The 66,782-nt window shown below is 46.4% G+C and overlaps 1 protein-coding gene and 1 pseudogene across 1 annotated transcript; both read left to right on the top strand.

Annotated features, from left to right (window-relative positions):
• Window positions 1–2,078: 2,078 nt before the first annotated feature.
• Window positions 2,079–2,549, top strand: LOC144167268 (uncharacterized; annotated as a pseudogene).
• A 6,924-nt stretch (window positions 2,550–9,473) lies between these two features.
• Window positions 9,474–58,096, top strand: Pcid2 (PCI domain-containing protein 2). The gene is made up of 15 exons (XM_077698046.1): window positions 9,474–9,612; window positions 9,724–9,765; window positions 12,459–12,580; window positions 14,026–14,091; window positions 16,510–16,606; window positions 19,631–19,734; window positions 23,871–23,946; window positions 26,503–26,597; window positions 32,609–32,655; window positions 38,570–38,670; window positions 40,378–40,451; window positions 43,214–43,339; window positions 47,881–47,947; window positions 57,548–57,604; window positions 57,889–58,096. The coding sequence occupies exons 1-15, from the start codon at window positions 9,577–9,579 to the stop codon at window positions 57,976–57,978; spliced, it is 1,200 nt and encodes a 399-aa protein (XP_077554172.1). The 5' UTR covers window positions 9,474–9,576; the 3' UTR covers window positions 57,979–58,096.
• Window positions 58,097–66,782: the final 8,686 nt, after the last annotated feature.

Genomic DNA, 66,782 nt, shown 5'->3' with positions numbered 1-66,782 from the left:
GGGCAGCAGACGACATTCCCCACAGCTCCCACACAAGCGGGAAGGGGTCGTGGTTGTATTTACATCGTTTGATTTTTTGTGTGTGCTCGTTGTGCGCGGAACAATGCCCACAACTTGTGCTGTGTTCCGCTGTAACTCGGAGTGCCGAAAAGGGAACGGTGTCGGCTTGTATCGCTTCCCGTCGGCCGCACGCGATCGGCTACGGCGGCTTGCGTCGCTCGCGTCGGCTCGGGTGTTGGGAACATATTTGATCGCTGCTATCTGTGCAACTGCGAATAACAATCCGCAACACAACTTTTCACTACACTATCATCCCCTTTCTCGCATGTGGAACTCTATTTAAGTTATAACTGCCGTTTGAGAGATCGGTGACCGAGACATCTGCGTAGCCTGTTTCGATGCTTCCGCGCAGGTATCGCCATCTCTGGGCCGCTCGGCGCAACGCGCGCCGCGGCGACCGGTCAGCGTATACGCTTGCATCGCGGCAGATATATCTGATCGCCGCTTTTAAAATAAGCCCTGACAACAATCCCTAGCACAATTTTTCACCACACTAACACCTACTTTCTCGCATGTAGAACTTTTTAGCGATCAGATTGACAGAGCAGCGACAAGCGCGGTTGCTACCGTGGTCTGCGCCGGTTCGAGCCGCTGAGTGCGTCGAGCTGGCAGGCGCGGCCGGCGTCTGCGCGGACTGTTTCAGAAGGCAGAAAACGCTTCACGATTGCTTGCTTTATCCATTTCTTGCGAACAAAAGCGCAGAATCTACAAATTCAGCTCAGCGATCATCGTAGTTGACCGTGGAGCAAAAACAGTGGGCGGAGCGACGCCGACGACGCATCTCATGCGCGCATCGGGCCGTCTCAAATTCACGCGTACGACTAGTCGTGGCGACACTCGTAACGATCAGTCGCATGCGAATCGCGTGTACCAGTCGTACATGTGTCCAGCGCTTAAAGGCATTTTGCGAACTGCCGGCCTTTGTTGAGCTGGCGATCGCACTTCATGCCAGGCGACTCCAAGTACTGCTCGCTCTGCTACTCGGCCAGCACACCGGGCACACGGATCTGTCCGAGATTTCTTTGCCAGCCCTCATTCAGTGATAAGAAGCCGCCTGGTATTATGTGATGACCAGGGGCTGTCATCTTAAGGCGTTATAACACCAACACAGAAGAAAAACTTCGGCTGCTCCTCGCCGTAATGTGGGATTGCCGTGCATTCAAAGAGAACGCAGCCGGAGGAAACGCCGGCAAACCCTACGGCTTCAACTTCCGCTAGGCACGCTAGGTGGCAGCACACCGCAATGAAAGAGGCGGATTCAGCGAGAACGCAGGGGGTAAACCAGGAGATGTGCTCGGTGAGTGAACCGTCTGTCTCCCCCGTCTCCGCGTGCCAAACCTTTCAAATTTGTGGGTGTTAGTTGGGATTATGCGCCGCTTGAGTACCTTGGCGTGCCTTCGCACCAAATAAGGAACTCAGGGCCACACTGGTGTTCAGCACTCACGCATGTCAAGCGTGCCTCGCAGGCATGGATGGGGCGAGAACTTTCTGTATTTGCCCGTGCGCAAGTCTGCAATGTCTTCTTGGTAGCAAAGCTTGTTTATGTGCTTCAGGTGCTTTACTGTGCGCGGGCGAAAGTCCAGGCTCTACACAGAGTATTTCCTACCTTCGTGTGGGTATCTGAATGGGAGCCAATGCGCAGGGATAATTTGTTTCTTCCTTTGGGGTCTGGCGGTGTTGGGTTAATGCATTTGTTTGTGGACCAACTTGTGTCTCGGTTTTTCTTGTACAAGTTGGCGAATCATCCACTTTTACTTACTATACTTCAGGAGCGCATAAGTTAGCATTTACTTTTTCTTGTTTCTACGGGTGAGGTTAACAGGAAGCCGCTATGTGGTTTTCTAAAGGAAGTAGTGGATACTTTTCATTTTCTTACTGTGCGGTTTTCTCTGCAGTACTTATTTCTTTCAAGGATGGCTATGACGAATACTTTAATCCATAAGCTGTTCCTCGTGCCTCTTTATCGCCAGCGATACTTGCGGGACCATAAGAATAATGTTTTAGACCATGTTAAGCGTATGTGAGTGCCGCCAAATGCCAAAACGTTTTCCTTTAAGCTTCATTCGCAAATGCTTCCAGATAAAACGTGACTGCGCAAAAAAGGTATCTCGATCCCTTGGTCAAACAATTGCCGCTTGTGCAATCAACCAGAGACTATTGACCATTGTTTTGTGCTATGTCGTGACGCGGTGTTTTTCTGGGACGTTTTGCAACGGACACTAAAGAAGGACATTTACATCACCCCGTACACCATTCGCTTCTTGCCATTTGAAGGTGTTAATCAGTTGCCATATGACGTTTTTGTTCTACTAGGATTATTTAGCTTGTGGAAGTGCCGCATGACTTATCAGCATGCGGAACCCCCTAGGCCGACCAAGTGCATTTTTCGGGTACAGGCGGCGTTGGTGCGGAGCGTGTATGCTGCGCAGAGTGATCCACCGGAGTGGCTGCCTCTTTTGGGTGCGTGTGTTTACTTGCCTGAGTTTTGAAATGGTGCCGATCTTCGTTAGTCTGGCGTCTAGATTGATTGATTGTGGGGTTTAACGCGCCGACGCAACGCAGGCGATGAGGCGCGCCGTAGTGGAGTGCTCCGGATTAATTTTGACCACCTGGGGATCTGTAACGTGCGCCGAAATCTCGAACACACGAGCGTTTTTGCTTTTCGCCTCCATCAGAAAAGCGGCCGCCGCGGCCGGGAATCGAACCCGCGACCTCGTGCTCAGCAGCGCAACGCCTTAGCCACTGAGCCACCGCGGCGGGTTTAGTCTGGCGTCTATAACAGCCTTGCTGTCTGTTAGTGTTCATATGTTGTGTTCATTGTCTTGTCTGAGTTTTTCTCTAAAAATTTCTGTGCATTAAAGAAAAAAAGTGGGCTCGTAGCTCAACCGGTAAGACAGAGGGCTCTAGCTCGCTCCGCTTCTCTATTCGTTCCATGTTCGATTCCTGGCAGTGCCAGTAACTTCCTTTATTTGTTCGCGGGAGTTTTCTGTTGATACCAACGGTCGCGAAACCCTTCGTGTGTGTGTGTGTGTGTGTGTGTGTGTGTGTGTGTGTGTGTGTGTGTGTGTGTGTGTGTGTGTGTGTGTGTGTGTGTGTGTGTGTGTGTGTGTGTGTGTGTGTGTGTGTGTGTGTGTGTGTGTGTGTGTGTGTGTGTGTGTGTGTGTGTGTGTGTGTGTGTGTGTGTGTGTGTGTGTGTGTGTGTGTGTGTGTGTGTGTGTGTGTGTGTGTGTGTGTGTGTGTGTGTGTGTGTGTGTGTGTGTGTGTGTGTGTGTGTGTGTGTGTGTGTGTGTGTGTGTGTGTGTGTGTGTGTGTGTGTGTGTGTGTGTGTGTGTGTGTGTGTGTGTGTGTGTGTGTGTGTGTGTGTGTGTGTGTGTGTGTGTGTGTGTGTGTGTGTGTGTGTGTGTGTGTGTGTGTGTGTGTGTGTGTGTGTGTGTGTGTGTGTGTGTGTGTGTGTGTGTGTGTGTGTGTGTGTGTGTGTGTGTGTGTGTGTGTGTGTGTGTGTGTGTGTGTGTGTGTGTGTGTGTGTGTGTGTGTGTGTGTGTGTGTGTGTGTGTGTGTGTGTGTGTGTGTGTGTGTGTGTGTGTGTGTGTGTGTGTGTGTGTGTGTGTGTGTGTGTGTGTGTGTGTGTGTGTGTGTGTGTGTGTGTGTGTGTGTGTGTGTGTGTGTGTGTGTGTGTGTGTGTGTGTGTGTGTGTGTGTGTGTGTGTGTGTGTGTGTGTGTGTGTGTGTGTGTGTGTGTGTGTGTGTGTGTGTGTGTGTGTGTGTGTGTGTGTGTGTGTGTGTGTGTGTGTGTGTGTGTGTGTGTGTGTGTGTGTGTGTGTGTGTGTGTGTGTGTGTGTGTGTGTGTGTGTGTGTGTGTGTGTGTGTGTGTGTGTGTGTGTGTGTGTGTGTGTGTGTGTGTGTGTGTGTGTGTGTGTGTGTGTGTGTGTGTGTGTGTGTGTGTGTGTGTGTGTGTGTGTGTGTGTGTGTGTGTGTGTGTGTGTGTGTGTGTGTGTGTGTGTGTGTGTGTGTGTGTGTGTGTGTGTGTGTGTGTGTGTGTGTGTGTGTGTGTGTGTGTGTGTGTGTGTGTGTGTGTGTGTGTGTGTGTGTGTGTGTGTGTGTGTGTGTGTGTGTGTGTGTGTGTGTGTGTGTGTGTGTGTGTGTGTGTGTGTGTGTGTGTGTGTGTGTGTGTGTGTGTGTGTGTGTGTGTGTGTGTGTGTGTGTGTGTGTGTGTGTGTGTGTGTGTGTGTGTGTGTGTGTGTGTGTGTGTGTGTGTGTGTGTGTGTGTGTGTGTGTGTGTGTGTGTGTGTGTGTGTGTGTGTGTGTGTGTGTGTGTGTGTGTGTGTGTGTGTGTGTGTGTGTGTGTGTGTGTGTGTGTGTGTGTGTGTGTGTGTGTGTGTGTGTGTGTGTGTGTGTGTGTGTGTGTGTGTGTGTGTGTGTGTGTGTGTGTGTGTGTGTGTGTGTGTGTGTGTGTGTGTGTGTGTGTGTGTGTGTGTGTGTGTGTGTGTGTGTGTGTGTGTGTGTGTGTGTGTGTGTGTGTGTGTGTGTGTGTGTGTGTGTGTGTGTGTGTGTGTGTGTGTGTGTGTGTGTGTGTGTGTGTGTGTGTGTGTGTGTGTGTGTGTGTGTGTGTGTGTGTGTGTGTGTGTGTGTGTGTGTGTGTGTGTGTGTGTGTGTGTGTGTGTGTGTGTGTGTGTGTGTGTGTGTGTGTGTGTGTGTGTGTGTGTGTGTGTGTGTGTGTGTGTGTGTGTGTGTGTGTGTGTGGTGTGTGTGTGTGTGTGTGTGTGTGTGTGTGTGTGTGTGGTGTGTGTGTGTGTGTGTGTGTGTGTGTGTGTGTGTGTGTGTGTGTGTGTGTGTGTGTGTGTGTGTGTGTGTGTGTGTGTGTGTGTGTGTGTGTGTGTGTGTGTGTGTGTGTGTGTGTGTGTGTGTGTGTGTGGTGTGTGTGTGTGTGTGTGTGTGTGTGTGTGTGTGTGTGTGTGTGTGTGTGTGTGTGTGTGTGTGTGTGTGTGTGTGTGTGTGTGTGTGTGGTGTGTGTGTGTGTGTGTGTGTGTGTGTGTGTGTGTGTGTGTGTGTGTGTGTGTGTGGTGTGTGTGTGTGTGTGTGTGTGTGTGTGTGTGTGTGTGTGTGTGTGTGTGTGTGTGTGTGTGTGTGTGTGTGTGTGTGTGTGTGTGTGTGTGTGTGTGTGTGTGTGTGTGTGTGTGTGTGTGTGTGTGTGTGTGTGTGTGTGTGTGTGTGTGTGTGTGTGTGTGTGTGTGTGTGTGTGTGTGTGTGTGTGTGTGTGTGTGTGTGTGTGTGTGTGTGTGTGTGTGTGTGTGTGTGTGTGTGTGTGTGTGTGTGTGTGTGTGTGTGTGTGTGTGTGTGTGTGTGTGTGTGTGTGTGTGTGTGTGTGTGTGTGTGTGTGTGTGTGTGTGTGTGTGTGTGTGTGTGTGTGTGTGTGTGTGTGTGTGTGTGTGTGTGTGTGTGTGTGTGTGTGTGTGTGTGTGTGTGTGTGTGTGTGTGTGTGTGTGTGTGTTTTTTTTTTAAACTTGGTGATACGCTCACGCAAAGCGATCAACAACTTTCCACATCAGATAGCGGCGTCACACAGCCGTCCATTCAGACTGAGTCTTACCTAATCTAACGTAGGTTTGCCTTTTTTGGTGTGATTGTATTGTTTGTTTTTTTTAGTTTTCATTACATGTGCCGTGTGATTATTTGCTGCTTTTCGATATACACGGTATTATGCGTTGAATTCTTTTGTGCCGGGAAAGCCAGCGTTCATACCTTTCTTAGAGGTTAGAAAGCCCGAAAGGTTTGGATAACTATGCTCCACATTGGAAAAGGTGTCAGCAACACAATGGGGTTTGCAGTAGTCACTTCACGAAAGCTGACTTCTTCTGGAGCAATATTCGTAAGTCTAGGTCGCTCTCTCGTTATTGATGGTGTGTTTTTCGTGCAAGTTGAGTGTGTCATTTATTAATAGATGGTTTGCAGCCACTGAAACCGCGGTTGAAGAACGGAACGGCACCGTGCCTCCACATAACATTCCTATGCGCACGCACGAGAAGAAAGTGAAGCCAAGAACCAACAGGAAAACGTCATCGTTCTTTTATTAACGTGCTGGTTTCTTTTAATAAATGCTGCATTCCAGTTGCATTTTCTGCTTTGTTGGGTTATTTGTGCTTCGTTCTCTTTCTATAGCATTATGTGTGATTACTGTTTTGAACTTGCTGCTTTTTTTTTTCTTTCTCAACCCCCCCCCCCAAGGAATGGGTGATGTAGGTATTTGTAATAAATAAATAAACTTGTTATTACGGCATCGTCGTTTCCGACAGCGCGATGAAAGCACAGCACAGCTGATGTAACAGGCCCTGCCGCAGAGGCGTCAGCGTTTGATATTTAGCTTCGGTATTTTTATTATTACCTGTAACCTGCATAAACGCGGTTGGATCTTTCCTTGTAAAAACAGCTCACAAAATTATAATTTACTCGCATTATTAGCACTTAACCCGACACAATTGCGCAAGTGGCATTAACAAAACGCTGTGCTCGGTTGCGTCTACCGAGCTCTGCTTGGCGCCAAATAAATATTCGTAAAGTGTGCTTGAACAATTTTACGAGCATGGATGGAAGTGTAGCATCCTTTATAGAACCAAACGTTCACGCAGTGCGGTTGGCTGGTGACGCAATTCGGTTGCAGGCACAATCCCCCGACGCTCATCATGTCACCTCCCTGATGCCGCAAAATACTATGCGACTGGCGTTATAAACTGCTTCGCCTTCGACAAAGCACCTTCGTGTCACATCGGCAAGGAAAAAGATGGTATGAAGAGACACGTTAATTGGCCCGGATCGGCTTTTCATTCCAGAAGCGCGAGCTTACGCGACGTCCGATCATCGTCCCGTCCTACCTGTTCTGTGATACCCCGTCGCGCCACCTATATTCGCTGGAAAGTGCGAATAGACGCCGTTCCATGCATAAGCACCCTTTCCTAAACAAAATTTTTAGTTGACGAGTAGCGTTTTGTTCTCAGATCCTGCGAAGTCTTAGTTTAAGTAGTGGGGGATTTATGAAGTTAAAATGGAAATTATTCCAGGGTATAATGTACTGGGCTTCCTCGATTGCCATTCCCGGAATGTGCGCGGACTACTACTGGTCTTCCCGCTCAATTTAATCCAAGCGTCAGTCAATTTAATCCAGGTGCTAGCGAATATAATCCAGGTTCCAACGAATTTAATCTAAGTGCCGACCAATTTAATCCATCTGTCGGAAGGTTGTTTTGCGCGGAATTAGGCGCAGCTTTGGGGGCTTTCGTGCCCGTAGTGGGATGAAAACATAGTGTTCCTTGATGCCTTAATTACTTGCAAAATATCACATGCGCGCAGCTTAATGGACACCCGCAGACCAGGACGGCGATCTCTTTTGATCCGTTGGTGGCGTGTGGGGATCGTTTGCAAAATCATCAAAAGTATCGTCTGCTCGCGTATTGTTACCCCGGCAGATTTGCCAGCGTATTTTTACGCGAGCAGACGACCCTTCTGTCGCCGGCAGGCGATATTTCTGGCGATTTCGCAGACGATATTATAATTCGGAAATATTTCTCAACGCTGCAGAAAAGCAATGAGTTTTTACGTTTGTTACGTGAGGAGCAGACGATACTTCTGAGGCGAGGGTAGCATTTCGGCTGGCGTACCCGCAACTTTTCCCGCCATTTTTTCGCGGAGCTACCATGGTTGCCAGACCAGGACTGCCCTCTGTTGATTAGCTCGCATCATCCGTAAAGGCCGGGTTTTTTTTTCGCTTCGTCCCCACGGGAGGTACTACAAATGTATGGGGCCCGTAAAGGCCATGGATCTGTCAGCCCGCTCTGGTTACAAACCCCTGCTCGCTCACGCCGTGGGCTCGGGCTCGAGCGTGGTTTTTTTTTTTTTTTTTCGCTTCGTCCCCACGAGAGGTACTACAAACGTATGGGGCCCGTAAAGGCAGTCCGTAAAGGGGAGGGCTCGAGCCCGAGCCCGCGGCGCGAGCGTGCAGGGGTATAACCAGAGCGGGCTGACAGATCCGCGGCCTTTACGGGTGATACGAGCTAATCAACAAAGGGCAGTCCTGGTCTGGCATGGAGGAAAGAATACTCAGGAGAGGCCCCTAGCACCCCAATGCATTGCGAAAAGTGTGGAGGAAGTCACATGGTTTTTCTTGAGCCCATAGACAATGTTGCTTACTTGTTTACAACTGCGGCGGTCAAATTCGGGCAAGTAGAACGGACAAATTTTTAAGGCGAATGGTATGTGGCTGCCTCGCTACGCTTGCAAACCAGCGCAGTCGCTACGACAAATGTTTTTAGGTTAGGCCAGTTTGAAAACTCTGCCGTCGGAGGCGTCTGCATTCGCCATCCCGCGAGCCTGTTGCTATGACGACGACAAACGCTACTTTGCCAGGCTTAAGAGCTGAAAAATCGTCCTGCTATCTCAAAAACGAAGGCCGTTTCTCGTTTGAAACTTTGGGTGAGGGTTAGAATGGGCAAATTGAAGGCGAAATCAACAGCTTAGAAGGTGACATCGCACCGAGGAATTAGCGACGAAGCTGTTTTCGCTTCGAAGCGGGAGGGCAGGGCGACGCCATGTTAGTCAAATCAAACCGGAGACAGCAAAGGATGATGGGATAGAGTGCTGGGCTCCGTGGGCTCAAGTCATGGCGGGACTCGGCTTCACAAATGTGACGTCAGGGCCTCTCCTAACCTTTTCTTTCCTCCATTTGGTCTGGCGACCCCGGTACATAGAGATCCCCGGTAGCCCCGCGAAAAAATGGCGGGAAAATTTTCGGGTACGCCAGCCGAAATGCTACCCGTAAATGTCCATTAAGCTGCGCACACATGATATTTTGCACTGTAACTGTATTAACTGTATGTACTTCGGCAGTGAAAATAAAAATGTCCCCGGTTCTTCTATCCGCAGCCTCCTGCGTCTATCCAAAGCAAGCCACGACGATCCAATAATGGCGGCGTCCGTGCTGTAAACCATAGAGTTTCATACTAATATACACTAGAGGGAAATGTGGCGCCACCGTCTAGGGGAGCCGCGCTTCGGCGAGCGTGCCGTCATGTTCCGGGCAGGCACGTTCCACTTGTCCTTGCCATGGCTCACGAACAGGCTGAAAAGTTGGCTTTGGCTGCAAAAATGCAACAATATTACTGCAGAAAATTAATCGAATTTGTTCTGTTATCAAAAAATAAAAGCTCCATAAAGATTGATTTGCCAGGGATTATTTAGAAGCTTCGTGAAAGATGAACAGAAAAACAATGTTACCCCTTTTGGCTTCAAGACGAAAAAGAAGCCATGTGGCTAACCAAGCCAAGGAGGCGAGGAACGTCGCTAGCTGCAATGGCGCCACCCACGGCGGCACGCGAATGCAGCGCCAGATTTCCCTCTAGTATATATTAGTATGAAACTCTATGCTGTAAACATAACACACTTGTCCGCTTTTTGCGCCGTGCATTGGAGCACAAAGTTTCTGAAAACTTGTTAACTGGGCTCCAAAAAAGCAAGCTTTTCTTCAGAAGACATGGCGCACGTTACGATGAACCAATATTTGCAACAGGTGAGTGTTTTTTTTCTTTTCATTCAGGTGGAGCGTAGCACCGCGAGAGATTGTCGCCAAGCGCAGCACAAATGCCCAAGAGACTCGCTCATTCTATCATTTTGCTTGCAGGTTGACGAAGCTCTTCAGCAGGGAAGAGGCAGAAAAGCTGCTGTGAGTTTTCTGACTTCATTCAGCGGCGTTACTGTATGCATTTTGTTTAGCGGAAAACAGCGGACTCCGTCGAGCCTTCAAGCGCAGTCCCAGAATAGTGTAACTGTCAGGTTCAGTACGTCTGTGTCACAAAACATTGTCTGCTGTATAAGAAGTGCTCGCGCTCTCCTCAGTAACCAAAGTTTGGTGATCGGTGCGGTGGGAGCCAGGAGGAGACGTATCCTAGCCTGATTTGCTTGTAAAAAGTAGTGACATTCGAATCGTGGGCAGTCGGTCAAAGCGAGAAATATTTGAACTGGATGAGCTCACTGCGAGAGCAGTTAATCGAACCCTTATATTCCAAATAAACCCTGCTTACGCATCGCAAGCTGCAAAAGCACGCCGATCCTCTGGCGCAGTCGGAATTTTACCTTGGGTCAAATTCTTCGACATTTCACAAGTTTGTTGCCATCTGGTACACCAAAATTTAACTGCGTACACGTAACTTGTGTGGATAAGAAGGACGGACGGTGTGGCAGGTGAACTTTTATCCCTTCCCCCCGCTGCAGAACGAATGTTGTGCAACAAGTAGCTTGTCATGTCTGGCATGATCGACAACTTTACCGTGCACGCCTCCAGAAACGATGTCCACAGATACAAGTATTTGATATGGGAAGATGTCAGTTTTTATTGCTCTGGCCAGATGAGATAATAGTTCTCTTACTGTCACCGTAGTACCATTGGTGTTACGTGATATTGGCAGTACGCTGGAGTGGGTATCCTGTTTAAACAAATTGATAGGAAACTTAAGTAGGATGGGTCATGGTACTAAAGAGCAGGTGACATGAGATAGAAGCAGAGCTGGGTTTGCTTTCAACAAGAATTCATGGGTACCTAGCAGGCAGTGCTTGTGGTCAGCTCTTATGGAAATTTACAATACAGGCTATGGATGTTAACCATTAAGTGGGGCAGGCATGCTGCACATGTAATAATGATTAATGAGTTCAGTGGCACCAGCAGGACAATGTTTATGGTGACTTAAAACAGGCATATCGGGTAATCTTTGAGGGCACGGGTGGTAGTACACCCGTGCCCTCAAAGAGAGAATATGTACTACCATTAGGTAGTACATATTCTCCCGACAGCTGTGGGACTTGCGTTCCTGAAATTCTCATGGCAGTTGGCTGTGATTGGCTGAGCGCACCGCCTTGAGCATTGGTGGGCCAAATATTCCTCAAAAACCCATTCTGTTGACTGCTTCCGTGGCATTGTGATATAGTACCCGCTTTGAGGTGGGAAGATTTCGGTTCAAATTTGGCTTAGGGAATTTTTTCATTTCCTTTTTTTTTTTTTTTTTTTTCAGTTTTCAGGATTTCACAATTGTTTGGTCATTGGACTCTTGTTAGCGAATTTTTTGCAGTAGGGTTATTCATACAATTAGCGTGCGACCGATGCACAGGAATTCTACTCGGTTTGGTGGGTAAAAGATAGGTTGTTTTCAGTGCAGCTGGACTGGTTTAAGTTAGCTTCCGTTGGGTTGTGTTAGTTTAGGAAACTGTGCCAAAAAATTTTCTATGGTAATTCTCACGCTAATTCTTACAGCTGCCACGAGAATAGGTACTGCCTTTCTTTTATTGTGAAGAGCTGAAAAGCGCCTTTCATAGTGACTTACGTAATACCTGCTTCTTATAAGAGAAAAGTGTACTAAATTCGAAGTGCACGGGAGAAGCAGAAATATGTTCTCTGTGAGAGTTTCAAGCAATAGGGAAACGTAAGCAGTGTTTGCCTAAATGTGCACTGTGCATCGTACTCTTGCATAGATCGTGTGGGTGTGCTCCAGTAAAATTGGGACTAGTGGTTTTGAAATACAATGCCACACGCATATGTAGGCCTTGTTGTTGGGCTACTCACTCGTTTAGTACACTGCATTACATACAGCATTTGGGTAGTTTCGAGGTCGCTGCAGGTATTTTGCTTCACTCTGGAATGAAGTGAATGAAGTAAAGTTTATCGTGTCTTTTGCATCGTGTGAGTACTTATATTCTCAGTTCGGTCACTAGTCCATCTTGCATTAAATTTTTATGGCCTGGTTATTATTAGTTACTATTAGTTGTAGTGCAGGACTCAAGATTAATTTTGTACCACCTGAGGATCTTCAACGGGCACCGAAATCTCGATGCGTGGGTGTTTTTGTTTCCCCCCCTCCTGCCAGAAAAACCTCGGCCACGTTTGGCATCAGACCACCATCCCTGGGCCGAGTAGCACAACACCTTAACCACTGAGCTACCTTGACGGGTCATGGGTGGCGAAAAGCCGCAAATATTGACCACTGCACCTTTCATTTCTCTCGTGGTCTTGTTTCGGGATTGTTCCCAGTAGCACTGCGTACAATTACTTGAATTCACAGCTGGTGACTTTGATGCTCCAAGTGAAGTCGTTCTTGTTCTTCAAATGGAAAGGGCTTAATGTATTCATGACCAGGCCTCCATCTATTCAACTTTCCCTTGGAGATGTGTTTGTATTAGGCCCCTTTCCCGCCAAATGTAGAAAACTAACAACATGTCTACTTTGTGTATAGATTGCAGGTTGAAAGGAAACAGTGGGTTGCTTGGCTTGTGTAGTGGCACTGTATGAACCTGTTAACTGTAGATCTGGGCTTGGAGTTGTGCGAGTGTGGTTGTTGCTGGCCGCTGTTGTCGCCGACCCTGCTGCAGGAGCTGCTGTCGTGCAAGCACGCGCACAGTGCGAGTGCCCGCCTGCAGGTGGAGGACCCCGAGCTTGCAGTGCAGCGGGTCATGGACGCCCCCTGGGACGAGGTGGTCTGCCAGCACCTCCGGTGGGTCCCTGATAATGATGATGATGATGTGTGTTTGTGTGTGTGTGTGTGAGAGAGAGAGAGAGAGAGAGAGAGAGAGAGGGAGAGAGAGAGCACTTCTTGTTGGATGCTAGCTGTTAGCTGCAAGCTACCCACTGCTCTAAGTAGGTTGCTGGGGTAGTTGTCATGAAGATGGGTGCTTGCTATGGCGAGAGCAGTAGCAGCTCCAGAGAGTGTGTAGGGGTTGGGACACAGCAAGGACTATCACACCCCTTTCCCCCCCCATACATTTGTCCTTCCTTTGCAAAAGTGACCCCTGTGTTCTATGCCCACTAAGCTTATCTGGATGGGGTCCTCACAGCTTGGTGTGGAAAGCAGTAACATATTTCAAACCCCACATCTGAACTTGATTTGAGCTCTTATCCGACCAGTATCCTGAAAGAACAACACTTGCAGCACAAATGGATGTATCATGTTTAAATATATAAAACTTGACCCTAAAATTGGTTTACCCCCCCCCCCCCCCCCCCGCACTTTATGGCATAATAGGAAAAGGCAAACACAGTGCCGTGATTTTACCATGACTTGCCACTTATATGAGGGTGGAAAAGTGAAATCATTTTGAGACTAGATGTTTATTTGTTGTTTCCAGAAGGAAATAAAACCTTGTCGGCGTCAGAAGTGCCTGGCTAGTGTGCATGTGGAACGGTACTTTATAAAAAAAAGCAAGCTTTTTTTTTAATGAGTAAGTTGTTTTTGGAGAGTGCCTGTGTTGTTCTCGCTTCTTGCTCATGTCCATCTGTTTCTCACGAAAGTTGCGAGTATGAACCAACTGGCCTAGTTTTCGGTTTGGGCAAATAAATGATAGCGAGAAGGGTTTTGAAAATGTGACTAACACTAAATTAACCCACAAATGAAGGTCAAGGAGAACCGTTTTTCATTCCTGAATTTGAAAGAACGGTCGAATTAAATACACAAGTAAATACTCCAACCAGTCTGTTGCACTGCAACAGAAAAGCTCATTTTGTGCACTGTCTCCTGTAACTACTAATCCATCTGTTCATATTTAATGTCTGTGCGACAGTTTGAACGACGGCTTGTCAGTTCTGAATGAATCAGACTGCACGACAGTAGCAGGTGGTGCGCTCTCTAGTGGGGATGAGCATTTCAGGGCATGCCTTGTTAGTCGGCTTGATCATCTTTCCCCATTACCCCTTTGTTTGGCTGCTGTAAGTACACTTCCTGTGTGATTTGACTGCCTAACAAGCTCAGTATCCTTCCTTGATTGAAATGTACTGGCATTTTACACTTTTTCCGCCCCATTGCACTGTAACAGCAGGCCGTACATGCTTTGTACAAGTGTGTGCATGAAAGCAGCACTGTCCTTTACATCCTTTGCTGCAGTTGTTGCACGTGCAGTTGTGCTCGGACCGCGTCCCTTAACGTTCACCCCTGTTCTCTCCCAGGTGCCTGTACCACATGAACAACTATGAGTTTGTGGAAGCCTACAAGGAGCAAGCCGTCCTGGTGCAATATCCTTTTTTCGCCCCACTGCTGGGCTCACCCAAGTCTACTGCGGCTGTTCGAAGCAGTTCTGTGCTTTTCAGTGTCTTACACATTTGTCATTTTTAACAAGAGGGAAGCTTCCCTTCCTAGCGTGTTTCCTGTAGACGTCCACTTTATTGAGAGCACACGAAGTTAATCCGAACAGAAGTTGATACCAGTATTATCGTTGTCCTGAAGTCCTGGTCTTGCTACACGGGTAGTTCTTGCTACTAGAGGCAGCATTTTCAGTAGCAAATTTATACAATTCGCCAGACAGACTGATTGAGGGCGTGTTAATAGTGAATTTAATGTCTAGGGTTTCATGTCTAGCTATGTATAGCCTCCAAGTTTCTGCCTCTCTAAGTTTTTTCCCCGTAGTTGAGTAACTTGGAGGCTCACTAAGAGGGTTGAACGTAAATTTAGGACGATTCAGCGAGCAATGGAATGGAAGATGATGTAGTTGTAACATTAAAGGACAAGAAGGGAGCGGAGTGGGTGAGGGAACAAACGTGTGTTGAGGACATATTAGTAGGAATTAAGGAGGAGAAATGGACGTGGGGAGGGCATGCAATGCGAAGGCAAGATAACCGTTGGTCATTAAGGGTAACAGAGTGGATCCCCAGAGAAGGCAGGTGTGGTAGGGGGCAGCAGAAAGCTAGGTGGGCAGGTGAGATCAAGGAGTTTGCATGGATAAATTGGTCACAGTTAGCGCAGGACCGGGAGACGCCTGTGCCCTGCAGTGGGCTTAGATAGGCTGATGATGATGATGATGATGATGTCTACCCAGATCAGTTTCGAAACAGAGCATTCGAAGGAGAAGCCCTTTTCTCCAGATTGTAGAGAGTTCAGCATAGCAAAACAAAAATGGTCCATCCACCGTGGCCTTGCTCTCAGCTCCCCTTTTTCTAAAGCTCAGTGCCATTCAGTTCAGTGCCATATTGATGAAAAATCGTTATTGTTGTCATAGTTGTTGTTGGATGGTACAGAAAATGGCTGCCGTAGTAAGAAGTAAACCACGTAAACCACATTTGAGTTCATGTGGCATTTGAACCCGGGGCTCCCAGGGGAGGGCTGAGTATGTTACCACTGCGCTATTTCTGCGTGTTTCCAGGAGCAGAACAGCTCAGTGCGTGCTGCTTGAGAAGTGAAGTGGACAGCACGTGAGCAGAACAGGTGCTGCTACATGCCAGCCACACAGAACTCTGATTCTGGAAAAACCGGTGGCGTGTATCGCCAGTTTGTTGGTTGACGTACTTTCCACCGAGACAAAGAAACAAAAGCAAAGGAAGAGACGGGGATACGACATAGCAGTAAAAAAAGTCTGATAATTATCGCTATGCTTTTGCTTTCAATGCACAGAAGCAGAGTGCCCCGAAGAAGTGTCTTGCTGCCAACCCACCACTACTAACTAAAATTTGAGGAAAGAAAAGCACTCCACTCCGGTTCCTGCAGCTGGTACGACTGATCTGTTGGTCTTGCTGCAGATGAAAAAAAGGGGGGAATGCGTCAGGACGTGGTTATAGGGGGCAGGGCATAGCACACACTGGGCTTTTCAGCAGCATGAGTTCAAAGATTGCCTGGTGTTGTGGAAAGGAGGGCCCTTGTTTGTCGCTGTTGTGGAGCCCTAAGGGGGTACACTGCTCTTAAAGCAACTTCTGTTAATTTTTAAATAAACACAGGGAAACTACTCAGCTGCTTTTTCTCTACTAATTTCAAATATGCCATTATTTTTTGAGCCAGTCAATTAGTTCCTGAGATAATTAGAGTTAATTGGCCATTTTTGGAGAAACGGTAGACAACGGTGTTAGCCAAACGGTGTTAGCCATAAAACTGTAATCTCTATATTTTCCTATACTATGAACCCTGGTGAGTGCAATAAGACAAGCGGTTTTTTTTTATGCGCTTGGAACTTGATGCACTTGACACCACTTTGAAATAATTTTACTGCTCATTAAGCTTTGGTGGCACCGCTCAGTGACAGGAACCATGTCGAATGTGCATTTCAGACACCAAAGTTTAATGAGCTTTAAAATTAGTTCAAAGTGATGCATAAAAAAATGGTCGTCTTACATTCACCAGGGCTCATAGCATTGGAAAATATAAAGATTACAGTTTTATGACTAACGCTGTTTCGTCTATTGTTCTTCCAAAAATGAGTAATTATCTCTACTAATTATTGTGGCAACTAATTGACTGCCTAAAAAATAATGTCACATTTGAAATTAGTGGAGAAAAAGCAGCAAGCCTGACAAGTTTCACTGTGTTTACTTAAAAATTAAAGGAAGCTGTTTTAAGAGCAGTGTCCTCCCTTAAGCACTCATGCATGGAAGAGACAATTGCTCCTGGCCTTTTGTGGACAACCCCCTTGACTGCGGGCGTGTGTGTGTGCCAATTGGGTGGCGCACGGTGTTCACCAAGATCCTGCAGTCCCTGAAGGAGGAGAACTGGGCCCTGCCCATCATGTACACCGCCTGCCTCGACCTCCGCCTCTTCGCCTCCCAGGTGAGCTCGGCCACTTATGCCTTCTCTGGGTGGAAGTGGGTGAAAATGAGGTTTTAAATGTCCCAAGGGAAGGAGCAGTTATTATTACTGATACTGGCACCTTTTTGCCCTTCCTATGATTTTGTCTTGACATTGATATCTGTCATCTCGTAGCTACACTACTAACAGGGCAAAGGAAAGGATTGAGGCTTAGCTTTGTGAATACTGATCTTATACCCCTGTCACATGGCACTTTCAATCGCGATCGAGCCCGATCCCGCTCGAACTCAATCCTGGTCCCCCAAGCGCGATTGAGGTGTTTGAGCATGACCGGACGAAAGTGGCGATAGTCATGTCTGATAAATATGGACCCCGTTAACATGGACACCCTGCAATATGGACGAAATTTTCGCTGACCGGTCTCTCGCCATGCAATTCTGCCCCGTTAATATAGAAACCCGCAGTCCGGAATATGGACAGCTATTTTGAGGACGAAACAGGGTAAATAAATGCATTTTTGTCTCGTTATTATGGACACTGGTTCACAAAGCAAAAATGATAAAAAATGACTCATGAGTCGTAACCATTAGAGGCCCCAGAGCGTACCAGAATTCACTGTTGGCCGAAGCATGCAAAGCCAAAGCATGCATTTATCTCGGAGTGCTCTTCCCTCAAGTACCGTCGAATTAGATCGAGAACATTCGTACTCAGCGAGCACCACTCTAGGGTATCAGATCAAATCCCTATCAAATAAGATATTGCGGCGTGGCATACGCCGGAAAGGCCAGTCCTGTAGCTCAGGACAAGATAACGGGACGACAACAGTTCATGCTAATATTCGCTGTGCAGAATAGGCAATGCTGTACGCTTCTCTGGCTTCTTTCTCTATGTCTCTGGTCAGTTCGGCAGACGCTATGGCTGGTGGTAAGCGTGAACAGACCGAGGTTTCTGCTCAGATGAAAAAAGGAAATGTGCCAATTTAAAAGTGAGCTGCCTTCAGCATCTGTTCAGTATGTGAAAGCTATGCTATGGAAGAGGGTGATCCAAATGGAGGGAGCTGCTGCCCAGGGCAAAAAACCAAGATGTAGAAGTATTAACCTTCTTCAAACATTATTCCCTGCTGTTTGTGTTTCGGACCTTGATTCGCTAATATGGACGGCTCACATTATAGACGATTTTTCTGGGGAACGGAAGCGTCCATATTAACGAGACATGACTGTTCTCTTGTCCCCACTGAATAATGGCGCAGAAGTTGACAACTTCAACTAACACCACAAACTGCATCAAATAACTGAACCCAAGTAAGCTTGCGGTAACATTTATATAGTTACATATACCTACGGCCACGCAAAGTTACCAGACGCCAGACGCAAAATACATTTATTGGCGCCACCTGGCGTACGCGAGTGCAACCGGTGCTACTTCTCAATCGGGATTGAAACATCCCTTGTAGCAGCAGCAGCGATGTGTCGAGTGCACTCGAATAGTTGATCGTGCTTCGCTTCAATCCGTATTGAAAGTGCCCGTGTGACAGGGGTATTACAGGTTTTTTCATTTACCGTGCAATTTTGTACTTGAAAAGCTTTTTGGGATGTTTTTATTAGCATGAATTTTATATTTGTAAAATTATATTTGTTGCTTCAGTGTTTGTACATCACCTTTTAGTTATAATCCACGAATATCATCACATCTGGCACATACAGTCATCCTGGATGTACTGAACCTGGATACATAATAATATTTCATATATTGAACAGCCCAGACATCCCCCTGGAAACACTAAGCAAAAGTATAGCACTTTTATTTGCATGTATTGAGCTCTTGTTCACCATCACATTCCATATATTGAACGCCGTGCCACAAGTGCCCCCGCAAGTGCGCTTCTCCTGGTGGAGTTGTGGGAGATGATGATGACATTTTGCGTGTTGCGTCGCTTGTGTGGCCTTCAACACCTACTAAGTACCTGTGTGCCTTCAAAACAGAGACATTTCAAATTCGAAATTCCCCGCTTCACGTTTGAGCATGACACTGCACAGCAAGCTGATGCAAGGCGAAAGCAGCGCAGTCCGAGTGTCGAGTGCATGTTCCTATGCCTGGTTCAGCACAGCAGCTTCATTGCTGCTCCAGACAAGAGGCGTTTAGACACAGAAGATGACGGAGTTGAGTGCCTTGAGAAGGATTTAGAGAGCTGTCAGCATTCTCATGCATCATCCCGAATGCCGCAGCAGCACGTAAGTTCGTGAATGTTGACAACAAGTTGCGGGCTGTGGCAAATCGCATCAGTGCGGCGATGGGAGTGAGGATCGCTGTTACCGAAGGAGCAGACCTTATTAGCGATGGTGATGGCGTTGACGCGACGACGACGCTGATGCCGTTTGGAGTTTGTTATATCCAGGATCGATTGTGACTGAACAGGGGGAGGAATTTTTTTTTCTTGTTATATTTAGCCCCATTCCTGCAAAAGGATGTGGCACCACCACTAGTGTGTTGGGTTCAATTCCTCACCGCGTCTTTTTCGATCTGGGCTAAATCCTGTGCTGTGGGCAACTCAGGGCGTATTCTTCTCTTCATTGTTACCTCTTTGTTCAGGTCTATTTGTATAAACAGTGAATGATGTTAAGAGTGAAGAAATCGACAGGGCTTCGAAACATCATCAGAGCAAGCCTTTTTTGCAAACTCAAAAACATGAGTGCAACATTCATTCTTCGCTTCCAGCTAGCATATGCCAACATTTATTGCTCTTACAGTGTTAATCACAAGCCACAATTTCAGCACCATTAGCGTCCTGTTAGGTCTTGTTACTATGCTTGTAGCTGTAGTTTGTCTAATGTGTGGCAGAACGCGAATCCAATGTAAGTGCAATTAAAAATGTGTCCTGAAGAAAAGTCAAAGCTTGTATTTATTGCATGTCAAACCCTCTCTTTTTCTGCCTATTCTATCGTCTTTCCCCGTACCTCTTGTTTCCTCGTGCCTAAATGCTCTTCCCCAACCCTGATTGCCATCTTGTGCTCTTGGGCCTCCCCCTCTCCCGCCTCTTCCATCCAGGCGGATGTGCAGCTGTCCAAGAAGGGCAAGGGCAAGCCAGGGGAGACCCTGGAGAAAGCCGCCGAGCTGCTTATGGGCTGCTTCCGGGTCTGCGCTTCAGACAAGTGAGTGGTGGCACCACCGGGGCAGTTCTGGGGTGATCCTAGAGCTAAAATGAGGGCATGCAGCGTGGTATTTGGTGCGCTGTGTGTGCAGTCTCTTAGCTGCTCTGCTGTCAGAATGTAAGAATGACTGTGCTAGTGCTGCTGTGATGTGATTGTTGCTGCACGGAACTGCTCCAGACCTTGTGATTGTTTAACTTTGTGTACTAATGAAGCTAACCGCCCAAACTCGTGGTATGCTTTCCATTGATAGCAACATTGTACACACCACTCGTGTGGTACACGCCTTCCTAATGTGTCCATAAACGAAAGGACGAATATTAAAAAAAAAAGTAGCGTAATAAAAAAGAAGGAAAGAAAAACACAAGAAGAAACCAGTGGTCATGTAGTTTGCCCCCTTTTCGTGCATGCCTTGTTTTTTTAGACAAAAAAAATAGACCCACAATTCCAGCAGATTTTTTTTTAGTGAACACTCATTACAAGAAAGAAAAACAGTGCATGTATGAAGATATAGCGAAGGTAATTTTTGATTGGCGAAAAACTGCCTGCATCTTGCTTTAGAAAAGTCATGTGCACATAAAGTTGTTGCCTGTTGTATGAAAAAAACAAGGAGCAGCACTTAAAAAGGGTGCCTTTTCCAAAAATAAAAAAAACATTCCTGTTGCGGTAGAGAGCCTTGTCACAAAAGTAAAATGTGGCAGAAATACCTCAGGGATAAAAAAAGGCCGTAAAATAAAAAGATGAGGCTGGGTGGGGAAGGAAGGTTTCTGTCATGCATGTTTCGGTTTCTCACAAGTTGGTACAAATGTGGTTCAGAAGTGAATTCTGCCACAACAGGACTTGGAAGCTGAAAAGCCAACTGCACTCAAATTTTTCTTTACGCGAATTCGATCTAAATAAGTAGTTTATGCACTTGAAATCACTATGGCGAAATCCTAAGCCTCATAAGCACACATAGCACACCAGATACCGTCGTTCAAAGTAGCTCTGAGCAGACGATGTTTGCACTTGGCGCGGAGTCGCCGAATTGAATAAGCTGCTTCATAAAAGTAAGCTGGTCGAGTCTGGCATTTTAGGCTAGCTCCGGGACGCCTGGGTTCGCTTTTCGATGTCCTTGGTAGAGGACGAATCGGTTGACACACACTAATATATACTAGAGGTAAATCTGGCGCCACTGTCTAGGGGAGCCGCGCTTCAGTGAGCATTCCGTCATGTACCAGGCAGGCGCATTTTAGTTGTCCTTGTCAGGGCTCATGAACAGGCTGAGAAGTTGGCTCTGGCTGCAAGAAAGCAATGATATTACTGTAAAAGACTACTCAGATTTGTTTTGTTATTATAAAAATGAAGCTCGAAAAAGATCTATTTGTCAGGAATTGTTTAGAAGATTCATGCAAGATTAACAAGAAAAAAATGTTGCCATTTTTGTTGATTTTGGCTTCGAGACAAAAAAGGGGCCTTGTAGCTAGCCAAGCCCAAGTAGGTGAGGAACGTCACTAGCTGCAATGGTGACACTCTCGACAACTCGCGATTGCAGTGCCAGGTTTCCCTTTAGTATACTATATAGTATGAAACTCCCGAGTGGACTGTGATGGAGAAGAGGAACCTGCTCTTGGAGCTTGCGACTTTCATGCGTCTTGCACGGTGCTCTGTCAGGAAAAGGTGATAATCCGCCGGGGGTTTTTCTGGTACACCGCCCTGTTGTGCCACCTTTAGCATTACCACAGTCGGTATCACAGCATCACAAGCAATATGAGCTATTTTTTCATCGTAGCAAAAGAGATAGAAGCCCACAAACTACACGCACGCTTGCGATGGTTCTGGAGTTAGTGAAACTTTTTTTTTACTTGAAAATAATATTTTTACTCCAAAAAATAGCGCGAAACGAGCACTTGCCTGCACATTTATCATTCCGATTGTATCTGTGACCACAAATGATCTTTTATAAATTCTTGACCACTTGCACTTCCACGTCCAATATTTGCCATATTTGGGCTGGCCGAATGCCGCATCCACCCCTTAGACCCCTTCAAAAGTATTATAACTTAACGGTTCTACGAGCAGGTATAAATATTTGTATGACTTTTGCCTCACTCGCCAAGTGAACCGAAATCAGCCTTGCTCATGGTAACGATAACGAACTCTCACAAAGATCGGCTGTCATCTTTGCGAAGTGCGAAAGCTAACAAAACTGTTCCTCTCCAAAAAGAAAGGATAAACTACAATTGTTTTAATTGCAAAATTCAGAGATTGGTTAGGAGATTTAACGCGCTCGTGCTGTACAGCGATGAGGCACGCTGGAGTGGAGCGCTCCGGATTAATTTTGAATATTGAAATAAAGTATTTACTTTTGTAAAGTGTTAGATTGGGTTTACTGGGAAGTAAAATGTTATCAACTGCACATGTTATGTGAAAGTATATAAAACAGTGGTAGTAGAAGGGTAGCTTTTTTAATGTTTCAGTGCGTCATCTAGTTGTGGAAGCTGACATGGAGTTTCAGTCGAATTTTGCAATTCGATCTCAATATGCAGGGAGGTGAAAAGTACTGGGTGGATATTTACAAATCTGTTTGCATGTAATGACGTAGTAAAAATAGTTAGTGATTGATCTCCGCCCTTGTGCGGTTTGTTCCTTCCGGCTAACCAAAGCTGCTTTTCCATATTGTACGAGGAAGTGCGTTTGTAAATCTGTACCCGCTTCTTTTACTTACTCGCAATGCCAAGGATTGCTACTCTGGCAGTTGTTCTGATGCAAAAATAACTGCCCGGTGGTCTACTTCATCTCGATTGATAGCAATGCGGCGTCGGAATTGCGCCTAACTTCATTAGTCTGGGCAAACATAATTGTGAGTTATTCTGTGTAAATAACAATGCGAAACACGATGCTACCACTCCCATTAGGAGGCTGCTGTGCGCAGCTACTGGTACCGGCGCGCCCGCCTCTGTTCCGTCACTTGCGTCATGTCCTGCTGCCAGTAATGGCCGCCTTTTTTTTTGTTGAGATGCGGGGCAGCTTATGGTCGCGCCTGTTCCCTCCGCCGTTGTGCGGTGTCCACACCCCCACTGCCTATGCGCATCCTCCTCCCCCTTCTCTCCTTGTCTCATCTCCTCTCCGGCATTCCACCTCTCCTCTCCGACGCTCCTCTCCTCTCCGGGATTGCGCAACGAATGCAACACCTGCGGCTCTGTGCGCGATAATGCGAAGCAGCTTAGTACAGTTGGCCTCTAAAGTAGAAAGCCTGCGTCTTCCAAAATGATAACCCGTGTGCCTGCCTAAATTTGTGTCTGTACTCACATGCCTGGTCATTGAAACACACCAGCCTGTCTGCCCTATATTGGTGTCCACTACAACTGGAAAAACAAAGTTCCTGAAGCGAGCCTCTTGTAAAACTGAGGGAAAGGTTACAGAAGCCCACTAGATAAACAGAGCCAGAGATGAACGCATCAGCATTCTGTTCCTGTCACTGGCCGTTAAAAAAAAAATGAAATTTTTGGGTGATTTCTTTTTTTTAGCAAGTTTCACTCACAGAGATTGTTTGTTTGTAATTTCCTTGCCCTTTTAGAGTTTTGGGGGATATTTCGGATATAAAACTGCTTGGATGCTTGAAAAATTAGGTGTTTGAAGTGAGTGCCCGTTCGTCTCTCTTTGTGTTGCTAGCTTTGGTCTCCTTTTTTTTTCTCGTACCGTTCAAATGGGCTTGAAGTTTTATTCGGCTTCTCTCAAGTTTTCGCTAAAGTACAAGGGCGACTCGAGGATGAAAAAAGAAAAACTTCAAAACTTCCCGGTGAAGATGTCACCAGCAGAGAAGGGAGGGAGGGGGTTATGGCTCTTGAATTGTACTCCATGCCAACTTTGATTCTCCAGAAAAGTCGAGGCAGGCACTTGCACAAGTAGGGGGGGGGCGCTTTCTTGCTATTTTGCCTTAGTACACTCTGTACTGACTCACTGAGGCCTTGGACTAACACAGCCACAATATCTTGACACAGGGGTAGAGGGCAAAGACGCGCTCCACTTTTCAGAAAAGTGGAGGTGAATTTTGGAAGCATGCAACACAGAGTGCTCTGTCTAAACTTTTCCTCTGTGGGTATGTTCAACATCGGCCTCTCTAAGAGAGCCCCCTCTCCCTCTCCCCTTTGCGTCAGCCGTTCATCCCTGGACAACTCCAAGCGCCGTGGCATGCTCAACCTGGTCAACCAGCTGTTCAAGATCTACTTCAAGGTTGGCACCTGGGGGAACGCCTCCCTCTCGCTCATCGATTCATTGCTCTTAAAAAAAAAATACTGTACTTGTGGACACAAATACCTTGGATAATGTGTGCTCTCATTTGCTTGTTATTAGCTTTACCTGCCTTTTATCTGGAGGTTTTGTCAGAGTAGTTACGATTTTGTTGTGGCTGTGGGCACTTATTTACCCTATACAAGAAGCTGAGGATGAGGGGTTTTTATGTGCGGTTAAAAAAAAAAAACGAAAACACAGCCATTTGAGATGTACTGTAAGGAAGATTTGGGAATTATTTGAACTGCTGGGAGTTACTCCAATGTGCACAAAACATTGTGCATCTGGGAATTGTGTTTCTTCTTCGCAGAAAAATGGCTTCTGCGGCTGGGAGTTCAATTAAAAAGCATGTGAGTATTTGAACGGGGGCCATGCAGACAAAACACAAGCTTGGTTCATTCTAAATATTGCTTCATTAGAATCATACTGACACCGCTTTTAACACACACTTTGGTCAAATAAGCTATATAATGAGGAAAAAAGGGAATGGCCTTGCAACCCACTGGCTCATCTCCAGAAACAGAGCCTATGATGTCATATGAGCCCAGCTGTGCGATTGGCTGAGGCCGGCAAAAGCAAACGCAAATTAGGCAGGGCTTACAAGCTTGCCGAAGGAGCTATTTTCACTTAAGTGTAATGCATATTCATTTTACAGCAGTAAGAATGGTGGGGCAAACAATGAAAGTTATGAGAATGCACGTAAACAGAAGTACCGATGCACACTGCTGTTGGTACTGGGCGCACTATGCTTGTTTTAGCTGCACAGCAGTCTGCTGCTTTGGAGTTGTCTTCCATGACACTGGCCGATTGGCGTAAGCGACATTGTCTTATGTGACCCCATTTGTCAAACATATGCCCACGTTTTCCGAAACGATTCCTACCAACCATAACAAGAACAAGCCAGGTGCAAAGGTGGTCAGAAACAAATTGAGGGCGGACAGCGGTCCTGAGCGGTATGGTGGCGCCATCTAGGAGGACAGACGGTAAACAAGGCGTTTTGCAGTTCGCTGCAGACTAAACAGCGCACTAACGTTCGCTTGAAGGCCTGTCGTGGTCACATCATCACAGACGTCAGGAAACACGCGATTTGGTGGGAGAATCAATATTTTAACCAAAATTGAGTAATTTCTCAGTGAATAAAGCATCCTTTGCTGCCGGACAAGCGCTGGAGGCACAAAGAAACACCAAATATTTCGAATAAAACAAACTTGTATTTTGTCTGCATGGCCCCGTTAAGAAAGAGATGTTGCAACTGGCGAAAGTTTACCCTTGGGGTGCTACCAATCAAACAAATGCTTCACTGCAGGAATGTCAGTACTGAAAGTTGATCATTGACTCCTCGAAAAATGAAGTGGTATTTCAGGTGTTCTAGGAAACGCGACGACCAGGTTTCAAAAACGGGGGTCAGTATTTTGGAGTGCACACTCAGCCGATGGTCATCCTTGCAAATGTGTTATAAGCTAGTGCAGAATCTTCACAGCTGACGCTGTTGGCATTGTGCTGCTGAGCACAAGGGCATGGGTTTGTTTCCCGACCGTGGTGGCTGCTTTTCTAAAGAAGGCGAGAAGCAAAAGCGCCAGTGTGTACGAGATTTCAGCGCACATTGAAGGTCAAAATTAATTCGGAGCCATCCACTACGGCGCGCCTCATCGCCTGCGTTGCATTGGCGCGTTAAACCCTACAATCAGTCTATGACGCTGTTGACTGTCGCGTCCTGTGCAGGTTCTGAGACATTTGATGTTTATCAGCTATCTTTGACATGGGTTGACTGAAATGGGTATCTTTGACATGGGTTGACTGAATGGGTTGATTGACATGGGTTGAAAAAGCACGAACAATTACAATAGACAGTGCTGCTTAAGGTAAACAGCAAAGTTTTGAGGGGCCTTCCCTGCTATATTGCATCAAAAAAGGCAAAATAATTAGATTTGCGGAAGTGATTGATTGATTGATTGATTGTAGGGTTTAACGCGCCGACGCAACGCAGGCGATGAGGCGCGCTGTAGTGGAGGGCTCCGGATTAATTTTGACCACCTGGGGATCTTTAACGTGCGCCGAAATCTCGTACACACGGGCGTTGTTGCTTTTCGCCTCCACCAGAAAAGCGGCCGCCGCGGCCGGGAATCGAACCCGCGACCTCGTGCTCAGCAGCACAACGCCTTAGCCAGCCACCGCGGCGGGTAAAATTTGCGGAAGTGCAAATGGCCTTAGCACGTTGCAGCAAGACTCAAGAAGGCTCTTTTTGGGCAGGTTGAATTCAAACGGTATTGTGATAGCCCCTACTGGCTGCCACCAAAAGCTGAAACGGTAGCCATTGGCGAACTTTGGAATAAGCATGACTCTCGTTTGACATTTTTGGAACGCTTTGTGCTCCTTTATGGTCCATTGTAGCCTTTAGTTTTTTTATGTAAGAGGGGGTTCTGAGCTCATATACCAGTGCTCTTGTGTTGATGCATGCTCCAACAACAAAGAAACACTTTGTGTGTGGTGTGCGTGCAGGTAAACAAGCTTCACCTGTGCAAGCCCCTGATTCGGGCCATCGAGAGCTCGGCACTCAAGGACCACTTCAGCATCTCACAAGTGGTCACCTACAGGTAGGCTCTGTTTCGTAGCTGCCGTGTGGGCTGTAAATGGCATAGAAAAGTTTCTTGGCTCTAGCATCTACAGTCGAACCCGTATATATCATGAAATGTTCAATTTATTGATAACTTAAAGTATCAAATATCCCCATCGAAAGCTTATCTGATAACCCCGCAAATCGCTGAGAGCTTTCCGAGATTGTGACAAGCGGTAACTTGCCGATTTTTGTTCCTCAAAGCAGGGGAGATGTGAAACACAGCACGACGACCGCCGCACTTTATTTAGTATGAAAATAGGATGGGAGCTTCGCTTGCGTCTTCTTCTGTGTCACGAAGTTAACCAAGCTGTTTCCAAGCTTACTAACACCATCCAAATGAGGAAGTTTGGCGCCGTCCACTGTGGTAGGCAGTAGGAAACATCAGGGTAGCTAGTAGGGTCCTTCAGAGCTGGCGATCCCTGCCGCGATTCCTGAATCATTGCGATCCACCACAGCCTACGTATTGTCGTCAGCACTTGTGAAAATCACGTGCTATTGTGCAACCCGGCATGGCACATGGGGATGCTGACAGCTCTCTAAATTCGCTTTCGAGGCACTCAACACAGTCGTCTTCTGTGTCCAAACACCTCTCGTCTGGAGCCGTAATGAAGCTGCTTTGCGGAACCAGCTGCAGGAACACGCACACGACGCGCTCCAGAACGGCCGGGCTGCACTGCCTTCACCTTTAAAAAGACAGTTTTAACTCCATCACAGTGACACCAATTTTGTTGCAAACTTTATAGAAATAATTGAAGGAAGGAAGGATAATACAGTGCATGAAAGGCAGGGAGGTTAACCAGGTTACAGTCCGGTTGGCTGCCCTACGCATGGGGAGTGGGGAAGGAGGGATTTAAAGAGAAAGAAAGGGTATTGAAAAGACAGGAATAGAGCTTGAGGAGCAAGAAAAGAACTACAAAAACAAAACAATAGGCGCTATTAAGGGAAGCAGATGGAGCAACCACTTTCCAGCGACTTCTCTACGATGTCACTGAATCTCATTTATGCGATTTGTGGACGTCAGCCGAAGCCACCGCCAGAAAACATTACTGGGCAATTGCAGTGGAGCCTTTTGTTCCATTTGATCACATCGCTTGAATGCTATCGTGCAGTTAAGGGGGGAGGTGGGTCTTGAGACAATTTTTTTTATTATTAGTGCCAGCTAGATGAAAATTGGCAGTCTTAAGCAGTTTTTTATACTGATTTCAAATATGTAATTAGTTTTAACATAGCTTCATTTGTTCAAGAAATACAACACTTTGAAATTTATTTTTTGAGGCATTTCTTACGGGGGTTTAGAGCAATTTCCCTTTAGCAAACTCAATGATGATTTATACGGACTTAATGCCAAAGGTCTACTCTGGGGGGCTATGCTATTTTTATTCATTTCGAAGACTTTTGCAAAGCATGAAAGAGGTGAACATTTGATATCAATAATTCGTATAAAATTGCCTCATTTTTATTAATTTTTGCAAATAGGTAAACAATGACAGAGCAATAAAAATAGCATCACCCCCTAGATCAATTCAATACGAATACAATGGTACCAGTCTTGTCATCCTAGCCTAAGAGCAACATTACAAAAACCCCCGTAAGGCAGAGCTTGGTCTTGCAAAAAAAGAAACCGAGAAAAATGCATTTGAAGTTTTAGATCACGGTAACTTTTGCTACAGCATAGCTAGAACAATATAAATAGCATCATTTTGTAGCTCTATTCTTCACGAAGAAAAGCATACCAACTATGTGACTGTAACACAAAAATAACTCTGGAAAGATTGACATAAATTCGCACGAATACCGTACAAATTGCAAAGGAAAATTAAATTTTCTACTGTTACACTTCAGAAACTGTATATCCTAATTCACCTTTTCTTTCAGTGTCTTTACAGAATACAGAAAGGCACAAATACCATGTGCTGCTGTTATTTTTGTGCTACCAATGAGACTAAAGCACAGCAGCCACCCAGAACTAGAGATTGTCCTGCTATGCATCTCAAACCTACAGCAAGGCTGTAGGTGAAATGCACTTTGGTGATCAATGCTTCAGTGATACAAATAGCATCAGCTGCTAGACCAATTCAATACAAATGAAATTATACCAGTCTTGTTATCCTGGCTAAAGAGTAAGATAAGGAAACACCCCGCAAGGAAGAGCGTGACCTTACAAAATAAACTGTAGAGCTGCAGGTGGACTTCGATTTGGCGATGGATACCAGAGTGATACAAACAGCATCATACAAACAGCATCACCTGCTAGATCTATTTATTGCAAATTAAATCATACCAGTCTTATCATACTAGGTCAAAAGCCTGATAGTGAAACACTCAGTAAGGCAGAGCATGATGTTGCAAACTAAGAAAGGAAAATCTAGTTTCTAACTCTTGCTACAGCATGGCCCAATATAAAAAGCGCCATGTCACTCTGTTCCTAAAGAAAAAAAAACAGTATGCGACCGTACCCCAAAAATAACCAGGAAGGCTCTATGCAAGTAATGAAAAACTTTTGTAAACAGCGCTGGAAAACTGCACTTTTTGCTGAACCTTCACGTGCGGTAGTTCCTTCTTTGCACTTCCTTCAACGTCGATGCAAACTAAAGAAAAGCACAAACATATTGTGCTGCAGACTTTTTTTTTTTCCCCACAAATATAACCAAAGCACAACAGCTAACTAAATCTGGACGTTTCCACGCGGCGCTTCTCGGACCAGGTTCGTACGTGACAGGCGATCTCGGCACCGCCGTCTACGGCGTCTTCCATCGTGTTTTCGTACGCTTGCAGCGCGTAGTTCCTTGAGGTAAAGGTCTCCAGGCATTGTGGCACGAGACATAAAGACGTTGTGACAGAATCGCAGTCACTAACGGCAGAGAAAACGCACCCGAATTGAAAATACTGCGGAAGCGAACGCGCGCCTGCAAAAACAAAACGAAAAAAAAAAATGGCGGCTCAACGGCGCCGCCAATCAGAGACGCGGAACGGGGGGCTCGACTCGAGCGCGCGTGCTCCTGCCAATCAGCGGCTCCGAAACGACCGTTCTCCCCATGCGACGCCATTTTGAGATGGCGCAAAATACGCACAAAGAAATCAGCTACAAAGCGAGCCCAAGATGGCCGCCGCCGGCAGTCTGCTTCGAGTGTGGCGCGCGCGCGAAGTTCAAGCTTTTTTAGCCCGGTTTTCGGCGTTTTGCGGCTCCCGCTGCGTTTTCAAAGTCGTTTTTGAGATTATTCCCGATCAAATTCAGCAGTGAAACTTTTAGAGTAGGTGCTTGAAGGTATAAAGACTTCAAAAATGTGTTTTTCCCAAAATGCGTATTTTCGCGATTTTGGACCATTCTAAGACCCGCGTCCCCCCTTAACAGTGAGAGCTATGCTTTTAGTGCGGAGCCATATCACGCATTGTTATGTGATATGCGCATTGTTATTTTGCAGTGCAGAAAGTCAGTGGGGACAGCCAAAAGGCACTCGGAAAGCGCGTATAAGTGTGCATGTATTTACCGCCAGTGACTGTTCTCGCCCGATGCCGAACGCCAGAGGCGGCAGGGAATAGGTTTTCCGGATCTGGTGAAAGCGGAACTAGGCGGCAGCACTTTCCAAAGGATGGCGCTACTTAAAAAAATTGAAGCTGTTCCACTCAATGTAAAAGCTGTCGGAAGTGCAGAGCAGTGATTTGCCAGGGCTGTAGCGCTGTTATCCGCTCACTGCTGCCATCCAATGCAGTTCAAATTTCCCGCCTTCGCAGTACTCGCGCACCCCCTGCTTGAAACAGCGCCAACGGGAGTTCTGTTCTTTTTGTGCTTGCTTTTCCTCCCGCACGTGCCGGTGTTGGACAGCAACTTTTTTTCACTCACTATTGCAAAAACCAACCGAACGACCGTTCTGAACTAAATGAACACAGGCGCTGTCTGTTCCTCAAATATATTTTGCCTCAAATGTACCTGCAGTTTTCTTTGCGCTAAACAACGGGGAGATGTATGACAAGTGCCAGCGGTTCACAAGTTTTGAACGGTTATGACTATTTAAACCGCTTGGTTTTCAAGGCCTCTGCAGGACGCCCTACAATGATACGCCAGGCTCTACTTGGGTCCGTTATCTCGCTGCGCCGCCTGATTCCAGCAGTCACTTGACATCGAGCGTTACAGCAAGCTCAGACGACAAGGCGAGCCCCTAAAGTGCTCTGCACTTAAGTGGTCGCCATGATGAAGGGGCTTTACCCAAAAGTACTCTCCTTTTGCCTTTTAGCCCTTTAGCCACATGTCACCGTAGCAGTGTGGGAAAGCTCATCAGTGCAGGATTACGCCACCTAATCATACATGCTCAAAGTGTGATACATATCTGATGCCCGAAAAGTTCTGACTTCTTGCAAAGAATACCGTATTTACTCGCATAATCCTCGCACTTTTTTTTCGGAAAAGTCAATGCAAAGTTAGAGGTGCGAGAATTATGCGGGAAAAAAAAAAATCCGGTGCACAGTGTTGCCAATTTGCCTTATGCCAGTCCCGCTAAATGTAGCGGTCGTTTTTTGTATAGGTAAGCTCAGTGTTGCCAACAGCAGCTATTTCTTTTTATTTTATTATTTACAACGTAAACAGTCTCCCGTCGATCAGTGATCATGAAATTGCCGCCTTTGCTTTCTGGCGCGCGCCCTATCTCGTCGTCGTATGTGCATGCCCTGCTCCAGTAACGCACGTTAAAGTCGGTGACGCCGAAGTGCCTGCCTGCGGCACGGTTGCCGTGGTCGATCGCGTACTCTTTCGCTTTCAATTTGAAAGCGGCAGTGTAGCTGGCGTTCCTCCCCATGGTGAAGCGGCACCAAGCACAAAACAATTGGATCAAAAAGTTCTCAAAACGGCAGCGAGCTATCCACCACTGACGCGAGTGACTCACTGACTGCTGCCGCTCAACGGCGGGACGCGGGACCACGACGACGGTGACATGACGACACGACAGCGGGCTGCGCGAACACCGTCTAGTTGCGCGCATGCGAAACATGCGCGGAACATGCGCGGTTGTTAGGGCGCCTGGATGGCCTTGGATGCACAGCGCTCTCCGCCGAACGGAGAGGCGGCGGGGGAGGGCGCGCATTGGAGAGCGCGTGCACCATGCGGGTTTGGCGACCAGGCAACTTTCGCCGCTGCAAAGTTGGGGGTGCGAGGAAATTTGCGAGGAACCAAAAAATTCAAGTTTTGGTGGCGGTGCGAGGATTACGCGAGTGCGAGGATTACGCGAGTAAATACGGTATATTTTGCATGTGATTGAGCCGGGCATTTTTCGTTTTCCACAAGGCCTAATTTTACATGTCCTCGTTAATTGCAGCAACTGTCCTTCAGTGTTTTGGACCTTCAAAAGACATTGAAAATACGTTCTTAGTTGCCTAAGTAATAGTGCTGTTAGATTTGAAGCCAAATGAAATATAGCATAATTTGCTTTGATATTCGGAAGTTTTACATTTTCACACACTCCTGTAAAAGGTAGAATATATTATTTGCTGCATTTTAGTTCTGTATGTGTATATGCTCATTTCAACATTGAAGCAGGGTTAGGAAAATGAAAGCTGCACATATTGACTTCTTATCAGATGGTAGTCCTCCAGCAAAGCTGGCCATGGTTTGATTAAAGAGTTGCAACATGTCAGTGGGCAAACCATACAAAGTAGCAACGGTCATCTATCTGCTTGTTGGCATTCACGGATGTCATTCCTCATGCACTCTTGGTCGACGGAATCACGAAACAGTTCATATCATCTACTCCTCATCAACATGAATGGCGGAATAAAAAAAAAAACAGGGTTTTCTGTTTTCTTTTTTTTGTGTCACTGACTATGGGTCAAAAAAGATTTCGATGACACACCACTGACAGCTTCGGTGTAAAAACTAATTTCTTTAGTACATTACATGTTTCTGTTGCGGGGGCGGGAGGCATGCTTTGGGGTATCGTGACTAGCCACCCAGCTTGCAAGTATGTTCTAATAAGAGGTGCACGCTGTTTTATGTTTCAGGTACTACGTGGGCCAAAAGGCAATGTTTGATAGTGACTTCAAAAATGGTGAGTCTCCTTTAGTCCTTCCAATTTTTCTTTCCTTATGCCATTTTGTGGTACACAATTTTTAATTAAAGAAAGCTTTGATGTTATAGCTTTTGATGACAGGGCCTTATCCTTTTTGTGCCGTACATGTTGTACCGTATAATGCGGAATATAGGTCGAGATTTTTTACAGAAAAATTTGCCGAAAAGTCACCCCTCGACCTATATTGCAGTCATTTGGCAGTTGTCATCTGGTGACCGGGCAGCCCATCGAGCCCATCCAAACCCCAAAGGCACCATCGCCACCACCATCAATCAGACGCGACGCCATCTTTGTTTTGTTGCTTCTCTCACTGTCGGGGAGTGTGTGCGTGCTATTTTCTTTTTGCTCAAAATGAGTTTAGGCACTTGGTGCCAGTTCACAGCAGCATTTAAAGAAAGGGTGGGAGTTTTCCAAGGCCAATGACGTGTCTGCCTTGCGCCAGTTCGGTATCACCAAGAAGTGTTGCTAGCGGCGTTAGCTGAAGGGGCAGCTCTCGGTATGCAACGCTCGGAAGACCTCGCTTCATGGGCGCTGCTCTGTGCACCTGTGCTGCTGTACAAAGGGGCAAATTTTGTCCGCTAGCGTCGTGCGATGTCTCTACGAATGGATACCCCAAGATGTTTGCTGACCGCCTGCACACACTGGCTGTTGCTACGGTCTGCACACGAGTGTCCCATGCTTTGCGCTCGCTTCACGATGACATGGTCTTGCGAGTGTTTAAGTGCTGCATAAGCAATTCCCTGGACTGCACCGAGGACGACCTGCTGGGTGGGCGACAGCGAGCCATAAGCAGTCGTCCGACGATACTCCAGACAGTTTTAAATGAGTAATCTGAGACGAAACAAGTTATAGTCTCAATAAAACAATGGTTGGTACCTAATTATTTTTTTGCATTTTTCGGCTACAAGGTAAGGGGGTCGACCTATATTCCGCCTCGACCTATATTCCGCATTATACGGTAGCTTCCTTGCAGTGGCTTGGAATTAAGGGGCTGTGCTGCTGAGCTGAGCAGAATCTTTCGACTGGAATGTTTTGTATTGGCAAAGAACTGAAACGTCTTTCCACGTTGCGTTTAGCTGAAGTCGAAGAACACCAGTTGGTGACTTTGCTTTTACAAATACACAGCCGGATATGCGTGCTCCAACTCAAATATCAAGGATTGCTTTGGCTGGGATATTCGACATTTCACAGTAGAGTGGCACAAAGTTCAAGAACCGCATTCGGCTAGCAACGACGACACCACTCGAATCGGGGCAAATCGGCATTCACATTTGGTACTGTCTTCAGCAACCACACGGCGGGGAATGAGCTTTGCAGACAGATAGCCTTGCATGCTGCTCACAGCTGCAGGGGAACTTTTCAAGAAAGTATATCGATAGATGCAAAATAATTTTAATTTGTATCACACCGAACGCCATTCAGAATAGTAGAGAGTGGTCGTAGAGCGCTAGCTAGTGCTTAGCATGCGCAAAATGTTGCGCTACCGTGAACAATAATTCGGCGAGTCAACCAGCCAGCCCATACGAATGCAAGCTGAGGCAGGCAACGGTATCCCCCATACCAGTTGTGTTCGGTAGGGCTTGGCACAGCGATACATTCAAGGGCCGTCAAGTACTGTCAAGTACCGTATTTATTCAAATCTAGGCCGGCCCCGATTCTAAGCCGACCCCCGATAGTCCGAAGCCACGAAGAAAAAAAAACTTACCTCGAATGTAGGCCAAACAAAAAGGCGTTGTCAGCGTTCACAAAAAGAAAACACGTTTATTGAACATGAAGATGCGGTGCTCATTCTGAGTCATCATCGCTGCTAGCCTCTGAATGCCATCCTCGTTGCAGCGCACGCAAATATCCTCTCCCGTTGCGTCCTCCAACGACGGACATTTTTTTCATCCACGCCGAAGTCCCGCCTGGCTTGAACGTTTGACGACAACTCCGCGGCTAAAACAACATTTCTTTTAAAAAAGCGGCACTACAGTAATACCTCGTTAACTCGAACTCGCATATCTCGAAAAATCGGCTAAGTCGAAATTTTCCGCGGCACCGAACCGTTTCCTGTACGACCAGTGTATTTGTTGCCCTTACTTTCAAAGTATTTTCGGGCCAAACTGCGTATATCTCGAAACCTTGACTGAAAGTGGAACGAAAATTTCGCAGCCGCAGACCGTTTCACGAGATTGGCGCGATGAGTCCCTCGATCTCGTTTAGCCGCGCGTGCCACAAAGCCGATGTATTCCCCGAACGTGAGGTCTGAGCCTAAACGCATATCAACTCCGTCAAACAACCCTGTGGCACGTCATGTGACGGTACAGACATTCGTAGAGGTACAGTCAACGTTTTTAGAACTAATCTAAAAACGTTGGGTGCAGTGTACTAGAAGATACAGGTGTTTCGTGCGGAAAAAAACCCAATGGCGAGCAGCGGTGGGGAAGATCGGCTTATAGCAATACGTCAAGCAGCTCAGCTAGAGGACTGCCCGAGTGCGACCGCAAAGCACACCAGCATTACGCAGTAATTTCCTGCTAAGTAAAATTGCAGTGCCACAAAACCCAGCCGGTGAACGTCTCGTGTGCTTTTTTTTTTTTTCCTCTCTCTTTCAAACCTTCACGAAAAGCAAGATTGGAGGCCGCTGTTTAAAAGATAGTAAGTAGTAGTGGTTTTATTGCAGAGGACTCGATATTTCATGGCAATTCGCGTAACTTTGCTTATCTCGAAAATCCGCTTATCTCGAAATATTTCCCGGTTTTTACTGCTTCTAGTTAACGAGGTATTACTGTATAATGGCACTGCGTGTTTGGTGCCATTGCTCTGTCAAAACCAAACGCCACACCGCACGAAATGGCGGCATCGTCCCCAGCTGTGGCCCCTTAAAACTGGCTCGTCTAGTAATGGCTACAATACTTTCTTTTCTGGGTGGCGCTAGCTGCGTGCCACTTCCCTGAATTTCACTTGGAAATTGGCGCGTTTTTCAAAATCCTCGAATCCAAGCCGACCCTGGAATTTGATATATCAGTCTTTCAAAAAAACTATCGGCTTAGATTCGAATAAATACGGTACCATATTTTCGCGTGTATAACCTGCACCAAAAATGCGAGAATTTCAGGGCTGAAGTAGAGGTGCGGATGCGAGGTATATGCGAGTTATTTCCTTTGGCACAGCTTCACCGCAGTCCGCGTTGGGCCGGGATGCCCCTACAGCTGCAATAGCGACTCAGCCACTGTTATCGCACTGACAGTGCTTATTAAGTGGCGCACCCGGAGGTTGAGTCTCCCCTCGTCACAGTTTTTTTTATGTAATAAAGAACTCGGGTTCTGTGAAGTTTGGAATTTATTATTTCCACGCATGCATCGTTCCTGTTCCGTTCGATGAAAAAGGTGAGAAATGCCGCAAGCAGGGGGACGGTTCCCATCCATTGTGTGCAATCTTGCTGGTGGCCGTGCGGAGTCCAGCTGGTCTAACTTTTGGTTTCACAGCTGTCCTTCGTCAGATTATTAAATGTCAGCTGTTTCGCTGACCAGACTAAGATGATTAAAAATGGGGAAGCTGCCTTGGGGAACGTCAGGCGGCAATCCAAATTGACGAGCAGTTTTAAATAAACGAGCCTTGTAGCGAAGGGTTTGAAAAAAGCCTAGCTAATTGTACTGGCCGTGACCGATTTTTATAGTAGCTGGTTAGTAATTGCTCCTATACTCGGGGGCAACTCTTTGTGGCAATGCAGTCAGGGCTACGAGCCGAACCACTCCGTTTTGTTGTGCAGCTAGTAGTAGTTTAAAAAAAAAAAAATTGGCTGGCTGTAACCTGAGCTGTTCAAAAATATATAGTTCTTATTTTTTAGCCTTGAATTGATAATGGAACTAAATTCCTAGGCAGAATATGTGAAACAGAGAGCATTATATTTAGATTTTCTTGTTTTTTCGGTTGATCGTTTCCCACTCGCGTCGCATAGGTTCTCTTCCGAAAAAAACATGGCGTCCTCGTCAACAGCCCTTCATTGGCACCTTTCTTTCTTTCCCTTCGGCAGCTCGCCAGTTTATTTTCCGCATAGGATTTTTAGGAAGCTTGAGAAGCAAGGTCTCAAAGCAAATGATGCGAGTGGTTTGCGGTGTGTATGCCCAAGTGAGACTGATGCAGCGGGGTTTTCCGTTGTTTCTGCGATCTGTTCAGTTAGCCAGTTTGCCGGCATAAGCGATCGTGCGCGTAAGCGTGTGGGCATGCTGCTCTTTCAATATACCACGCCTGCGCTATGTAAGCACGCTTCACGTGTCGATGGTGCTGCCCAGTTTTCAGCTCCAGAATAGTTTACAAATCAGTGCATGCCCTCAAAACTGCAGCGCTGACAAAATTCACTTCTGGATACCGAGTTGGACTGTACTGTCCACGGTCGGTCAGAGTTCTCCAGTCAAAGCGTTTGCTCATGTTTGCAAACAAATGAAGCATAAGGAAGGGGACGCCAATATGCCTGCATGCTTGGTAATCATGGTTCACCACACTCAACCATGGAGGTCATGCGAAGAAATGGACTGTAGAAAATGCGTTTCTGTCACAAACCAAAACCAGTCGGGAACTGCTTTGGCACACTAACACAGAGCCACAGAGCAGTTAGCTCCCCCTCCCCCCATAGTGCGGCGCTATGAAAACAGCGTTAGGCGATTCCTTTCCCTCGTGTGAACGCTGTGCAGAGATGCTGCAGACGTTTAGAAAGGACAAATTTTTGGTAGCATTTATATGTCTGCTTCCTGGTCTGCTTCCTGGTCTTCAACAAAATGGTGCTGTGAACAGGATGGGAAGATCTACACAGCTGCAATGCCCACCTTTTCCTCTTCTAATATTTTTAACATATGTAACACTGGTAAAAGTTCACATTTTGTACCCTCGTCCCCCGCCCCCATTCAGATACAGCAGACTTTTTTTTTTCTTTTTTTTTTTTTTCTTCGGATTAACGGGTCTATTGTAACGGGCGTAGACCGTATTGCATGCTTTTGAAATGCCCCGTGCACACTTGTTGTGACAGCGGCCCAGGATGGTGCTCTCTTCCAAGCTGTGATAGTAACCACACTTCAAACAAAACCCTGCCAGGTGGCTGGTGGGAGATTCTTTTAGAGAATACGCATGCTGTCCAAAACGATCACTGTCACGTCAGACGGTTTCGCCGATTCAGGGGTGTTTGAGTGGGAGGAGCACTTGCCATACTTTCGCGCGTATAACCCGCACCAAAAATGTGAAAATTTCGGTGGCAATGTAGGGGTGCAGGTAAAGGGGCGTGGAGTTTTTCCTTTAGTGCAGCTTCATGGCAATGCGCTCCATGCTGTGAAGCTCCTACGCAGTAACAATGACTAAGCCTTCCATGGCAGCAAGTGTGAAAAATATACAAGGACAAGGAAGCAAATACAAGGACGAGCGCACTAGCACTGCTAGTGCAGTGTCACTGGACTAGCTCCAGCGAGAGCAGTGACAATGAGGGAATTGTGACTTTCGCCTTGCAGTCAGTGTATTGTACTTGTTAAATATACGCTTTCTCTGTTTACATAGTGTGTGATGTGTTGCTTGAGCAGTAGCTTTGGTGCAGCCTTTCCTGTATCAAGTGTGCTGGCAATACGCGAGGTTTTCGGTGCGCTGAAAGTGGGGGTGCACATATATGCAGGGGGCAGGTTATACACGCCAAAATACGGTAGTAAACTGATGTGTGCGCTTCTTCTTGCAGCCTGTTCTTGACAGGGCCTTCTTCATTGGCTACTTTGCAGGACGTGGTTAGCTTGTTGGGAGCAGCGAAAAGAACTTTGGTGGCAGCTTTGCCCGCAACCTGTTTTGGATGTACTGCCGTTTCTGTGAGACTCGAGAGCATTGATTGCCCGTGACTGTTGCCGCCGTCCTCTCTCCCCCTTCTTTCATTGTCCAGCTGAGGAGTACCTGACGTTTGCCTTCCTGCGGTGCGACCGGGAGTCGATGCACAACAAGCGGCTCATCCTCATCTACCTCATCCCCGTCAAGATGCTCCTGGTAAGGGGAGGCACTTCACAGTCGTCCTTCTGGAAAACTGTCGTTCTTTTTGTTTGTTTGGGTTTTTTTTTGGGGGGGGTGATGGAGACACTGCAGAAGCAAATTTGGCGGCACCAATTGCATTGTGGCTGCTCGTTTTATTTATGAGCTATGGGTTTTCAATGTTTTATATTAAGGGCGAAGCACCTTAGAGGCTTGAGCTTGCGTCTCTTGTCGTGGTCTCAGTAATCACGGTAAATCAAGTTGTCAAATGGGGGTCAAAAAACAAGTGTATAATAAAAAATAAGTGTATGAATAAAACCGGTTAAAAATAAACTCACATGATTTAAACTAATCTAAAAAACAGGAATAACCAGGATTTAATTGCATTAATAACAGAAATTTGTTAACTCTTTTGTTACGATGGAAAAACAGCCGATTTTGTGTGCTTCCACAAAAACTTTTTTTTCTCTTGAGCTACTGGACACATTTAGCACTGCTATGCATGAAATTGTAGCCTATATATTGCTCTTTTAAACACATAACAGCTTTATTGTGAAAGATACAATTGTTTACAGTTTATTGGTCAAATTACCAGAAAAAAAATGCACAAAAAAAGCATACACAACTGTATATAGGCAATTGTACTGAGGCTAAAAATTATTTTAAGAATTCTAAGATATGCAAGTGGTTCCTATGTTCCTAGACTATGATTCAGCATATACATCAACAATACATCAATATATACATATACACCAATACATCAATACACCAACAAGTTAAAAATGTCATCTCACAGGTCTACTGAATGCTTGCTGCAATAGTAAGAGGCTCTGGATATTGGATGGACATCTTCAGTGACTTTAGCAATTTGTTGAAATCCCTGTTTACTTTATAGCTCATTGTGGTTTTAGACAACCTATGAAAAAAAGTTTGTTGCTCACCTGGCTGACATTGACATTGTTGCATAGGTGTTAAGGCAAGTGTTTCTCGTGCAGTTGAAAAGGGCTGAGGTTGGTGAATGCTGCAGATCGGTGACAGGCCGAACACATTTTTAAATGTCTCTCATTGTTAGCGTCTAATTTGCAGGTCAAAGAAACTTCCTCAAGAACAAGAAAAGCTGTCACGCTACTTTTTACGAAAGATTTGGGCATGTTATTATTTTGTTAGCTGTCTTCTTCAACTGCGTTGCTGTCAATTTGCTGTGGACATGTGGAAAACATAAAAGGACATTCCACAGGCCACGAGTGTAGGCTGAAAAATTGCTGTGAGGTCCAACATCTTGGCTGCTTGTAAAATGGAAGGACGTTCATTGCCCGCTGAGTGCTTTCAACGTTTGTGCAACCTTTTAGGGGCGAAGCCCCTTAGGGGCTGGTGCTGTTGGCGTCTCCTGTCGTCGTAATCGTCGTCCCATGTAGTCATGGTGCTAAAACACCAGGAAACGCGTTTACACCTCACGCTAGAACGTAACACGTACTAAAAAACACTGGGACACTCGTTTACACCTCGCGGTAGAGAGCTCCGTGCTTCAAAGACAGCAGACTTTTACAGCTAATCTGTATACCTCTACCCCCAACAGTTTCATCTCTATTGGCATAAACGTCAAGGAGCCAAGAATAAACTTATATACTGCTAGCTTCACCCCTCCCCAGGTTTCACGTTGGTAGAGATAGCCCGGGGATTTTTTTTTTTTTTGTTTAATGCCAACTGTTGTTTGTCTGTCCACAGGGCCACATGCCCAGCGAGGCCCTGTTGCGCAAGTACGACCTGATGCAGTTTGCCGAGGTGGTGTCGGCCGTCACGTGAGTGGAGTGGCAGCTTTTGATCTTCACTTGCCTGCGTTTCTTGAAGGGAATACTGCTGGAAAAAGATGTCATGTAGCCAAGCTTGAAATGATGCAGGTGCTTGTGGAAGCCTGGTGTTTGTTGACTTGTGTGTGTTTGGCTTTCGCATGATTTCTTTGCTGGTAGTCAGGGTTGCTTTGCTAAGTGGTAGCAACACTTACAAATGCAAATTTTTTTTATAGTATTTGTGGCTACATAGTAAACAAGGGTAAAGCTGAAGTTGATGGTTGAGACTATTTATTTGAGCACGGCAGCCAACAAGGTGGGACACCGCCCCTTACCACCTCAAGAAAAGAAAAAAAAAAGCCCCGACGCTACAGCTGGGCTGTGAGTCGCAGTGTAGTGGAGGGCTCCGGATGATTTCTCACCACGTGGGGATATTTAGCGTACGCCAAAATCTGAACCCGGGGATTTTTGGCATCTTGCTTCCATCTGAAAAGCGGCCGCCGCAGCTGGCATGGAACCCGCATCCTTGAGCTCAGCAGCACGACGCCTTAGCCACTGAACCACCGTGGCAGATAAATAGAGGTCGCACTTGCTTACGCTTCTCTGTATGGGGAATGCAAGAAGCCTGTTTTAGAACAACCAGATGCCTGAAGTCAAGTCCGATGTACTCGGTCTGCGGCTTTGCAAAGGTGGTGTTCAGTTTTGCAGTGCAGCCGTCAAGCCGCCATTCTCCTTGATTAAAATGGTGCGACTGAAAGCTAGCTGCGCCGGTTCCTGCAGCTGTGCCTCCAAATGAAAGTGCAGTGCGAAAGTGGTCTTCCTTTTTCATCTCTTCACTAGAGCACCTCTCGAGAAACGCGTGCTCCCACGGCAGCAGGAGTTTAGGTCACTTGACCCTCCTCCATGGAATGGCTGTGCCATTGCTCCTGTCTTTACCCTCACCTGTTCTTTTCCGAAGGTGCGAACAGTCTGCAATAGTGTAAGGTGGTTGCTCATGTGACCCCTAATTTAATCTGTATCGTTTGTTTCTCCTTGTCCTAACCAGTTCGGGTGACTGAAAAGGACACCACCCGCCATGGTGGCTCAGTGGCTAAGGCGTTGTGCTGCTTATTGAATTGAATTGAATTGAATTGAATTTTATTGATCAAGCGTGTACATGAAACGTGAATGAGTACAGATGCACTGGGAAGTCCCAAGGTAAGAACTGCAGGCGGGACCTCCCATGATGATTGTAAAAAAAAGAGCAATCATCAAGCAACACTAGAATACAATGTCAGCAAATAAACACTCAGCATAAAACAGAGAAAGATGAATACAAAAGCCAAAGAAAACCAAAGAAGAAATATTACACTAAGAAGCAGGAACACTAAAAAACAAAGAATACAACTCCAATCTATTCAAAAAGGAGATATGAATACAACATCAACAACAAGGCATGATACTACACTTACAATTTAATCAAACAGAAGGGCCTAACAAGAAAGTCTTGAATTTGGATTTAAAAACGCAAAGTGAATTACAAGATTTAATATCAGAGGTTAGTGAATTCCAGAGCGAAATGGCGGAGAATTGAATCGTTTGTCTGCCGTAGTTAGTGTGTATACACGGAAGTAACAGATTCTGGCGTGAAGCAAAGCGCGTTGAATTGAGATTATAAGTGAAATAAGTATAAGCCCAAGGAAATTTCGGGTTCGATCCCGGCCACTGTGGGTGCTTTTCTGGTGCAGGCAAAAAGCGAGAACGGCCGTGTGTCAATATTTTAGCGCACATTCAAGATCCCCACGTGGTGGAAATTAATACGGAGCCCTCCACTACAGCACGCCTCAGAGCCCAAGTGTCGCTTCGACGCATGAAAGGGACACAAGTTATTTGTAAACATTGTGGGCTTACTAAAATTGTAGTCTGGAGTGTCTAGGCCATGTTTCGGCCACTTTTTCTTCGTTTACGCGACTCTACTCAGTAGAAAAACCAATTCGAAAGTGCTGTCCTCCTCTCTGCATTCTCCTTGCTGATTTCCTATGACGTCAAAATGAAATGGCTTGGCTTGACTGCGCTACTGCACGGCTCGCCGACCCTCCGACAGAACCAGTTGACCCAACGTTTAGTCGGCTGGCCTCTGTCGGGTCGTCGCAATTCCTTTGCTCAGTTGAAACTAAGCCACTTCACGTTTGTGCCTGGAAGAATGTGCCTTTAGTTTGTTACTTTGTAGACTGTATCAAGGTCAAAGTCCAAGTTGCTTCACACAAGCTCACATGCGACACTTCGCCGACTGGTACACTAGTAGAAAAATCTAAGGCCAATTTCAAGTGGGAGAAGAGTCACCGAAGTTAATGAATTAAAATCAACAGAAAATTTTATCGTACTACAGAAAACCAGGGTGCGGGAAGCACTTTTTGCCCTGGGTGAACTAGCACAGTGGTCAGCAGCACGACCACAAATCTGCTAACACTTTTCTGCATAAGAAATGCAGTCACTAGACATGAGATATTGTGATAATTTCGGGGATGCTTAATGCACGAGCGCTATTCAAGAAATAGTCATCTAAGCTGCTTAAAATGCTAAAACTAAATAAAAATGTGGCATAATTTGTACAAATAATTTCTACAAATAAAAATTCGGCATATCCTACAAATTCAGTTTCACCCACAGTTTGCGCTTCATTGCAGATTTAGCTAACGTACTAGCTCAGGAAAAGGGGCGTTTGGGCGGGGAGTCTGCTTTATGTCGGGAGCGCCAGTGTGGTGGGGTGAAACTCTTGGGGCACGAAAATGCAGGGAGGGCAACCTGAGGCGTCTGGACGGGGCCCTGTCGGCCAACGAGGAGTTCTTCATCAAGAGCGGCATCTACCTCATCCTCGAGAGGCTCAGGGTCATCACCTACCGCAACCTCTTCAAGAAAGTGTGCGTGCCCCTCTCTTCTCGCAAGTGCTCTTGTCCCTCTGTTAGAGCTGCTTAGCATTCTTGGAAGATGAACTAAGCCAACCTGTGCGTGTCAGTGCCGGAGAGGGATCTTCTGCGATCAGAGGGTTGCGAAACGATCATTACATCACCATGCCAAGAGGGCATTGCAAGTTTAAGGGCAGGCCAGCCACTGAGCATTGAAAAGTCAGGCTCATTCCAAGTCTCTTGCATTGCCCTTTACACGCCGAGTTTTTTCTTACATCCTAAGTTCCTTTGTACTTGTGGTATTTTTTTTTTGTAGTTCTTGCTCAGGGGAGCCATGATAATCAGCTTTTCAGAACAGACACGGTCAAATTGCACTAATGCAGAAGCACTTGCAGTCGAAGCCATCCAATGAGAAGGAAGTAGCCACCACGTAAAATGTAACGTTGTCAGAAGCCTAAAGAGTTTCATTTTTCAGTGAAAGAAGTGCGCCTCCGAAGAAAAAGCTGCTCTCTGGGCAGCCTTAAAAGCACCCACGGAAACTTGATGCCACCAGGCTAGCTGCTTTGCAGGACTTGAGGGTCTAAGAAATATGCTTTTATTTTGAAAAAGAGACCTCGTGAGGTACGAAAGCTGCCCCCCGAAAATTGTAAAGTTTTAACTTTTTTCAGGGTTCGAAAAATTTGGCTCCTGTGGTTAGTGAGATTTCTGGAAGAATTTGTTTGCAAGCTGTCCACGTGTTGTTGCAAGTTCACGTGCCTTTGGAAACTTTACTGGGGTTGAGACTAAACTCCGGTTTTGTCAAACAAGTGGGGCTCAGTAGTCGTGCAACGGTTCGATTTGCGAAGAGAATTTTGCTGGGTAAATTGTTGTGTGGCGTTTGGGAGCAGGAGGGAAAGCGAAAATGGGCAAATGAATAAATTTCAGGTGTGTCAGTAGCGAAAAAAAAATGCCGTAGTTTCACGATTGTAACGCGCAGGTTTGTTTACTCGTGAAAATCTGAAAAAGATTTAATCGAAAAAATAACTTAAAAATAGATATTTGCAACAGCTGGATGAGGTATGCCCAACGAAAGATAAGTATACACCAAAATTTACTCCCGTGCCATTGAACGACTGTCTTGGATTGGATTGAGTTGGATTTTGGGAGGAGTTTTTTCCTACGGCAATGCACCCGATTTAACTCGCACACAAATTTGAAGGCTACTAGTATTAGTGAAAAAGCATGCGCGTTAGATTCGTGCAAATACGGTAATCTAAACAGCCGTGAAATGATAAACTAGCATCACACCCGCCGTCCCGTTCGGTTTAAAGACGAATGTCTGGTTGATGTGTGTGGAGGTGGGGGGCTGGGCTGTCAAGAAAAAGAGTATGGAACTGAACATTTACAGGCCTAGCTTATGCATGGAGCTGCAAAACCCACAGCTAATTCTTCCTACCTTGCTGTAAGAGATGGAGAGGAGTAAAATGCATTTCTTGTCTGCTAGCAAGCAGCTAATGGTTATCTCAAGCTGCTTTGCAGGAAGTGCATGACTCTTTATTGTTTGCTTTGTACCACTGTCAGAGAGAAAAACAAAGGGTAGCCTCGCCAAGTGTTAGTTGAGGAAGGGAAGTGGCAAAAGCAAGCTGCTAGTGCCGGAGCAATACCGCCTGTATAAACATTGCCTAACGCAGGGGTTCTCAAGCATGTTGGTCCCAGGGAACCCTGCTAAGTTCCGTTAAGTGCCAAGGAACCCCACCCCCCTTTCGCAATTTTTCATTCCGTTCATGCTACATTAACGTCCAATAAATTCAAAATCAAGCAAGGGTACCGTTTTTTTTTCCGTCGACTTTATGCGAATGCGTACGCTAGCGGCACCTATATCCAAACAGGAGAAATGCGCATGGGGGTAATATAAGGCCGAGATTCAAGTGCAATAGTTTAACCACGTGGCCCGTTTTCGGAGTCTGGCTGGCTACAAGCTGCTGGCGAGATTTATTGCGCAGCTCACGCGTTTCTGTTATGCGCCGAGATGTGCTTACTGACACTCGAGCGTGAGTAATGGAGGTTCCTTAGATCGATCGCACCTCAAGTTCACCATATAAGACTTTGCGACTGCGGAACCAGAGAAAATTTATCGGTGGCCCGCGGAACCCTGAGGAGGGGCCTGCGGAACCCCAAGGTTCCGCGGAACCCACTTTGAGAAACCATGGCCTAACGTGTTGGCAAAAAATGGCCAAACAGCCACTCTCCTGTTGCTCTCTCCTACCCTTTCCCGCTCCGTAGCCTTCCTATGTGCTTTCATGTCCACCAGCCAGCGCCGCTTCTTGGAAACTATGCAAAATAGTTGAGTTTGTCTAGAGTTCCCCAGGTGGCGCTCCGACGCCTTCGAGGCAAGCTGACAGACACACGCTGTAGAAAATGGGTGCAGTGTTCGCGACTCGCGAGCAGTGACGCTGGCGCGCGCCTCTTAGCGGTGGAGTGGCTGAACTAAGTGTCCCTACCCTTCCCATTGGAAAGCGGCCGACGCGTCAGGCAATGTTTATACAGGCGGCGTTGGCCGGAGAAAAGGGCTTTAGGCCGCTTGCATGCATGACCTTTTCCTAGATGCATTTGACTGGCAAGTTTCGCAGCATGTGATACATGGTTCCTCTCTCTTTGCTGTCCGTATTTGAACTCAGACTGAGGCACGGTTTGTTTCCTGTCTTTGTGCCTTTATTTTTGTGCACTCCCCTCACTAGTACCTTCGCAATCGTCCATTATGGACGCAAAAGTTGTTTCGTGAGTGGTCCACATCCTTCCTCTTACTTTGTTGCGACAGCCGAGTTTTTGTGTGGCTGTTTATATTGCTCAGAATGCATAGAGTTTCATACTAATTTATACTTGAGAGATATATGGCGCCACTGTCTAGGCGATCCGTGCTTCAGCGAGCGTTCTGTCATGTACTGGGCAGGCACGTGCCACTTGTCCTTGGCATGGCTCATGAACAGGCTGGAAAGTTGTCTCTGGCTGCAAAAAAGCAACAATATTACTCCAGAAGATTAATCGAATTTGTTTTGTTATTGTAAAATTGTAGCGTCAAAAACAGTTACTTGTCAGCTGGTATTTAGGAGCTTCATGCAAGAAGATAAGCAGGGAAAAGATATTGCCGTTTTTTGTTAATTTTTGCTTTTAGACAAAAAAAGAAGCCTTGTGGCCAGCCAAGCCAAGCAGGCAAGGAATGTCATTAGTTGCAATGGCGACGCCCACGACGACCCACGATTGCAGCGCCAGATTTCCCTCTTGTATATGTCAGTATGAAACTCTGTGGCAGGAGGTAGTCAGTCCTCTTGATTAGCCGACCTACAGGATGGCTAAAATTGGAGCAAGTTGGTACTACCTTCATTTTGTAGACGCTGCTAGGAAGTTTCAGTAACCTAAAAGGTAACTTATTTGGCCTGCAAAACAGAACAGGGACAACTTAACAGAGAAGGCAGTTAAAATGTTGTCTTGGCTGACAGAATCAAAGGAGTGAACATGCTGAGCGAGGTACTGGGAACCAGTAACTTCAAACACTTTTGTGTGGGAATCTTAATGAGACGCAGGGGAAAAATTTAACCCTTTGAGGGTCGGATTTTTTCGCCAAATGCGACTCCCCAGGGCCGATTTTTTTTGCATTGCTGATTTGAATTCTTCGGATGAATCTATTTCGAGAAAAAATTATCATAATTCTTTTAGGTTGACCATAAAGTTACAAAAAAATCGTTTGTGTTGTTACATATATGAGGTTTATTCATGAGTAACACAAGAAAAATTCTAAATAAAAAAGAGAGAGTAACAAGACCAAAGTGAGTGAACCAAGTGAGTGAACCAAAATCAGATAGACGTCAGTGTCGCGGGCGCAAAAAGCGGGAAGCGCCCGGAGGACGATAACGAAACCAGCCGCTGCGCGCGCGGGGGTGCGGCCGGATGCGGGAGCAATAGACGGCGCACCGCCCATAAAATACAAAAAAAAAGGGAGAAAAGAGCCTCATCAGTTTCGCAGGCGACCTTGGTCTGTGGCAGGCGCAAGAAGCGAGAGGTGCCCGAGTATTCGGTGGGCGATACCCAGCGCGCCCCCTCGTTAGCGGATGCGCAAGCGATAGCTGGCGCGCCACTGAAGTAAGTTATAAAAAAATAAAAAGAAAAGCCATCGGCACAAGGAAAAAATTTGACGTATTTCCGAAGTGTGGTAGCACATGCCAAGCAAGAGAAGTTGGCGAAAATGGCCGGCTTTTTAAAGATACAAGCAATGCCATACATCTACGTCATTGACCATTTTGAAAGTGTTTGCCGATGCCATACATGTACGGCCATGACCCTCCAAGGGTTAAAAACAGGCTGTGTTATTTTCTTTGATTGCATTAAAGGTGTGGTGGTCCAAAATCGTGCTAGGCCCGTCTCCTACAAGACGTGCCTTGTCATTCTGTCTTGCTTACCTTGAGAACTGCCAGGTTCGCGCATTTTTTAATTGAGCTTTGCGAGTTTGGCATTATTTGCAGTTATTAATAGAGCATGTTTAATTTCGCCTCTGTGCCTGACCTTTCTTCTCTCTTGCCCAGTTACTTGCTGTTGAAGACACATCAGATTCCGATGGATGCCTTCTTGGCGGCTCTCAAGTTCATGCAGGTAAGAAGTTCAACTACATATAGATGTGGGCTCATGTCAAATTTAGGACAGGGAATTGAATATAAGTTTTACATAGAACTTAGTGCAGATCAAATTAAATATTTTAGCCTACGAGAATCTGCTTTTGTGTGGGCAGAGCGTCTAAAACATGGCTACAAAAACCAAGATAAATTGGGCAGTGCGATCTTGAGACATCTGAGTGTGCTAATAACAAGATGGTGCAAAGAATTGCACCATCTTGTTATTAAAGGGAAGGTGAAGTGGTTTTAGAATTAAAAGAAAAGTTGACTAGCAGCAAGTGCACATTGAATAGTTCATGTGTACGAAATATTTTCGCAATACATGCAATAGAAGCGGCGCAATGAGCAAACAAAAGTGGCCCGATGCCCCGCCCCCATCTCGCCGCGCGATGCCGGAAGACCGAAGAGCGTGGGCGAAAACCGGCTGAAAAACGTCATACCTGGACTTCCGGCCGGATCGGCCGCCTCGGCCATGCTCTTTTCGCCATGTTTCCTTGTGAATGATACTTGTTGTTGTTGTGGTTGATGGCACTCATTTGTACAATTTTCGTGTTCAAAAAGTATGCACGAATGCCAAACGAGCCATACGTTATCATGCCGTATTCCTAAGCAGAATATTGCCACACCGGGATGCTTGATAACTTACGGAAGCGACAGCCGAGGTGGCTGTGCTTGATGACAGAGAATATACTACACTACGTTAAATACTTTGTAAACCGCTCCAATGCGGTTTTTTTTTTGATGCGACGGACGTGAATGTTCACATTAGATTCTAGATTTAGGAAGGATGGGGAATACTGCTGTACTTTGGCCGGGGATGTTTCGTTCCATTCCAGAAACAAAGTCACATTTGTTCAGGAAATACTTGTTTCGTTAAACGCGTCGGTTTTCTTTCCCTATGGGCTCAGGACAGTGTTCAAAAAACGTTTTTGGCGAAACTAAAACAAGGGGCCAATCCTGATAGAAGTTCTCTCCCGGCTAAGAGGTAAACAGTATTCCTACAAAGTAAAAGAACCAAGACAACCAGATTAATTATTTTGCAAGTATACATGTCACGATAAGGTGATGTTTGTCTAGAATTTAAAAAAAAAAACACCCCTCCGAACCACCACCGTGCCATAAGTTGTGTTGACTGCGGGGGCCTAATTTTTTGCCCAAGATTCCGTATGGCTGCATATTATAACCTGGCAAGCACTTGTTGTCACTGAACCTCAAGTGTGCTCCAGTGATAGTCGGTGATATATATAATGATGATTCGAAAAAAATTAGGAGCGAAGAGTAAACATACGGCCTCTGTCCGACTAGCGCGGTAAATGCTTAAGGGGGGACGCGGCTTTCAACTTCGGAAAAATGACCAAAACATCGTTTTTTTGAAACCCACATATTCGGCTTCTATATTTCCTATTCTTTGAGTCTGCAAAGTTTTTACGCTGAAAAGCGCCGCAAAGTGGCATAAAAAAATACTTTTGTCAGGCGCGGTGACAAACTATCAGCGCAAAAGAGCGAAAAAACGGCAATTTTCGGAGCGCTCTATCTCCGCCACGGTGCCACTGGGCGCGGCCATTTTGATATGGTTAGATCGGCCGAGCGATCGTCTTTCCGGTTCCGCTCGTCTCTTGTATCTTCGTTCATTCACAAACGCACAAACGGCAGAAAAGAAACGACGCACAAACGAAGCTAGAAATAGATGCTGAAGCGCTATTGGTCCTCCGGTCGGGGCGCAGAACAAAGACCCTCCTGATTGGATGTAGCGGGCGCAACGCAAGATGGCGGCCGCCTGAGCTGCGTAGCGAGCGGATTGAGTTTATTTTCGCCGCTTCGCTCGGCCGAGTTTCTGTTCAATCTGTGGTATTCAACACGCACGTTATCGCGATGGGAATGCCAGAGATAACGAGCCAGATTACGGGAAGTTGTGTGGCTCGAAAGGCGGAGGTCATCGAACGCTTCGTGGTGCGCGTGACTCTACCGTCGCCAGACCTTGGAGGGTGACGCGGTGTGCGCGCTTGCGATAGCGGTTCGTGAAGTGAACTTTTAGTCAGATTTGCGATGTTTACACGCTTAGTTATTGCTGTGTTTTGACTGTGGGCTCGCTAGCCTTGAGAAAGAAACGGTCGACGCGTCAAACGCTGCGGCGCGCACGGCATAGCCGACGCGCATTGGAGCATCACCTGACTGGGCAACCGGTTACGATTGAACGCCAGTAGTTGTAATTAACGCCTGCGACGTTAGATTTAATCTTAAAAGCGACCTGACCAGCCATATCAGGTATAATCAAAGTTCGATATGTCGCGGTAAGCGTGCGCTGCGATGCGCGCGAGCCGTATCGCCTTTCTTGCGCTACGTTTCCTGTGCACTTGTAATTTTCATGCAAACAGGTTTGAGTTAGTAATATAAGAATAAAAATATGCTCTCTGCGTTAAAAATGTACGTTACTGTGGCAGCACTAAACAGTGATTTTTTTAGGGAAATTATTGATACCATTGCTTAGGGCATACTGGCTGTGCTGTGAGAAATATTGGATGCCTTGAATGTCAAAAGTAGTAAAAAAATATGCTCTTGCATTTAAGTTGGGGGTTATGCAAAATACTCTACCAAGCTTCAAAGTAGCTCATTTTCATCCTTGTGGTATGCAAACTTTTGGCAATGAACACCTGCACGTATGAGTACTAAGTTGCTGTGCCAGGCAAGATAAAACATAAAAAAAGCCAGAAATGTTCAAATTTAAGTAAAAAAAATGCTTAACTTGTTGCCATGGTGACAACACTGCAAAAGGAGGCTGTCCAGTGCGATACAGCCAACCAGCTAACCTACTTTGCATTGAAAGCCCATTGAAACCCATCTTCCCCTCCGTTTGGTTTGCAAAGGGGGTATGTAGTCTTCACGGAGGAGCTGAAAATGATGTTTTCTGGAAAGAGAAAGGCTGTAAAAGGCACTCCAATTTCAAGGCAAGGCCTTCCAGAAGCCCCATGTTCAAAAGGACATGAAAGGCTGCAACCGTGGCGACTTTTGATAAATGAAACCTATGTTGCAACTTCGGAAGCCGTTTTCTCAAAACAGTTTTTTATGCCACCTATGTCGCTTGTACCAGGGATTTCTTCGTGACCACTGGGTCTATTTTGATTCCGTTTCTTGCATTACATTCCTTGATGAACAGTTCAGGGCGTGACACTTTTGGTTTTCCAGATTTGTCTTTTGTGACTTTTTTATTCAAATAGTCGTTCACAGTCGACATGCCTGTTGCACATTAACCTCTAAAAAAATGAAAACTAAAAAATATTGTTTTGTAAAAAAAAAATTCTGAAACTGTCACGACCTCGCCCATCCATTTGGGAATGCAAAGCACTTCGAACAAGTTTTCTATCGTGTTTTATAAGTCGCTCAAGCTCGGTACAAGCGGAACAGAAAGAAAATTTAATAAATAAAAAAGTTATCAATATATTATCTTGAAATTTTTATGGTGTTATCACAGGAGCATTTCCAGTTGCTGTGCCAATTTTCATCAAAATCCACTCAGAAATAAAAAAGTTGATTTTGAAAGCCACGTCCCCCCTTAAATCCAGAAATGCTGAAACAGGCCAACGATTCATTATCACAAACGTTTGGTGATTGTTACCTAAAGTAACGTAACTACAACCTAACTACCTTGTCCGACTGGTCTGTTAATTATACCGAGGTGGCCGTAATATTGTAGCAGAATGCGCAACGCACAAGCGAAAATCAAGCCCTACTACAGCCAATAATGCTGAGCAGGCACTAGTATGCTGCAGTGTTTTCAGAATAAATGCATGTGAAGCAGTAAGACGCCACTCATCGAAGTGCAGCTAGCAATCGCGGAGGCGCCGTAGCGCCGCTGCCGAAATGGCGCGCGCGTGTGGGTCTGTGTACGGGGAAGAGTAACAGGGCTGGGGTGGGCGACAACGAACAAAGGAAATGCGGAAGCAGAGTCTGCTTGTTGGTTTATGCGTGTACCGGCAAGATGTGTCTCGCATATACGTTTACAGCGCATGAACGCTATTTTTTCGCGCAGTGCACGTACGTGCTTTTCGCTGGTAGATTGTTTATAAAACTCCCATTAATCTTCGGCATAAATGGTTTTGTGTATAATAAGAAAGAGTTAAGGCAGTACCCAATATTAACATAAGGTATAAAACCCCCCTATGCTAGTTGCCTAATTCAAAAATATTTTGATGGAACCCACTAGTCGACGTCACAGTCACTGCTTTGGGGTTCTCTGTCGTGTAAAGCGAATTTAAGCTCCAAGATAATTGAACCAACAGCACGGGAAATTATAAAACAAACTTCCAGTCATGTGCGAATATTAAACTGCAAGCTGAATTGCCGCAAAGGCAACCGTGCGATCGTTCGCAATGCTTCCGACAACCCGCGCGGCCGAAGGGTGTCCTCCTTTGACGTCATGACGGGCGCAACCAATCAGGGGCGTCAAAAGACAAAAAGCGCGCGTCTTTCAAACGGGGCCGCTCTTTTTGCAAGATAAATGCCACTCTGACACATGTACGATAAATTTAAATGTGATATTCGGAATCAGCGCGCAAGAAACTATATAACTGTTAATCTAACTCAATTTTTTTGGAAAGCGCTTCAGCTTCCCTTTAAGATGGTGCAAAAGAAAACTGTTGGAATAATTTGTCATGAAGAGTTCCTCAACATGCTGTCAATACGAGAACCATGTTTGACCGGTTCTTCCCGTCATTGAAAATAACGTAGGCCTGCTAGTGGCTGGTATCACCTCACTGAGAGGCAACAAGGGGTAACTGTCGGCTCCTCACTTGTACCCCTGTATCGTATCGGCATGAAACTTTGGCGTGAATTTTTCACACAAGTTGCATTTCACTGCAGCTTATATGTACTCCAAAAAGACACGCATCAAAGTATTGGTTCGGCATTGTGCAAAAAAGCAAATGGAAGAGGACATGCCCTGTTGTGAAGACTGAAAATTTGCAAGTTGTGTGGGAGAGCCAACTTTCTTGCTCTATTAATAAATTTCGAATACATACAGTGGAATCTCGATGATACGATTCTGGTTGATACAAATTTCTGATAAGTCCCGGTGAAATTGCATTGTTTGCAACGGAAAAAATTTTGGCTCTTACGAACAAACCTGAGCGGCCCGGCGGATGATACGAACGATCTGGCGAGGCGCCCGACTGCCGAATGAGCAAGCGATGGAGACGTACAGGTTCTCTCTACCCTCTTCGTCGCTCTTTCTTCAGGAACGGCCGGGCTGTTGTTTTCTGCGCGCGAAAATGCGCCGCGCGCTACACGGGCGCGCTGATGCCGCCGCGAAACCACCCGCATGCTCTGTGCGGGGCTTGGCCGGACGGGGCAACATGGCGGCGGCTTCGGTCGCGGACTCGCGACGTGGTGCGGGGCACTCGAGAAACCGCTTCTAACCGCTCTTTAAAATGCCGCTCAAAGCACAAATTCTTCATTCATACAAAGCACGCGCCTCAAATTTGTTGTCGGCCCACAGCGCACCGTCTTGCGTGCTATCAAGGCACTCCAAAACTTCTTTTCCGACACCGGGAAACTTTCCTTCTTTGGACCCATGAAACACACGGCGACCCCTGTTCCCCACCCAAAAACCTCGTTTTCGCCCGTAGCGTACCTGAAGTGCCGCCCAGCCGCGTGGTTTCCATGGGCGTCAACGCATGCTCCACCACCTTCAGTTTATATCCGGCTGTGTAGCTCATGTACTGGCCCATAGTACGGCGCGCACTAGGAGCTCGAAAAAAGGTCGGGACACAGCTGAACAACAAAACCACGAGCGTAATGGCGAAGTTGCGGAACCTCAAGAGCAGAGGAGTGCGGAGTACGTTTAGTGCTTTGTTCGCACGCCGCCAGAACCAACCATAGCAACAAAGAGCAGGGAAGGAGTGCGGAGTATGTTTTGTGCTTTGTTCGCACGCAGGAACGTTTTTACGGCGCATAACCTCCGTGATCACCCCGCGCGCGGGGGGGAATCTCGGAGGCCATGTTACGGCACAAGAAGGTTCATTTTGCATTCAGAAGGTGGCGCTCCGCAAGCGTGCAATTTTAAATTTTCAGCCACGGCATTCGCGCTCACGTCTCTTGCATCTGTTGAGATTTCTTTTTGTTGGAATGTGTTTTTAGCATTTCTGCGCATACTGTATTGTGATATCAAGTTACTATGATGGTCTAAGGGATCAGCAACCATGCTGAGATAAAAACACATTCCTGCTGCATTTTTTATTCAAAGTGACAAAAAAGTAAATTTTCAAGAAGACAACTGCGGGGAGGGTTCATTACGCGAGTGGGTTCATTACGCGAGTAAATACGGTAGTACTTAGGCTCATAAAATTATTTGCGTGCACTTTATTTGGGCACTTTTGTGTAGCTTTCCGTAGCTGGTCCTGCCATTTGTGCAGTCATATTTAAAAGCAATAAACGCTCGCAGAGGCAGCCTGAAAACTCGGTCCAATAGTGGGCAGAGGTTCTGCAGGGTATTAGGAGAGAAGGAGAGGCTGAATGAACTTTATTTATGCCTATTCCTTGTGATTTTGGTCACTCCAGACCAGTGGAGGGTTCTCAGTCCAGGTCTCTTTGGAGGATGTGGACATCGTCTTTGGAGGATGTGTACGTTGTGTTAAGTGCAGCGCACTTCAGGCACTCACCTTGTCGTCCTAGCTCGCTCGCTCAACCCAAGTATATAGAGCACCAAGGCGGCTCGAGGCATACCCCAGAGGCTTCGAAAGCCAAGCGGTTTATATAGTCATAAGCGTTCGAAACTCATGAAACGCAGCGCTTTTCATACATCTTCCCATTGTTTAGAGCAAAGAAAACTATAGATACATTTGAGGAAAAATATATGTAATTAACCGGCAGCGCCCGCGTTCCTTTAGTTAAGGAAGCCCGTTGGGTTGGTTTTTATGATAGTAAACGCCAGATGTGGCAGTGCAACGTCTGCACGTGCGGGGAGAAAAGCACAAAGAGAACAGAACTCCCGCAGGCACAGTTTCAGGCAGGGGGCGCGCGAGCACTGCGGAGGCGGGAAATTTGAATTGCATGGGGATAAGTAAACGAATAACGGCGGTACAGCCCATTACGGCAAAGCACTGCTCTGCACTTCCGACAGCTTTCACATTGAGTGGAACGGCTTTAATTTTGTTCTTCCTTTCTCCTCTGTGCTGTCTTTTGTCCCACCTTGCTGGGTACTCACATTACCAAGGTTTCACGCATGTATAAAAAAGATTCTTACGGTTTCAGCCTCCCATTCGAAGGGACTCTGCTTTGTACCCTCGCTCAGGCATTACATTGAACCATGCAGCGAGAAAAAAATTCATTATAACCTAAGCTAAGTGGCATCTTGTGTTTTGTAGGCACATTTGCTTTTTTGTTTTTAATATTTATAAAATGGTATGGCATGTAATATTTTCTGTAGTCATTGTCCCAGTATTAGAAAATTTCAAGCTGTGTAACAGTTGTGATAGGCTAAGGCTCAAATCTGCTGCACCCCACACCTCAAGAAAAAAAGAAGAATGTGCGCTTGTTTGGGCTGTGTATCCTGTTTAAGGCGAGCCCAAGAATGTTTTTATTTTTTTCCTTTTGGAATATCACCCCTTCTTTCGTTTCACATGCTTGGGCTTGGCTGATAATCATGGGACAAACGGAGTCAAATGCATGTTTTGTGACTACCGCTCGGATATGATTGAGCATTTTAATAAATGAGACCCCTCTTAGTAACCATGTCAGCCTCAAAAACTTTCTTTGCGAAACCCTTCCATTTGTGTTCAAAGACAATAGTGGAATCTCGGTCATACAAATCTCGAGGGGCAGCAGAAATATTCGTATCGCCCGAAAATTTGTATGATCAGAAAACGAGAAAAAATGGAAACGTGCCGCGCATGCGACAGGCGGCTGCAACATGGCGTCGGCTCGTGCCGTGTAGAGGTGCAAGTCGCTCGTATCATATCGTATTCGTATCACCCGCACCGAAGTGATAAATGCGTATGGATCATCCGAATTTTTTTTACAATGCATCTTGGCCGGGGAATTTTGAAAGTTCGTATCACCAAGATTCCACTGTAGTCTTTCTTGGGCTACTTGAACGGGAAAATTTTGGCCTGTATGTCTCTCTTTATGTCACTCGATTCAGCCAGTCGGCCAAACAGATGCTGCGCAATAGCCTTGCATACCCACCGCCAAACCTAGACGGCTAAGGCCGGTGACAATGATCATACCTGTCAACATTATTTGCAGTGTTCCTTTATGGATGCTTGATTTTTCAAATGTTATCCACTGCTTCCACTGCAGAAAAAAAAATTCACTCCGTCGCCTGCTGTTGCCCGCACCACTATAACTTCTGGCGGCATTTTAAGAAATCAAACGGCAACAGCAACGAAAGGTTCTACTAGATAGGTTCCAAGTTCCCTTTGGAACACGCGTGCAGTAAGGAAATGTGGTTGTATAAACGTTAAGGTACGGCGCCTCGATTCACGCTTGTCCCCGCCGTACGGCAGTGCTGGCATAGAGGCACCCGGCCTGTAGCAGTAGATCGCAGTAAATTTAAGTTGACTTGCGTGTTTATCTTGGGAATAGCGCGACGCAAGAGGAACGGCATAAGAGGCGAGTGGGAAAGCGAGGGGAGGCATTTACTGGGCAAATGTCGATGAAAGACGGCATTTCCATCGAACGGAGCAGATAGTACACAGCCAATTTTTTAACATGGCTGGAGATTTTCTTGCATAGTGCTCTTATTACTCTTGACATTCAAACAGGCTCTGCTGGGTTGAAGAGTTGGAATGTTCGCTGAGTAAAGGCTGATACCTACCCAGTGGGGTGCAACCAATGCGCTGGGTATAGTGTGAATGTTGCATTTTAGCTGCATTTGTTTTATCAATGTCAAGTCTTTGTGTAGTCGGAGTGCCGGAGCGGGGAGGAGGAGTCCCAGGTGCATTTGTGGGTTTCGTTTGAAAACAGCGCGGAAGACGGGACGGAGCAAGTAATAGACGACACAAGCGCTGTGGGGCGCTTTTGCATTTGTGGGGCTTTTATTATACGGGTATGTTTGGTCACATTTGTGTGTGACGAGAACTTCCAGAGCTACCTTTGTTTTTTTTTACGCAGAGTGAACAGCACAGATACCGAAGCAGTAAAGGTGCGCCGGTGACAGACGAAGTACAAATGGCATAGGTAGTTGTGGTTTTGGTGCACAAGTCGTGGAACCATTTTTTTTTTTCGTGGCCGCTGTGTTAACTTAACATAAAAAAAACAGTGGCATCACAACACCCTGTGCAATTATTCAGTGGTACAATGATTCACCAATGGTATTTGCTTCAAAGAAAAAAATCACTATTTGCGCATGCCTAGTTTTGGTTTCAACCTAAAGTACAACTAATGTAAAAATTAGGCATGACCAGGTAAATATCGATTTATTTTGCTATATGTGATGAATGAGGTCTCAGTGTACATTCCTAGCCTTTTTGTTGATGTAAATGTGCATAGGAGGTATTTATCAGGCTTGGTGTAAGGTGCCATGTAAAACATTGTGTCAGTAAGTTGGTGGGTGTTGTTAACTAGTTCCGTGTCTTTTCTTCCGCAGGTGGAGGACGTGGACCTGGATGAACTGCACTGCATTGTGGCCAACCTCATTTATGAGGTGAGCACTGCTCCTTGCATCCTCCTCCATGGATGCTGGAAAACATTCTTGGAGGACGCAGGAATGCATTCTCCTCTGCATCCTCCTCTGCGATCGAGCAGTTTTCAGGAAAACTATGCTCCACGTGCTTTGGAAATGTAAAATCACACTTATGCAAAGTCAGTACTCGGGCCTTTTGGGCCAATTGCATCAGCTCCCGAAGCACGTGTGAAGCCAGCTCCGGGGGCCGCAGCAGTTTGCGGTGACCACTTAGGTGTGTCTGTGGCTTCCACCTTTTTTTGCAGGGCAAGATTAAAGGGTACATCTCGCTGCAGCACCAGAAGCTGGTTGTGAGCAAGCAGAGCGCCTTCCCCCGCCTCTCCAGCCTGACATAACTGCAGCAACAAGAAGGACGTCTTTTTTTTTGAGCGGCCACTGTTACGCCATCATCCCATGTAAATACATAATAAAACACCTGTTCATTTCGATGAGCCATGGTGTGAGCATCTGTTTGGATCTTTGGTGATTCTTTGGTGATTATGGTGGCTCTTAAAACAGCTTCCTTTAATTTAACTGTTAAGCAAACTCTGAAATGTGCCAGTCTTGCTGCTTCCACTGATTTCAAATACGCCATTATTTTTTGAGTAAGTCAATTAGTTATCAAGGTAATTAGAGATTATGAGCTATTTTTGGAGGAACGATAGACAAAACAGTGTTGGTCATAAAACTGTAATCTTTATATTTTCCCATACTGGTGAATGCAATAAGAGAATCATTTTTTTGATGCACCGCTTGGAACTAATTTAACAGCTCATTAAACCTTGGTGGCACCAGTGGCAAGGCACCATTTCGAATGCCCATTTCAAATACCAAAGTTTAATGAGCTGTAAAAGTTCCGAGCGGTGCATCACAAAACCGAATTTTCCCGCCATTTTTTCGCGGGGCTACCATGGTTGCCAGACCAGGACTGCCCTCTTTTGATTAGCTCGCATCACCCGTAAAAGCCGCGGATCTGTCAGCCCGCTCTGGGTATACAAACCCTTGCGCGCTCGCGCCGCGGGCTCGGGCTCTAGCCCGGGTTTTTTTTCTTTCGCTAACGAAAAAAAAACCCGGGCTAGAGCCCGAGCCCGCGTCGCGAGCGCGCAGGGGTTTGTAACCAAAGCGGGCTGACAGAACCGCGGCCTTTACGGGCCCCATACGTTTGAGTATTCGCCGCGAGCTCGACATGTAGGTGGCGACAGCGTCGCGCTGCTAGTGTGGATGCTCCGCTGAGCGGCCCGTAAGAATGCACACTGTGGGTGCGCTTCGTGCCTTTTTCCCGCCGTATGTGCGCGCGAAAGGTGCAAACAAGAGTGGTATGCTGTAGTTCGGTTCCTCAACGTTCAATGTATAGCATGGAAGCGGCAGTCAGTTTTCATTACTACGCCAAAAAAGCGACGACTCATCGGGAATATCAGAATGGCCGTAATTGTGGCAATAAACTTGTACGCTGTGGTTCGTAGCAAGCTCGATCTTTCCAGACTATGGGTTTGAGCATTCAATCAAAATAAATCTGAAAGAAACAAATAATACTAAATAAATAGAAACAAATCAGGAAGCCTCGATCTCTGAAATTCAGTTTACAACGGCAATCTCAATCGCTTTCACTGGTAGCGTGACGCATTCTTGCATTTGTGGGATGCCCTGAAATGGTAACATTACTTAACTGCCCCGAAATTCTTTCTAAGAGCTTACGATATTTTTTGTGTGTTCAATAGGTAACATGAAATTACTGAATTTTGATCAGCGCAGAGATGTAAATGTAACCGCTCTAACGGGTCTTTTCAATGAAATTTTAGCGACTCTGAAGGAAGGTTTGATGAATAACGGTTTAGGATCACTTATTTACGGCTTTCGTCGCAAGTGAACTTGCGAATTGAATTGTCCACGCACGCAGTACAATCAACATCTCATGTTTAGCTAGGTTTTCGCAAAGTGACAAGCAGGTTTACAGCGTGCAAACCAAGCTTTTGGGACCTCACAGTGAGCACATATTTTCTGTTACGGCTACTCTGTTGACCATTTGCGTTCCTTTTAAAATCTAATAGGTGCCTGCAACAGCGAGATGTGTTTGCATGCTTGCGTGTTTTCATTCTTGCTTACGAACCCTAAAGATGGCAATAAATGAAGTTGCGCTGTTGCAGATGTAGTAAAACATTTCCTTTTTATTTCTCCTTGCGAATCAGCGCAACGGGTTCCCGGTAACTACCTTGTTTTGTAAAGTGAATATCGCCTTTGTCTTGGCATTTAATTATTGAGGATTGGTTAAAAAATGAAATTCTGTGCATTTCGTTTTTTTTTTTTTAGGGAAGGAAGGGGGGGGGGGGGTCCTAACTACACTAGGCGTCGTGTTCTGTAGCGGTGAAAAAGCAGTACGTATTCTCAAAACTGATTAACCCCCCTTTGATCGGGGATTGTCCAGGAATTGTGGCTCGACTTTTTAAAAATTGTATTAAAAGCAAGCATTGTGGGAAAAAAAAAAAAAAACAGCGAGTCATGGCACACACCCCTCACACATGTGTGCAACAACGTGCATTATATTACGCGTTTTCTTCTCTTTCTTTAAACTTAGGTCCACCTTAACAGGTTAAGACGTGACCATATTAGGCATTTGGTTATGCTGAGTGAGACACGTTTCTGGACAAGGTGATTCATGTAGGATTTGAAAATGGTATATATGAAAATGACACACGAAATGCCACATGACAGACGCAAACTCACAACTGCTCAATTTTACCGAAAAATCCCCCCTAAATACTCTTGCGCATCCATAGAAACGTAATTTAAATAATACGTAAAATTAGCAACTCGATACAGTTGAATAAATGTTTATTCCTCCTCCTCAGTATAAACAACGACTGTCCAAAAATGGTATTTATTTTAAAAAAGGTACGGGAAGGACACGATCACACAGGCGCTTGTGGGTGTAAAATACGTGTCCGGTAATGTATGGGCGATAGCGCACGGGTCGTGTGCAGTGTAAATGATTTTGTTGCTTTCTTCTTTCTATAAGGACACAGCGCAATTTTACAAGGGTGTGGTATTTGCACGCGTATGCACAGGTCTTGTCGCTTCTTACCCGTTTCGCGTACTAAACTTTTAAATAATCTCCACGCCACCTTCAAAAAGCACCCTTCGACGTTCCCGAAACGGCAGACGACTGCAGTCAACAATAAGAAAGGTGCAATGTGTGGAAGCAATGTTTATAACACGTTTCACACTCAAGCGGTGACCAGGGCGGATATGTTTCGTGAAATTAAATAAGCGCATTAACCCGCAACGGCCGCTGATTATTGCGTTTCTAGATGAAATGCGCAAGCAGAGGTAACTATGTCATTGCTTACTGCCAAACGAGCACACATATTGGTTGTTTTGTCAGGTGCAGCACGCGTCTTGCGCCGCACGCAACGTGAAAAAGCAGACGACGCAAGAGCGCCATCCACACTAGGAGCGGTTCGTCCCGCCGCCGCCAGGGGCCGACTGTGTTCGCGCTCGGGGCGAATACCTCCCGTGGGGACGAAACGAAAAAAAAACACCGGGATAGAGCCCGAGCCCGCGCGGCGAACGCGCAGGGGTTTGTAACTAGGGCGGGCTGACAGATCCGCGGCTTTTACGGATGATGCGAGCTAATCAACAGAGGGAAGGCCTGGTCTGGCAACCATGGTAGCCCCGCGAAAAAATGGCGGGAACATTTGCGGGTACGCCAGCCGAAATGCTACCCTACATGGAGCGAATTTCGCCTGCGAATCCGCTGGAACGAACATTCGCACTTGCGAAGTTCGCAATGACTGGAATTGCCGTCTACATGGGGCCTGCGAACGCCGCGATTTTCGCATTTCAGATGCGCCTTGTTTGCAGACTGAATTAAGTTTGCCACCAGCAAAGGTTGTTGTGATTTTAACAAGGGTGGCTTTATTTTACTTTGTTGGCAAGTTGTTTCTGTCTGGTTTGCGGTAAATATAAGTTTATTTGCGGTTTTATATAAGAATCGCCAATTCTTCATCAATATACGCACACACAGCACAGAAGACACGTTTTGGTGTGCCCGCGCTTCTGTCGCGCTCAGACAAGCAACGCCATCTGGTTTCCAAGCGTGCAAGTGGTGCCGAGCTGTGCTCCTATTGGCTGCAGGTCCGGCCCCTCTAGGCCGCACACGCCGCACGAGTGGGGTTTGCTCGACCGCTTCACACATGGTCAGGAGAGGCCCCTAGCACCCCAATGCATTGCAAAAAGTGTGGAGGAAGTCACGTGATTTTTCTTGAGCCCATAGACGATGTTGCTTAACTGCGGCGGGCAAATCTGGGCGAATAGAACGGACAAATTTTTAAGGCGCTTGGTATGTGGCTGCCTCGCTACGCTTGCAAACCAGCGCAGTCGCTACGACAAACGTTTTTAGATTAGGCCAGTTTGAAAACTCTGCCGTCGGAGGCGTCTGCGTTCGCCATACCGCGAGCCTGTTGCTATGACGACGACAAACGCTACTTTGCCAGGCTTAGGAGCTGCAAAATCGTCCTATCTCAAAAACAATGTCCGTTTTTCGATTGAAACTTTGGGTGAGGGTTAGAATGGGCAAATTGAAGGCGAAATCAACAGCTTAGAAAATGACATCGCACCCAGGAATTAGCGACGAAGCTGTTTGCGCTTCGAAGTGGGAGGGCAGGGCGACGCCATGTTGGTCAAATCAAACCGGACACAGCAAAGGATGATGGGATAGAGTGCTGGGCTCAGTGGGCTCAAGTCATGGCGGTATCTAGTTCACTCTACATGGCGGGACTCGGCTTCACAAATGTGACGTCAGGGCCTCTCCTAACCTTTTCTTTCCTCCATGGCTTCACATGTTTGGCACTTCGCCGCAGCAACGAAAAAAGGTGGTCTTGCCGCACGAGCGGCGCCGCATCAGCGAATGGACCTCTCCCGGGGTAGAGTGTACTAGAAGTTTTAGAGTGGCCCGACCGGCCGCCCGGAGAGGTGCTCGTTTCGCGCAGAAAATAGCGGCGGCGCTGTAGTCAACGACCATTGAAAGCAAAAGCGGCGGCTGGCCGCGCGCACGGCCGCGTAGCCGCGTGGCCGGCCGGGCCAGAAAACGCTTTACGCGCGGAGCGCTGGAAATTTGTTCTGCGGGTCGTCCAATTACTGGAATGTACTGTAGGTACAGTGGACTGTGGGTAACGAAATGAAAAATAAACGCTGCAGCTCATTTTGCATTAGTTTTGCCTTTCCCGCTCGACAACAAGGAAAATTACGGATTTTCCTTCGGTGCAGCATTCGTAACGAATTGTAAATAAAGTAATTAGAGCGACATTTTCGCTATTCAAATTTCCCATAAAAAAGTATTTTGCGTTGAATTGCGTAATATGAACCAGTTCGTGATTGCTTTATGATTGTGTCCTTATTGTGCTGCCTGATGGACATGACACGAAAAAAATGTGAGGACTGGGATTATAGCTTCTCAGAAGAATTTCTTAGTTATTGTCTTGCAATTTACGCTCGAACTGCAGTTATGTGGGTTAATATCATAAGTTGCGTTTGTTTTTTATTACGTGAGTTGTTATTATAGCAGTATTAAGCAGTGGCCCGCTTCGCTTGGGATAATTACGGGTCACCATGGTGGCACAGCAGAAAATGACACGCGCAAGCGAGATATCTTTTTAACTAAAAAGAGGATAGCCCAGTGGTTAGCTCAATTGTACCAATGACCGTCTTTCATAGAACTATTCCCGCAAAGTTCTGGTAATCGCACCACCTTTCACCTGATTCGATCAAGAAAGGAGTTGAATCAAATCAACACAAATTTAATTCACAAGTATGCTGAGGGTACAGTTACATGCACATAAAAGAAATGCTAAACATAGATCAGAAAATATACTGACCGCGACAAAAAATGAAATATAACACGTCTACTATAGAGGAACAGATTCAAGAACGCTAACATGGAGGTTCAAATAAACAGAACTGGAACAAATAAACATTTTGTTTTCATTTTCAATAGCCCAGCAAATGAAATGTAACGCGTGAAATCATGCACAAAGTCTACACATGTAAAGGCTTAGGAATAACGCTAACATGGAGATTTGAATTGACATTTTTGGCCAACGCATTTTCATAACTCGCCCTCGATCATTAGCAACGGCTAAGTTTAAGGTGTTGCTCCCACCTTCGCATGTAATCACGGAACTTTTAAACATTTTATGTAGAAATGAATCCGTGTCGCCATGTATACAGAACCAAACCAAATTTGCTTTCAAGGTCTCACGTGCTGGTCGCAACCAACGCCGTTAAGGTGTTTGTTGTGAATAAGGGCTGCAGCACATCCATAACGCTGTCATGGTGGAGCTCCTTGTCGCTGAAGCAACTGGTAAAAACGTCCTAGAGATCCCTAATAAACTTTAAAAAATGCCCGGAAGGATTTTAGAAGTACCCCCCCAAAAAACAAGAGGTAGTAAACACAGCGGCATCATCCCCAGGCATGTAGGATTGGACCTGCAGACTTAGCACTTCGTTTTCAATGCACACTTCCTTACCAAGTGCCTGCATGCGACATAGCAGGTTAATAAAATAAGAAAGCCCACTAACAACAGTACAAGCATCAACGGTAGGGGTATCCCAGAAGAAGGTTTTTGGTATTTTCGTTCCAAGTAGGAACGTAAAAAAAAACAGTAAACTTTTTGCAGCATAGAATGTGCGCCCCGCCGCTTTTGCTTCATGCGCAGAGTCAACAGGGTGTCTAGCAAAATGCCTAATTCAATTTCCCTGACTTTTCCATGTTTTCCATGACCATTTTAGTCGAAATTCCCTGACCTATACAACAGGCGCCATTCTGTGGAAATGGTCAGTGAAGCACATAAAAAGCGGAGAGAAAAGACATTCTATCGTAGGGAAAAACACATTTGTTGCAAGTGCCCTACTTCTCAGAATGCACTTTGAATAACTTCAGTTTGCTCGTTCAGCTTGAGGTTTGCTTGCCTTCAGTTACGGCTTCAGAAAGTTTATTTCATCTTGCAGGATAGAAGCTTCAAGTTGCGCTTTAGCCAGCACCTTTTGCTTTTTGTCTAGATTGTCGTGGCTCGACATGCAACGTGAACCGCATCGTGCGTTTTTGCACGCGATTCGGGCACGTCGGCGTTGCGCGTGCGATTTTTTTGACGCCCGCGTCGACGATTCGCGCGCGCGGCAGCTTCTGCCTCGCTCAGAAAATGACGCGCGTCGCGCGCAGCAGTGGGAGGAGCCTGATGACATGCGCCAATGGGGAGCCGCGCGCCTCATGGCGGCAGTTTCGAAGCGCTCGAGACAGTCGGCTGGCTCCGCCAGTGATGTTTAGGCTTACCACCCCGGCAGGTATTGCATGGGCGCTTTCATTAGCGGCGCGGATGATATTTTATAGTACCGTTTCCGCCCACATTATAACCTCCTTTACCGCACAAGCAACTTCGTGCATGACTTGTTCGGAATTTTAGAGAGCGCTTACAAGCGGTCGCTCCAATTTCGCGGTCGAAGTCGCCGCCATGTTGCCGCCGCCGGCAGCACTGCGCGCAGCGTGCGGGTGGTTCTGCTGCAGCGTGAGCGCGCCTGTGACGTGCGCGGCGCGTTTTCGCGAGCAGAAAATGCCGCATGCGGTTCATGCTCAGCCATGTCATCCTTTCTGATTATGTAATTCTGGCTCCTGTTGCCATAAGAAAGAAGTTCTTTCTAGATTAGCTCTCAAAAAGCGCTGCCTTTGAAAATTCGCTGGAAAAAAAAAAGCGCGTTGTGCGTGCGATTTGGGCACCATCCACATCGTCCCTCTCCGCACGTGCACCCAGCAACTTAAGCCAGCTGCGAGCTGCGTGAACCGCACGGCGAGTTTCTGCACGCGATTCATGCGCGGTATTTTCACGGCCGCGTCGACGATTTCGTGCCTGCGGTGGCTCCTTTCCTGCAGAAGCAAGTGCGTTTGTGCCTTGAGTAGCATTTTAAAGAGCGGCAAACGCGGCCGTTGATGCTACCTAGCGTCACTAAATAAGCTACCGCACTACTCCGCGGCCGGTGCTGCCGCCATGTTGCCGTCGCCTGCCGCTCGGCACGCACGGTGCGGGTGGTTTCCGCGGCGGCGTCAGCGCACCTCAGGCGTGCGCGGCGCGTTTTCGCTTGCAGAACCAGAAAACGTTTCATGCGGTTCACGCTTTCGTCGCGCGCGAACTTGTGGCGTTCGGTAACTTCTTGGGGGCCTCGAACACTGGTTTCCCCTATTGTAAAACAGTGTGGGCAGGACCCGAAGTGGTTTTCCCTGACTGGTAGTACTTGATTGAAAAATTCCCTGACAACTCCCTGACTTTTCCCGGTGGCTCAAAATTCCCTGACTTTTCCCGGTGGCTCAAAATTCCCTGACTTTTCCCGGTTTTCCCGGTTTTCCCGGTCGCTAGACACCCTGGTCAAAAAGGGGAAGGGAAGAACATTCCTGGTGCCTGTCCGTCAAATTAATCCCTCTTTAACTCAAACTCTTCTATATCTCAAAATATCTTCTCGAAACATTTTCTCGCCGTGTGTTTACCTCCCATAGGCGCTACGCATTTGCCCGCTTTATCTCCAAACGTTTTTTTCTGAGGACCACGGATGTCTCGAAATACTGGCAGAGAGGACACAAGGCAAAGTCCGCTGCAGGCAGCTGATAAGGTCCCCGTTCGAATGATTACTCCCACTACTCACCAAACGCGATCGTGAAGTGCAAGTTTACGCGGACTACGCGTCCCCGTTACCGGAATTGATGCTGTCTGGCGCAGGGCCGTACCCAGAAACTTTTTTCGGGGGGAGGGGGGGGGGGGGGGGTATGAATTTCGGGAAGGGGGTAGTTTTGCTGAAAGCAACAGTAAATATTGTTTACGTGCTGCCTGGAAAATATTTCTGGAGGAGTTCGAACCCCCAAACCCCCCCTCTGGGTACGGACTCTGGCGCGTACATCATTAAGATAGCTGTGGACGACGCAACTGATCATGCGGACGAGGAGGAGCCTCCAGAAGTGCATACAACGGCAGAAACAACATACATGCTGCGTCTGCTTTGTAACAAGGTAGAATGTAGCGGTGGCGACCACCAATTCATGCGATGCGTTGAGAATTCTCGGGTACGCTTTTCTGGGATGCAGATGCGAACGCGAAACAGCCGAGCGCAACACAGTTCTTTCTTC

This window comes from Haemaphysalis longicornis, unplaced genomic scaffold (assembly GCF_048455015.1).
Source record: "Haemaphysalis longicornis isolate Haplotype H1 unplaced genomic scaffold, Haemaphysalis longicornis Haplotype H1 scaffold_2, whole genome shotgun sequence".
NCBI classification, from domain to species: domain Eukaryota; kingdom Metazoa; phylum Arthropoda; class Arachnida; order Ixodida; family Ixodidae; genus Haemaphysalis; species Haemaphysalis longicornis.
Note: the sequence above shows the minus strand (reverse complement) of the source record. Positions and strands in the feature narration are given on the sequence as shown.

Coding starts and splice junctions, on each gene's coding strand:
- Pcid2 (XM_077698046.1), top strand. CDS start 9,577: ATGGCGCACGTTACGATGAACCAATATTTGCAACAG. Junction 12,581..14,025: donor GTGGTCTGCCAGCACCTCCG/GTGGGTCCCTGA, acceptor GTTCTCTCCCAG/GTGCCTGTACCACATGAACA. Junction 32,656..38,569: donor TGATAGTGACTTCAAAAATG/GTGAGTCTCCTT, acceptor TTCATTGTCCAG/CTGAGGAGTACCTGACGTTT.